Raw genomic sequence first — 72089 nt, 5'->3', positions numbered from 1 at the left:
AAATGAAAAATTAATAAAAGATGTTCAACAGCAAATTTGACCATGAGAAAAAGAATCAGTGAACTTTAAAAGGTTAGTTGAGATATCCAGTCTCTGGAAAGGAAAAGAAGAGCAGAAAAAGCAGAGAATGAAGAATTGTGAGCAAAGCCTATGAGACTTAGGGGCACCAGCAAGCTTATCGATGTATACATAATGAGAGTTGCAGAGGCACAGGAGAGAGAGAAAGGGGCAGAAAATGTTTGAGGAAATGATGCCTCAAAACCCTCCAAACGTGGAGGAAAGGCATGAATCTACACACCCAGTAAGTTCCACAAACTAATAGCAGGATAAGCTTAGAGATTCCCACCTAGGCGCATCACGATCAAATGATCAAAAATCAAAGACAAAGAGGGAAACTTGAGAACAGCAATAGAAACAACCCCTCACGTACAAGCAATCCTCAGTAAGATTCGTGCCAGTTTCTCTACAGAAACCATAGAGGACAGGTGGCACTGCAATGGCATATTAAAAACGCAGACCAAATGAACAAAAATACCCTCTCGACCAAGAATTCTATATGTAGGGCAATGAAGGGGAGATGAAGACATTCCAAGAGAAACAAAAACGCAGGGAGTACATAGCTAGTAAGCCTGCCCTACAGAGGGTACTAAAAGGAGTCCTTCAGGCTGAAATGAAACAGTGCTGTGCACTTATTTGAAGCAATATGAAGAAGTAAACCACAAAGGCCAAGGTAACCACACAGGTAAATGCAAGAGCCAGTGTTACTGCACTTCTGGTTCTAGCCCGTCTTCTTTTCTCATATAGGATTTAAAATACAAATGTATAAAGCATTAACCATAAACCTCTGTTAATGGGCATCAAAGACACAAATATGCCATTTGTCACAATAACTAAAGAAAGGAGTGTGGCAGAGCTGGGAAGCAGCAGAATTTTGAATACTGTTGAAACTATCTCAGTATTAATACAAACTTGATGATTACAAGTTGATATTCATTATGATTTCCAACGTAAGCACCCCTCCAAAACAAAAACCACGCAAAAAATTTTAAAAAGCTCCAAAACAAAAAACAAATTAGAAAAAAACCCCATAAAGACAAAGCAGTGATAAAGAACCATCATTTTGTACACTAGAAAAATCCAATTAATCGCAGAAAAATACAATAATCGAGGAGTGAAGGAAAAAAGGGCTGATGTGGAAAATAAAGAGGAAAATGTCAGGAAAACTCTTTCCTTGTCAGTAATCACTACAATACCAGCGGCTGAAACTGTACAACGAAAAGACAGCACGAGTGACTGAACTTCAGGCAGTCACCTTAGCGCTGGATACTCTGGCCACCAGTTAGCCCCATCTGCCCGTTTTCATAGACAATCAGGCCACTGTCATCAGTCTGGCTGTCTGATCTGGCCCATGGCAGCTATGACATTTCCTTGTGTAAGACTGTCCCCTTTGGGGTAAAGAGCCCTGGGAATCTCTTGGGCCACAGACACCCAAGTTATAAATCCAGGTCACATGTGTCTCTGCATATACCAAAGCCACCATGCAGGGCCCTGGCAAGACCCTCCTTCTCGGCTTTGGAGTTCCAGGCCTTACTGATGGTGACCGAGGCATGCATTTCACTTCTCAGGACACACAACGCTGGGCTCTTGAACAGCATTCAATGGACCTTTTGCCTCCTTAGCCAGCCCTAGGCTGCAGGACTCATAGACTTCCCGAGAGGCTTCCTTCAACAAGTTCAAATCCCATTCCACGAAAAGGGCACGTTTCAGTCGGCAGTCACACGCCAGAGGTGAATTGTAATAAAGTGTCTGACTGCATCCTTCGACGTTTGACTGCTGAGGGCTTTTAAACATCAACCTCCCTCTTCCCCAATGCTCCACATCCTCTCCCTTGGCACGGTGGTAGGGTGGAGGGGAGGAGGAGTGGGCGTCAAACTACACTAGCTACTGCCAGCACAAGGGAACTCTCATGCTGGCCCCATCCACTAATCACAGTAAAACTCCCAAAGCAGTTTCCTTCCCGGGCTCTCTTAAGTCTTTGCTGGAGCAGCTTGAGAAGCCTATCCTGCTCTCCCCCAAAAGCCTCCTTATGTAAGGAATACACTTTGCATGGCGTCTTGGTAGTATGTGTGTGGTGTCAGCAGGCTTGATTGACCTTTGAACCAAATTTGGGGTTGAGGTCCATACTGACTCAGTGTGGCCACAACAGTTCTTCTCACCATCCTTCCCAGGAGCACACTGCAGAATGTGTGCTTCCCATCCATGGAACGTTAGGGCCTGTCAGGTTAGATGGCCTGGATCCCAAGGGCGTGTGCTTCCAGAAAGGGCCATAGCTTACGTTCTCCTGAACTTGAAGTGACAACTAACACCCAGCCTTGTTTCTGTGCCCAGTGACAATAGTAAATGGAATTAGCATCAAATGGTTGTTGATTTCTTCCTAGTTTTCAGAATTTGTTACCCTTGACATCTTGAGGAAGTGGGGCTGAGTGCAACAAAAAGTCTCGGACTGCTGACTGAGAAATCATTCTAAGAAGCCTGTCCTTTTAACGTCTGCCACGCTGTATTAGTCTGCTCAGGCTTGCCATGACAAGATGCCATAGACTGGGCGGCTGAACCAAGGCAATTATTGCCTACAGTTCTGGAGGCTAGGAAGCCCAAGGTCAGGGTGCCGGCACGGTGGAGTTCTTGGTGAGGGCCCTCATCTTGGCTTGAAGGTAGCCACCTTCTTCCTGTCTTCACATGAGGGTGGTGGGCGGAGAGCACCATCTATGGTCTCTTCCTGTAAGGGCAATAACCCCAATGTGTGGACCTCAGCAAAACCTAATGACCTACCAAAGACCCTATCTCCAAATACCATCACCTCGGGGAGGGGGCAGGGGAGGGGCTTCAGCTTATGAATTTGTGAGGCGTGGTGCGGTGGGGGGGGCGTGTACACTATTCAGTGCAGGGCAGGTGCTTAGACCGGTCTTTAAAAGAAGTCTCTCTCTTTCTCTTTCTTCCCTCCCCCCTCCCCTCCCTTCCACCCACCCCACCCCACCCCCCCGCCCTGTCTCTCTCTTCATTTCTTGGAGGCTTGAAGTGAATTGGGGAGCACTGATGAAACACCGGCCGGCTCCTATTTTTAAGGCTTCTTCCGCTCTCCCTTCGCAATGCATCCATCTCAACTTTGTATATTCTTTTCTAAGTAGCATTAACAACATTAAAACCTCCAAATTCTCTTTCTCTCTCTTATGGGAGGTTTCAAACGTTGCTGATATTTGATCTATACACCCCTCTCTCTCTCTCTCTCTCTCCCTCTCTTTAATTAAGTGTGACTCTACTGAGCTGAGCTGTGCAACGGTGGCAATTGGGGAACACATCCAGGTTCCTATGCCCCAAGGTGCCACCCTATAGGGACAGCGTCGTTTTGCTTTTGCAATGGTGGAATGAAAAGGAAGGGGCTCCTGTGGGCTCAAAGGGTGACCTGGGCCTTTAAGGCCTCCAGGGAAGCTGAAGGCCTTGATCACTCATTGGACGGCACTCATGTCAATCCTTGCCTCCTGGCAAATGAGCTTAGAGCTGGCGCTGGAGGACGTGGCCTTTCTTTGACCCTCCCAAGCTCCGCCTCCCGTGGTCAGCCCATCAGGATCTTTCCCGCCCTGTCCACCGCCACCACTCCGCGAGAGCCGCCCCGCTGCCTTTCCTGTGGCGGGGCCCCCACAGGCACCTTGGCAGACGCTTGTTCCCTGTGCAGCCGACTTCTCTGCTGCCTCCACCCCCTCCCGGCGGCCCAGCTTCCAACAGCGCCCCCTCAGTGGCGCTCAGCCCGGCGGCCGCCATCTTCACCACGTTCGTCACTGCACCGGATCTGGTGCGCCCCTCCTGCCATGTCGGAGCGTGGCTCAATCCCAGGTGGCCAGGACAGAGCTGGTGGCGACCCCAGTCCCCTCGGGGTCCGCGCATCCCCTTTGGGAGGGGTGGATGGAGTCGAGGGGGCCCTTCTGGCCTCCCTGTCGGTCTCCAGAGCCCTTCCCAGGGAGGATGGTGGGCAGGAGGCCGCCCAGGCCTTAGTGGAAGAGGCCTGGGATGTAGAGGAGGAGGAGGAAGAGATGGAGGGGATGGAGGAGGCGGCGGAGAAGGAGGAGATGGAGGAGGAGGGGGAGGAGGCGGAGGCGGCGGAGGAGTTTGAATTTGAGCTTGAGGACCAGGAGGAGGATGAGCACCAGTCAGAAGAGGGGGATGGAAATGAGGAAGAGATGGAGGAGGAGGAAGAGTCAGGAGAGCGGGACGAGAATGGACAGGAGGGCGCGGAAGTGGTCGCGGGCCGCGGGACCCCCGCTGAGCAGTTTGGGTTCCTGTTCGGAGATCTGGTCCAGTCGCTCCTATTCCGTGTACGTCATAACCACCATGTCCTGGTCCGCCCCCAGTACAGCCGCGTGAGGATCAGGAGCCGCTCCCGGCCGCCCTCGGACCCTGCAGAGGGTCCCGCGCCTTCTCAGGGGCAGGAAGACCTGGGAGAGGGGGGCGAGGTCTGGCGGGGCGAGGAGCAGTCAGAGGGCACCCTGCCCTGGGAGCCACAGCAATCCGCAGAGGGGGCTGCATCCCAGATGGCAGAGGAACCGGCGGCGGAGGCCTTGTCCTGGGCGAGAGAGGCCCTGGCTGATGGTGCCTCCGAGTCCTGGGAGGCTGGGGTCTGTGGAGCCGACCTGGCCGAGGCTGGCGGGGGGCGGCCCAGCCCTCAGGCCCTTGCAGCCCCTGCTAGGGCATCGGGCTCAAAGGCAGGCCGTGCTCGGCGCTGGCCTCTAGCGGTTAAGCAGCGGGTCAGAGCTCTCAAAAACCTTCAGGCACAGTACGCACAAGTCGAAGCCCAATTCTATAAAGACCTTTACGATCTTGAGAAAAAGTATGCTGCCTTCTGCCAACCTCTGTTTGATAAGAGAGCTGACATCATCAATGCAGTTCATGAGCCCACAGAAGGCGAATGTCGGTGGCAAGTAGGTGTTCAGGAAGGGGCTTGGGAGGAAACGGAAAGAGAGCCTGAAGGAAAGGGGCAGACAGATGGCATACCTCACTTTTGGCTGACGGCTTTTAAAAATGTAAAGATTCTCCGTAGCATGATCCGGGGAAATGATGAACGTGTACTGGAGCACCTGAAAGATGTAAAAATGAAATTCCCAGGGGCCGAGGAACCAATGAGCTTCACCATAGAGTTTCTCTTTAAGTCAAACGAATACTTTTTCAACAAAGTTCTGACGAAAACATACCGAATGCGATCAGGCCCGGATGATGCTGATCCCTTCTTCTCCAAAGGGCCAGAAATAATCAGCAGCACAGGGTGTGCGATCTACTGGAAAGACGGGAAAGACCTGACTGTGCAAACTCTCGAGCTGCAGAAATGCGAGGGCCCTGGAGGGGTCATACCAGCCACTAGGAAGGTGCCCAGCTCTTCTTTCTTCACCTACTTCTATCCTCCTGATTCTCCTGAGGGTAGAGCGCTGGATGTCGCCACCGATTATAAATTGGGCTCTTTTTTCCGTGAAGTTCTGGTCCCAAAGTCCGTATTATTCTTCACAAAAGAAGCGAGTGTTCATCAGTATGAAAACTCTGACGAAGAGGTCCAAGAAGCTGCAGGCAAGGAGGAGGGCAGCAATGAAGAACCAGAAGGAGGACCTGAAAAGGATCCGGACCCAGCAGAGGGCAGCCCCGGAGAACCCAGGTATCTGTGTGCAGCTCTGTCGTTCCCAACATACGCCTGTTGTGATATGTGTTTAAATTTTCTCCACAAAGTAACTCATAATTAAAAATTGGTTAAAGTCTAGTTTAGAAACAGCTTAACGTTCGTAATACTTGTGTGCTAGCTAATATGGGACGCAGCACATTCTGAAATGTACTTCAGTCACAGCTACAGGTCCCTTGAGCTGTAGCTGTGAGACCTCGGCAGGTGGGAAATTTATCAGACCTGGTAGCCGAGACCACCGTTTGTCTGGAACACGGTTACCAGAGCAAGGGGCTAAAGTGACTGGAACGTGCGCTAGCTGGGCCTTCATCACTGAGCTACAGAAATACGGCCTCTTGTGCTAACTGGGAGAAAATGCCTTTGAGAATGTGACTACTGACAAAGAAGTAATAAGTAAAACTTTTCAAGTGGGAGTACGTTTAATGATTGATCCCTAACTATTTGTTCAGTTGTAAGTTTTTATATTTCATGGGACAGTCAGAAGAAAAGAAACTTAGTCATGGTGAGATTGCTGTTCATCCCCGAATTGGCCATTAAGTCAACTGATGTCTTACCTGTCCTTTCCTCTCTTTCTTTCTTTGCTTTTTTCCTGTCTTTCTCCTCTTCCTTTTACAGACATGGGAGCTGAGGGTGTGGGAGGTTCAGAGTGTGATGGATGGATAGAGCACAGGCTTGTAAGGTGGAAAGTAAATAAGACTCAAGAAAAACAACAGAGCAGGCGTTTTTGGTGTTTGGCAAGTGGGGGAGGACGTTGGTATGAGGAGGGCATGATTGACGACATACCCAAAGGTCTGTGTTGCGAGAGGCAAACGTGTTGATTTCTCTTGTTGATACAACCGGCATCCGTGGGATTGACTGTTTCTTAGATTTGCAAAGGCACTGTTGCATGTTATTGGTTTACGATTGCTAATTGGCTCTTATTTCATCCCGCAGTTGTCAGGCATAGAAAGACACGATGGAGGAAGAAACAGTGAATTTGCTCTTCACGGATTTGAGACTTTCTGCTTCTCAGTCGCCAGTGGGAATGTTATCAGCACTGAGTTCGTTCCAGATGTCATCATGCGAAAAGTGTTACCCACCGACATCTGACTTTTCTCTTACGTTTGTCAGATATCTTTGACAGCGTTTGTTCATGTTAAAAATCAAAGTTTGCTAGCAATGGATGAGCTGCAGATGTTTTTAGTTGCATCACTCTGATACAAATCTATCCTTGTATTTTTGTTTGTTTGTTTGTTTTGGCCCACCTTACTGTCATGGAAACCATTTTTAAAGTTCTTTTATTGCCGCCACAAATTAATTAAACTATCAATGGATAAACAACTTATATAAAGAGAGAGATGGAGGTCTAGCCCCTACCTCATTTTATTGAAAGGAACCGTGCCGAGACCAGCTCGGCGCCTCGAGGTGGGTGACGGGTGCCGCAAGCTTAAAGAAAACACAGACACAGATTTAAGAGAAAGATGGGGCCGGGGGACTCAAGACCTCTAGGATCAAGAGCCTTGCTGATTGATCCCACGTTGCTTTTATTGAGTTCTTGGCATAGCCTAAGGGTCTAACGCTTCCAGTTTAGTCCCATAAACAAGGCTATCTTTGAAATAAACACACAAAGGCCTCGCAGGACTGGGGCAATGATCTTTGTTTGCCTCCTGGGTTCCATTTGAGCAGGTGTGGATCTGAGCAGGGTGCACATTTGAGCTGGGCGTGGAGAGCAAAGCAGCCCTGGGGGCAGGAGACCTCTCTCAGAAGGATTAGGGGTCTGTGCCCCACCCCCGTTGGCCCCTCTGCGACTGTGCCTGTCTTAGGTTGTTCCTCCCCTGAGGAATCTTACCCGTCTTTGGCTAACCAGCCATCCTCCGGGGCCAAACAGGGTGATACGAGGTGTGTAAGAGAGAAAGGGGCTGCGCCCCCAGAGAGGGTCGATATCCTGTTTCCACGGTAGCCTATGCCCCCATGGTCTCCACGCCCAGCACCCTTAGCTCCTCCACTGCTCAAGCAGGACATTCTGCATCCAGTCACTCGGCCCACATACTTTAATTACTTTTAGTAACATCTACAAGGTTTCAGAAAGACTTCTGAATGTCTTCCCACAGAACCGATGGGTGACCAAGCTTACCTGGAGACCAGCTGGTGCTCCTGGGCTGCCACAGACCAGAGGCATCAGCATCACCTGGGAACTTGTTAGACGAGCCAGTTCTCAGGCCCCACTCCAGCTCTGCTGAACCAGAGATTCTGAAGGTGGGCCAGCTACCAGAGTTTTACACGTCCTCCACGTGGCTCTGAAGCACACAAAGGTGTAGAGCAGCGATGGGCATGGGGCGGGGGACGGGTGTTGTGAGGGACTGAGTTCCTCCTGTGGTAAGACCAGCGTTTATGCAGTGACTTGACACCACTTCAGGTAAACTGGGTCGGACAGTAACGGCTGGAGTGGGGATGAGACTAGAAGTCTCAAGGCCCCGAGACACAGAAAGACCTCCCGAAGGGGCAAGGATTGGATGGTGGCAGTGGGGGAAATGAATGAGGGAACGAACTAGTTTCAGAAGGATAGAACCATTATGATACCATGAATATGAAGTTTAAAAACACGCAAAACCATCGTATTGATTATGGATACAGATACGTAGTGAAAGGCATGCATGGAAGGAATGCATGCGTCTGTAGCACGCAGAAAGGCATGTATGAGGGTGATAAACACCTTGCTTAGGATCGTGGTTCCATCTTGTGGAGAGGGAGAGGAGAATTCAGCTGGGAAGGGTTACTCTCAAGTTTCCTAGGGCTGCCATAACAAATTACCACAAAGCAGCTGGCTTAACATAAGCTTTATTCTCTCACAGTTCTAGAGGCCAGAAGTCTGAGAGCAAGGTGCTCTCGGGGAGGATCCTCCTTGCCACCTCCAGTTTCTGGTGGCTCCTGGCACTCCCTGGCTTGTGGCACAATAACTGCAGTCTCTGCCTGTGTCTTCACGTGACCACCTTCCCTGTGTCTGTGTGTCTCAAATCTCCCTCTCCTTTCTCTTATAAGGACGCCACTCAGTCTGTTTAGGGCCCATCCCAAATCCAGGGTGAATCCATTAAATCAGATCCCTAATGCAACTACAACTTCGAAGACCCTATTTCCAAATAAGGTCACATTTACAGGTACCAGGGATCTGGACTTGGGCATATCTTTCTGGAGGACACAGGTACGTACTGGGCTTCAACTGTGTCCGTAATGGTATAGCTCTGACGTTGGGTGGTGGGTACATGGATGCAATATTCTTTATACCATTGCGCAGGTCTGACATATTTCCTGACCCTCCCCCCAAAAATTAAATAAGTTTTTAATGTTGTAAATAGGACTAAGAAATGGAAGCTATTTTCGGAGGGAAAAAATGAAGTTGTATTGACCAGTATACAGGATCAGAGAAGGATAAAGACCAGTGGTCGAGGGTATAAGATCTCCTTTACGTGTTTTGGTAAGGCTTTGTAGGTGCTCTCTAGGTCTCATTAATACCCATTCTTTCATATTCTATGGTTGCAGCTCTCATATCCTAATATATTTTCACGTTTTTACCTATTTGTGTTTATCTCCATCCCCACTCCCCTCCCCCGGGATGTGAGCTCCTGAATGATTGGGATCTTAAAGGGTTTTATTTATCCCTCTCTCCCAAAGCACTTAGTACCCGCTCCATAAATGACCACTAAAATAAAGTTAATGCAATGCATCCACCATCCTCTTTTTGTCATTGGTGTTAACATTTTAAAGTGTAATATCACATAGTAACATGCAGTATTCCTTATGGAATGGCACAGGGCTTTTTGTCACCATTATTTAAAACAAAAGGGCAGTCCAAGTAGGAATTTAGCCATGTAATGTCATTTGTAGGGCCTCAGATTGTTTCTGATCAGTTTGTGCTGTGTTGTGTCCTGTCTTTCTGCTAAAATTTCGTTTTGTAAAGGCCCTAGATGGCCTTCTAAGGAATCTTACTGGGGTTCACTCCATTAGACAAAAGGCACATGCACAACTCTCTTTGAGGTAAGCCCTTTTTGGCCTTGGGCTTCTGCTGAGACTTCTTAGGGATAACACCCTTTAACTTCTTAGAAGGGCAGTTTTTTTCCCTTTAAGGATCTCTGAGGTACTGGCCCAGATCTTCCTGAGGCCTAAACAGAGGACGGTATAGTCACACCCTTGGCTTCATCTTTACACCATATTTTCCTTGAAGTCTTCTGCATTTGGCCTTTGCCTGGAAGCCTTTTCTTAATTTTGACATCATTTGCCATCTAGGAGAGGCTGGGGATTCGCAAAGCAGCAAGTTTTGTCTCCTCTTTGTTTAAGCTGAACTCCATCCTTTAGTCAAGTTCAAATTTAGAATACTTGGCATATTTCAGTGCTTTTTTTCTTCTAGTTTATCTAGTTAATTTAAAATCACAAATCTATCAGTAACAGGTATATGTTAGGAATAGTTGGATGATATTGAAGACAACATAGCAGGAGACCTGGGGTCTCCAGGCTGTCCTCTGGTGGGCCAGGTGTATTAGTTTTTCATTGCAAAACAAGAAAGTCAAATTACAATATAAATGATATAAAGATCAAACTTCAGTAATATATCATGTAATCAAGAGAGTGCCATCCCACTGAATTTTCCATATTCTAATGGTTAGAAGAAAGTCACAGGGCCAGCCCAACTTAAGGGGAGGAAAAATACAAGAATACGAATAACAAAGAGGTTGAGGGTCACTTAGGGTCTGTGAACAATACCTAGAGTCCTCAAAGTTCTGTTACAGCAAAGTGGGGAGAGCTGAGTGCCTACCGTAGGCCACTGGTCCACATCCCAGACCCCAGGTCCAGCCTCCTCCCCCGTCTACTCACTCTGAGCTCCATTCCTCACCTCAAGAGGCTTCACATGCGTATACATGGATACTGAAGTCCACTTGTCCCCTGTTCCCTGAATACAGCCACCAACTCTTGGTTACCCCCCAGTCCTGGGAGTATAACACTGGCAGTGCCATGCATCCCTCAGAAGCACAGATCCAGTGATGAGGAGCAGGCAGGCCTCTTTGAGCTTGGGGCTTGAGGCCACTTGGGCACCAAATTTAGGGCCTCTGATACGTGACACAAAATTGGGGGCAGGAGGCAGTGTGGGTTCAAAGTGTGCACATCCCCTTGATCCCCCACACTGAACACTTGTCTGTTTGCAGAGGTGAAGTGGGAAGAAGGTAGTAATCGAGCCACTAAAACATGGGACCCAGTACAGTTCCCTCTAGCTTGGGTCTCAGAGCAGTATTATGATCAACAATTGGTTCAGCATAGGCACGGTGACAGCCAGCCTCTAAGAGCGCCCCTATTATCCCTACCTTCTGGTGTTCATGCCCCAGTGTAGAGCCCTACCTCATATAATAAAGATGACCTATGTGACCAGTCATTTGTCATGCAGGAATAGAAAACTAAATCAGATGTTGGCACCAAGATTAGGGCTTCATGTTAAACAACAAAAAAACAAACACCTAATATGTGGGAATCGCTTTGCACATGGCCAGAAGGTAGAAGCTGGAAGGACTTTGAGAAAGTATTAGTGATAGTCAAAGATGTTATGAAGAGACCATTAGAAGCCTGAAAGCCATTTTGGAGGCTGCCTGTGAGTTTAAAGGGGAGTGGGGAAAATGTTACTGGAAATTGGAGGAAATGATCCCTTGTATACAGTGCAATGGTGTGGGAATTTTAACAACGGACCTAAAAATTGCGCGACAAAACAAAGGAGGTTTCCCAGAGCGTTGAAATTTCCTAGGCTTCATCTTGCTGTTTATAGGAAGATGTGAGATGAGACAGTTAAACTAAAGGATGGAGTTCAGCTTAAACAAAGAGGAGACAAAACTTGCTGCTTTGAGAATCCCCAGCCTCTCCCAGATGGCAAATGATGCCAAAGTTAAAAAAAGGCTTCCAGGCAAAAGCCAAATCCAGAAGAATTTCAGGAAAATATGGTGTAAAGATGAAGCCAAGGGTGTGTATAAAAATAGAGGATTGATCTTGGTGTACCCACAAAAAAATAATAAATAAAATGTCATTCAAAAAAAAAAAAAAATGACCGGTCTAAGCACCTGCCCTGCACTGAATAGTGTACACGCCCCCCCCACCGCACCACGCCTCACAAATTCATAAGCTGAAGCCCCTCCCCTGCCCCCTCCCCGAGGTGATGGTATTTGGAGATAGGGTCTTTGGTAGGTCATTAGGTTTTGCTGAGGTCCACACATTGGTGTTATTGCCCTTACAGGAAGAGACCATAGATGGTGCTCTCTGCCCACCACCCTCATGTGAAGACAGGAAGAAGGTGGCTACCTTCAAGCCAAGATGAGGGCCCTCACCAAGAACTCCACCGTGCCGGCACCCTGACCTTGGGCTTCCTAGCCTCCAGAACTGTAGGCAATAATTGCCTTGGTTCAGCCGCCCAGTCTATGGCATCTTGTCATGGCAAGCCTGAGCAGACTAATACAGCGTGGCAGACGTTAAAAGGACAGGCTTCTTAGAATGATTTCTCAGTCAGCAGTCCGAGACTTTTTGTTGCACTCAGCCCCACTTCCTCAAGATGTCAAGGGTAACAAATTCTGAAAACTAGGAAGAAATCAACAACCATTTGATGCTAATTCCATTTACTATTGTCACTGGGCACAGAAACAAGGCTGGGTGTTAGTTGTCACTTCAAGTTCAGGAGAACGTAAGCTATGGCCCTTTCTGGAAGCACACGCCCTTGGGGTCCAGGCCATCTAACCTGACAGGCCCTAACGTTCCATGGATGGGAAGCACACATTCTGCAGTGTGCTCCTGGGAAGGATGGTGAGAAGAACTGTTGTGGCCACACTGAGTCAGTATGGACCTCAACCCCAAATTTGGTTCAAAGGTCAATCAAGCCTGCTGACACCACACACATACTACCAAGACGCCATGCAAAGTGTATTCCTTACATAAGGAGGCTTTTGGGGGAGAGCAGGATAGGCTTCTCAAGCTGCTCCAGCAAAGACTTAAGAGAGCCCGGGAAGGAAACTGCTTTGGGAGTTTTACTGTGATTAGTGGATGGGGCCAGCATGAGAGTTCCCTTGTGCTGGCAGTAGCTAGTGTAGTTTGACGCCCACTCCTCCTCCCCTCCACCCTACCACCGTGCCAAGGGAGAGGATGTGGAGCATTGGGGAAGAGGGAGGTTGATGTTTAAAAGCCCTCAGCAGTCAAACGTCGAAGGATGCAGTCAGACACTTTATTACAATTCACCTCTGGCGTGTGACTGCCGACTGAAACGTGCCCTTTTCGTGGAATGGGATTTGAACTTGTTGAAGGAAGCCTCTCGGGAAGTCTATGAGTCCTGCAGCCTAGGGCTGGCTAAGGAGGCAAAAGGTCCATTGAATGCTGTTCAAGAGCCCAGCGTTGTGTGTCCTGAGAAGTGAAATGCATGCCTCGGTCACCATCAGTAAGGCCTGGAACTCCAAAGCCGAGAAGGAGGGTCTTGCCAGGGCCCTGCATGGTGGCTTTGGTATATGCAGAGACACATGTGACCTGGATTTATAACTTGGGTGTCTGTGGCCCAAGAGATTCCCAGGGCTCTTTACCCCAAAGGGGACAGTCTTACACGAGGAAATGTCATAGCTGCCATGGGCCAGATCAGACAGCCAGACTGATGACAATGGCCTGATTGTCTATGAAAACGGGCAGATGGGGCTAACTGGTGGCCAGAGTGTCCAGCGCTAAGGTGACTGCCTGAAGTTCAGTCACTCGTGCTGTCTTTTCGTTGTACAGTTTCAGCCGCTGGTATTGTAGTGATTACTGACAAGGAAAGAGTTTTCCTGACATTTTCCTCTTTATTTTCCACATCAGCCCTTTTTTCCTTCACTCCTCGATTATTGTATTTTTCTGCGATTAATTGGATTTTTCTAGTGTACAAAATGATGGTTCTTTATCACTGCTTTGTCTTTATGGGGTTTTTTTCTAATTTGTTTTTTGTTTTGGAGCTTTTTAAAATTTTTTGCGTGGTTTTTGTTTTGGAGGGGTGCTTACGTTGGAAATCATAATGAATATCAACTTGTAATCATCAAGTTTGTATTAATACTGAGATAGTTTCAACAGTATTCAAAATTCTGCTGCTTCCCAGCTCTGCCACACTCCTTTCTTTAGTTATTGTGACAAATGGCATATTTGTGTCTTTGATGCCCATTAACAGAGGTTTATGGTTAATGCTTTATACATTTGTATTTTAAATCCTATATGAGAAAAGAAGACGGGCTAGAACCAGAAGTGCAGTAACACTGGCTCTTGCATTTACCTGTGTGGTTACCTTGGCCTTTGTGGTTTACTTCTTCATATTGCTTCAAATAAGTGCACAGCACTGTTTCATTTCAGCCTGAAGGACTCCTTTTAGTACCCTCTGTAGGGCAGGCTTACTAGCTATGTACTCCCTGCGTTTTTGTTTCTCTTGGAATGTCTTCATCTCCCCTTCATTGCCCTACATATAGAATTCTTGGTCGAGAGGGTATTTTTGTTCATTTGGTCTGCGTTTTTAATATGCCATTGCAGTGCCACCTGTCCTCTATGGTTTCTGTAGAGAAACTGGCACAAATCTTACTGAGGATTGCTTGTACGTGAGGGGTTGTTTCTATTGCTGTTCTCAAGTTTCCCTCTTTGTCTTTGATTTTTGATCATTTGATCGTGATGCGCCTAGGTGGGAATCTCTAAGCTTATCCTGCTTTTAGTTTGTGGAACTTACTGGGTGTGTAGATTCATGCCTTTCCTCCACGTTTGGAGGGTTTTGAGGCATCATTTCCTCAAACATTTTCTGCCCCTTTCTCTCTCTCCTGTGCCTCTGCAACTCTCATTATGTATACATCGATAAGCTTGCTGGTGCCCCTAAGTCTCATAGGCTTTGCTCACAATTCTTCATTCTCTGCTTTTTCTGCTCTTCTTTTCCTTTCCAGAGACTGGATATCTCAACTAACCTTTTAAAGTTCACTGATTCTTTTTCTCATGGTCAAATTTGCTGTTGAACATCTTTTATTAATTTTTCATTTACTGTGCTTTTCAGCTGAAGAACTTTTATTTTGTCCCCATTTATAATTGCTATCTCTGTGATATTCTCTAGTATGTGATACATCTTTCTCCTTGTTTCCTAGTCCTTGCATTATTGTTTCCTGTTGCTCATTGAGTTTATTGAAGACCGTTGATTTAAAATGTATTTTTCTAGTAACCCATATCCTGTGCCTTACCCCTCACAGTTTATATTAACTATTTTTTTCTGTGTGAACAGGTCATACATTCTTCCCATCCCCTCCAGCTTTATTGAAGTAGAACTTACAAATAAAATTTGTATATTTAAGCTGAACAATGTGACATTTGACGTATGTATACATGGTTACATGATTACCACAGTCAAACGAATTAATGTATCTATCACCTCACATAGTGAAAGGTTTTGGGGGGTGGTGTGTGGGATAAAACTACGATCTACTCTCTCAGCAAGTCTCCAGTATACCACACAATATCTTAAAATTATATTCAGCATGCGGTACATTAGATCCCTGGAATTTATTTATCTTATAACTGAAATATGTCAGACCTATGCAATGGTATAAAGAATATTGCATCCATGTACCCACCACCCAACGTCAGAGCTATACCATTACGGACACAGTTGAAGCCCAGTACGTACCTGTGTCCTCCAGAAAGATATGCCCAAGTCCAGATCCCTGGTACCTGTAAATGTGACCTTATTTGGAAATAGGGTCTTCGTAGTTGTAGTTGCATTAGGGATCTGATTTAATGGATTCACCCTGGATTTGGGATGGGCCCTAAACAGACTGAGTGGCGTCCTTATAAGAGAAAGGAGAGGGAGATTTGAGACACACAGACACAGGGAAGGTGGTCACGTGAAGACACAGGCAGAGACTGCAGTTATTGTGCCACAAGCCAGGGAGTGCCAGGAGCCACCAGAAACTGGAGGTGGCAAGGAGGATCCTCCCCGAGAGCACCTTGCTCTCAGACTTCTGGCCTCTAGAACTGTGAGAGAATAAAGCTTATGTTAAGCCAGCTGCTTTGTGGTAATTTGTTATGGCAGCCCTAGGAAACTTGAGAGTAACCCTTCCCAGCTGAATTCTCCTCTCCCTCTCCACAAGATGGAACCACGATCCTAAGCAAGGTGTTTATCACCCTCATACATGCCTTTCTGCGTGCTACAGACGCATGCATTCCTTCCATGCATGCCTTTCACTACGTATCTGTATCCATAATCAATACGATGGTTTTGCGTGTTTTTAAACTTCATATTCATGGTATCATAATGGTTCTATCCTTCTGAAACTAGTTCGTTCCCTCATTCATTTCCCCCACTGCCACCATCCAATCCTTGCCCCTTCGGGAGGTCTTTCTGTGTCTCGGGGCCTTGAGACTTCTAGTCTCATCCCCACTCCAGCCGTTACTGTCCGACCCAGTTTACCTGAAGTGGTGTCAAGTCACTGCATAAACGCTGGTCTTACCACAGGAGGAACTCAGTCCCTCACAACACCCGTCCCCTGCCCCATGCCCATCGCTGCTCTACACCTTTGTGTGCTTCAGAGCCACGTGGAGGACGTGTAAAACTCTGGTAGCTGGCCCACCTTCAGAATCTCTGGTTCAGCAGAGCTGGAGTGGGGCCTGAGAACTGGCTCGTCTAACAAGTTCCCAGGTGATGCTGATGCCTCTGGTCTGTGGCAGCCCAGGAGCACCAGCTGGTCTCCAGGTAAGCTTGGTCACCCATCGGTTCTGTGGGAAGACATTCAGAAGTCTTTCTGAAACCTTGTAGATGTTACTAAAAGTAATTAAAGTATGTGGGCCGAGTGACTGGATGCAGAATGTCCTGCTTGAGCAGTGGAGGAGCTAAGGGTGCTGGGCGTGGAGACCATGGGGGCATAGGCTACCGTGGAAACAGGATATCGACCCTCTCTGGGGGCGCAGCCCCTTTCTCTCTTGCACACCTCGTATCACCCTGTTTGGCCCCGGAGGATGGCTGGTTAGCCAAAGACGGGTAAGATTCCTCAGGGGAGGAACAACCTAAGACAGGCACAGTCGCAGAGGGGCCAACGGGGGTGGGGCACAGACCCCTAATCCTTCTGAGAGAGGTCTCCTGCCCCCAGGGCTGCTTTGCTCTCCACGCCCAGCTCAAATGTGCACCCTGCTCAGATCCACACCTGCTCAAATGGAACCCAGGAGGCAAACAAAGATCATTGCCCCAGTCCTGCGAGGCCTTTGTGTGTTTATTTCAAAGATAGCCTTGTTTATGGGACTAAACTGGAAGCGTTAGACCCTTAGGCTATGCCAAGAACTCAATAAAAGCAACGTGGGATCAATCAGCAAGGCTCTTGATCCTAGAGGTCTTGAGTCCCCCGGCCCCATCTTTCTCTTAAATCTGTGTCTGTGTTTTCTTTAAGCTTGCGGCACCCGTCACCCACCTCGAGGCGCCGAGCTGGTCTCGGCACGGTTCCTTTCAATAAAATGAGGTAGGGGCTAGACCTCCATCTCTCTCTTTATATAAGTTGTTTATCCATTGATAGTTTAATTAATTTGTGGCGGCAATAAAAGAACTTTAAAAATGGTTTCCATGACAGTAAGGTGGGCCAAAACAAACAAACAAACAAAAATACAAGGATAGATTTGTATCAGAGTGATGCAACTAAAAACATCTGCAGCTCATCCATTGCTAGCAAACTTTGATTTTTAACATGAACAAACGCTGTCAAAGATATCTGACAAACGTAAGAGAAAAGTCAGATGTCGGTGGGTAACACTTTTCGCATGATGACATCTGGAACGAACTCAGTGCTGATAACATTCCCACTGGCGACTGAGAAGCAGAAAGTCTCAAATCCGTGAAGAGCAAATTCACTGTTTCTTCCTCCATCGTGTCTTTCTATGCCTGACAACTGCGGGATGAAATAAGAGCCAATTAGCAATCGTAAACCAATAACATGCAACAGTGCCTTTGCAAATCTAAGAAACAGTCAATCCCACGGATGCCGGTTGTATCAACAAGAGAAATCAACACGTTTGCCTCTCGCAACACAGACCTTTGGGTATGTCGTCAATCATGCCCTCCTCATACCAACGTCCTCCCCCACTTGCCAAACACCAAAAACGCCTGCTCTGTTGTTTTTCTTGAGTCTTATTTACTTTCCACCTTACAAGCCTGTGCTCTATCCATCCATCACACTCTGAACCTCCCACACCCTCAGCTCCCATGTCTGTAAAAGGAAGAGGAGAAAGACAGGAAAAAAGCAAAGAAAGAAAGAGAGGAAAGGACAGGTAAGACATCAGTTGACTTAATGGCCAATTCGGGGATGAACAGCAATCTCACCATGACTAAGTTTCTTTTCTTCTGACTGTCCCATGAAATATAAAAACTTACAACTGAACAAATAGTTAGGGATCAATCATTAAACGTACTCCCACTTGAAAAGTTTTACTTATTACTTCTTTGTCAGTAGTCACATTCTCAAAGGCATTTTCTCCCAGTTAGCACAAGAGGCCGTATTTCTGTAGCTCAGTGATGAAGGCCCAGCTAGCGCACGTTCCAGTCACTTTAGCCCCTTGCTCTGGTAACCGTGTTCCAGACAAACGGTGGTCTCGGCTACCAGGTCTGATAAATTTCCCACCTGCCGAGGTCTCACAGCTACAGCTCAAGGGACCTGTAGCTGTGACTGAAGTACATTTCAGAATGTGCTGCGTCCCATATTAGCTAGCACACAAGTATTACGAACGTTAAGCTGTTTCTAAACTAGACTTTAACCAATTTTTAATTATGAGTTACTTTGTGGAGAAAATTTAAACACATATCACAACAGGCGTATGTTGGGAACGACAGAGCTGCACACAGATACCTGGGTTCTCCGGGGCTGCCCTCTGCTGGGTGCGGATCCTTTTCAGGTCCTCCTTCTGGTTCTTCATTGCTGCCCTCCTCCTTGCCTGCAGCTTCTTGGACCTCTTCGTCAGAGTTTTCATACTGATGAACACTCGCTTCTTTTGTGAAGAATAATACGGACTTTGGGACCAGAACTTCACGGAAAAAAGAGCCCAATTTATAATCGGTGGCGACATCCAGCGCTCTACCCTCAGGAGAATCAGGAGGATAGAAGTAGGTGAAGAAAGAAGAGCTGGGCACCTTCCTAGTGGCTGGTATGACCCCTCCAGGGCCCTCGCATTTCTGCAGCTCGAGAGTTTGCACAGTCAGGTCTTTCCCGTCTTTCCAGTAGATCGCACACCCTGTGCTGCTGATTATTTCTGGCCCTTTGGAGAAGAAGGGATCAGCATCATCCGGGCCTGATCGCATTCGGTATGTTTTCGTCAGAACTTTGTTGAAAAAGTATTCGTTTGACTTAAAGAGAAACTCTATGGTGAAGCTCATTGGTTCCTCGGCCCCTGGGAATTTCATTTTTACATCTTTCAGGTGCTCCAGTACACGTTCATCATTTCCCCGGATCATGCTACGGAGAATCTTTACATTTTTAAAAGCCGTCAGCCAAAAGTGAGGTATGCCATCTGTCTGCCCCTTTCCTTCAGGCTCTCTTTCCGTTTCCTCCCAAGCCCCTTCCTGAACACCTACTTGCCACCGACATTCGCCTTCTGTGGGCTCATGAACTGCATTGATGATGTCAGCTCTCTTATCAAACAGAGGTTGGCAGAAGGCAGCATACTTTTTCTCAAGATCGTAAAGGTCTTTATAGAATTGGGCTTCGACTTGTGCGTACTGTGCCTGAAGGTTTTTGAGAGCTCTGACCCGCTGCTTAACCGCTAGAGGCCAGCGCCGAGCACGGCCTGCCTTTGAGCCCGATGCCCTAGCAGGGGCTGCAAGGGCCTGAGGGCTGGGCCGCCCCCCGCCAGCCTCGGCCAGGTCGGCTCCACAGACCCCAGCCTCCCAGGACTCGGAGGCACCATCAGCCAGGGCCTCTCTCGCCCAGGACAAGGCCTCCGCCGCCGGTTCCTCTGCCATCTGGGATGCAGCCCCCTCTGCGGATTGCTGTGGCTCCCAGGGCAGGGTGCCCTCTGACTGCTCCTCGCCCCGCCAGACCTCGCCCCCCTCTCCCAGGTCTTCCTGCCCCTGAGAAGGCGCGGGACCCTCTGCAGGGTCCGAGGGCGGCCGGGAGCGGCTCCTGATCCTCACGCGGCTGTACTGGGGGCGGACCAGGACATGGTGGTTATGACGTACACGGAATAGGAGCGACTGGACCAGATCTCGCAACTGCTCAGCGGGGATCCCGTGGCCCGCGTCCGCTTCCGCGTTCTCTTGTCCATTCTCGTCCCGCTCTCCTGACTCTTCCTCCTCCTCCATCTCTTCCTCATTTCCATCCCCCTCTTCTGACTGGTGCTCATCCTCCTCCTGGTCCTCAAGCTCAAATTCAAACTCCTCCGCCGCCTCCGCCTCCTCCCCCTCCTCCTCCATCTCCTCCTTCTCCGCCGCCTCCTCCATCCCCTCCATCTCTTCCTCCTCCTCCATCTCCTCCTTCTCCGCCGCCTCCCCCATCCCCTCCATCTCTTCCTCCTCCTCCTCTACATCCCAGGCCTCTTCCACTAAGGCCTGGGCGGCCTCCTGCCCACCATCCTCCCTGGGAAGGGCTCTGGAGACCGACAGGGAGGCCAGAAGGGCCCCCTCGACTCCATCCACCCCTCCCAAAGGGGATGCGCGGACCCCGAGGGGACTGGGGTCGCCACCAGCTCTGTCCTGGCCACCTGGGATCGAGCCACGCTCCGACATGGCAGGAGGGGCGCACCAGATCCGGTGCAGTGACGAACGTGGTGAAGATGGCGGCCGCCGGGCTGAGCGCCGCTGAGGGGGCGCTGTTGGAAGCTGGGCCGCCGGGAGGGGGTGGAGGCAGCAGAGAAGTCGGCTGCACAGGGAACAAGCGTCTGCCAAGGTGCCTGTGGGGGCCCCGCCACAGGAAAGGCAGCGGGGCGGCTCTCGCGGAGTGGTGGCGGTGGACAGGGCGGGAAAGATCCTGATGGGCTGACCACGGGAGGCGGAGCTTGGGAGGGTCAAAGAAAGGCCACGTCCTCCAGCGCCAGCTCTAAGCTCATTTGCCAGGAGGCAAGGATTGACATGAGTGCCGTCCAATGAGTGATCAAGGCCTTCAGCTTCCCTGGAGGCCTTAAAGGCCCAGGTCACCCTTTGAGCCCACAGGAGCCCCTTCCTTTTCATTCCACCATTGCAAAAGCAAAACGACGCTGTCCCTATAGGGTGGCACCTTGGGGCGTAGGAACCTGGCTGTGTTCCCCAATTGCCACCGTTGCACAGCTCAGCTCAGTAGAGTCACACTTAATTAAAGAGAGGGAGAGAGAGAGAGAGAGAGAGGGGTGTATAGATCAAATATCAGCAACGTTTGAAACCTCCCATAAGAGAGAGAAAGAGAATTTGGAGGTTTTAATGTTGTTAATGCTACTTAGAAAAGAATATACAAAGTTGAGATGGATGCATTGCGAAGGGAGAGCGGAAGAAGCCTTAAAAATAGGAGCTGGCCGGTGTTTCATCAGTGCTCCCCAATTCACTTCAAGCCTCCAAGAAATGAAGAGAGAGACAGGGCGGGGGGGTGGGGTGGGGTGGGTGGAAGGGAGGGGAGGGGGGAGGGAAGAAAGAGAAAGAGAGAGACTTCTTTTAAAGACCGGTCTAAGCACCTGCCCTGCACTGAATAGTGTACACGTCCCCCCCACCGCGCCACGCCTCACAAATTCATAAGCTGAAGCCCCTCCCCTGCCCCCTCCCCGAGGTGATGGTATTTGGAGATAGGGTCTTTGGTAGGTCATTAGGTTTTGCTGAGGTCCACACATTGGGGTTATTGCCCTTACAGGAAGAGACCATAGATGGTGCTCTCCGCCCACCACCCTCATGTGAAGACAGGAAGAAGGTGGCTACCTTCAAGCCAAGATGAGGGCCCTCACCAAGAACTCCACCGTGCCGGCACCCTGACCTTGGGCTTCCTAGCCTCCAGAACTGTAGGCAATAATTGCCTTGGTTCAGCCGCCCAGTCTATGGCATCTTGTCATGGCAAGCCTGAGCAGACTAATACAGCGTGGCAGACGTTAAAAGGACAGGCTTCTTAGAATGATTTCTCAGTCAGCAGTCCGAGACTTTTTGTTGCACTCAGCCCCACTTCCTCAAGATGTCAAGGGTAACAAATTCTGAAAACTAGGAAGAAATCAACAACCATTTGATGCTAATTCCATTTACTATTGTCACTGGGCACAGAAACAAGGCTGGGTGTTAGTTGTCACTTCAAGTTCAGGAGAACGTAAGCTATGGCCCTTTCTGGAAGCACACGCCCTTGGGATCCAGGCCATCTAACCTGACAGGCCCTAACGTTCCATGGATGGGAAGCACACATTCTGCAGTGTGCTCCTGGGAAGGATGGTGAGAAGAACTGTTGTGGCCACACTGAGTCAGTATGGACCTCAACCCCAAATTTGGTTCAAAGGTCAATCAAGCCTGCTGACACCACACACATACTACCAAGACGCCATGCAAAGTGTATTCCTTACATAAGGAGGCTTTTGGGGGAGAGCAGGATAGGCTTCTCAAGCTGCTCCAGCAAAGACTTAAGAGAGCCCGGGAAGGAAACTGCTTTGGGAGTTTTACTGTGATTAGTGGATGGGGCCAGCATGAGAGTTCCCTTGTGCTGGCAGTAGCTAGTGTAGTTTGACGCCCACTCCTCCTCCCCTCCACCCTACCACCGTGCCAAGGGAGAGGATGTGGAGCATTGGGGAAGAGGGAGGTTGATGTTTAAAAGCCCTCAGCAGTCAAACGTCGAAGGATGCAGTCAGACACTTTATTACAATTCACCTCTGGCGTGTGACTGCCGACTGAAACGTGCCCTTTTCGTGGAATGGGATTTGAACTTGTTGAAGGAAGCCACTCGGGAAGTCTATGAGTCCTGCAGCCTAGGGCTGGCTAAGGAGGCAAAAGGTCCATTGAATGCTGTTCAGGAGCCCAGCGTTGTGTGTCCTGAGAAGTGAAATGCATGCCTCGGTCACCATCAGTAAGGCCTGGAACTCCAAAGCCGAGAAGGAGGGTCTTGCCAGGGCCCTGCATGGTGGCTTTGGTATATGCAGAGACACATGTGACCTGGATTTATAACTTGGGTGTCTGTGGCCCAAGAGATTCCCAGGGCTCTTTACCCCAAAGGGGACAGTCTTACACGAGGAAATGTCATAGCTGCCATGGGCCAGATCAGACAGCCAGACTGATGACAGTGGCCTGATTGTCTATGAAAACGGGCAGATGGGGCTAACTGGTGGCCAGAGTATCCAGCGCTAAGGTGACTGCCTGAAGTTCAGTCACTCGTGCTGTCTTTTCGTTGTACAGTTTCAGCCGCTGGTATTGTAGTGATTACTGACAAGGAAAGAGTTTTCCTGACATTTTCCTCTTTATTTTCCACATCAGCCCTTTTTTCCTTCACTCCTCGATTATTGTATTTTTCTGCGATTAATTGGATTTTTCTAGTGTACAAAATGATGGTTCTTTATCACTGCTTTGTCTTTATGGGGTTTTTTTCTAATTTGTTTTTTGTTTTGGAGCTTTTTAAAATTTTTTGCGTGGTTTTTGTTTTGGAGGGGTGCTTACGTTGGAAATCATAATGAATATCAACTTGTAATCATCAAGTTTGTATTAATACTGAGATAGTTTCAACAGTATTCAAAATTCTGCTGCTTCCCAGCTCTGCCACACTCCTTTCTTTAGTTATTGTGACAAATGGCATATTTGTGTCTTTGATGCCCATTAACAGAGGTTTATGGTTAATGCTTTATACATTTGTATTTTAAATCCTATATGAGAAAAGAAGACGGGCTAGAACCAGAAGTGCAGTAACACTGGCTCTTGCATTTACCTGTGTGGTTACCTTGGCCTTTGTGGTTTACTTCTTCATATTGCTTCAAATAAGTGCACAGCACTGTTTCATTTCAGCCTGAAGGACTCCTTTTAGTACCCTCTGTAGGGCAGGCTTACTAGCTATGTACTCCCTGCGTTTTTGTTTCTCTTGGAATGTCTTCATCTCCCCTTCATTGCCCTACATATAGAATTCTTGGTCGAGAGGGTATTTTTGTTCATTTGGTCTGCGTTTTTAATATGCCATTGCAGTGCCACCTGTCCTCTATGGTTTCTGTAGAGAAACTGGCACAAATCTTACTGAGGATTGCTTGTACGTGAGGGGTTGTTTCTATTGCTGTTCTCAAGTTTCCCTCTTTGTCTTTGATTTTTGATCATTTGATCGTGATGCGCCTAGGTGGGAATCTCTAAGCTTATCCTGCTTTTAGTTTGTGGAACTTACTGGGTGTGTAGATTCATGCCTTTCCTCCACGTTTGGAGGGTTTTGAGGCATCATTTCTTCAAACATTTTCTGCCCCTTTCTCTCTCTCCTGTGCCTCTGCAACTCTCATTATGTATACATCGATAAGCTTGCTGGTGCCCCTAAGTCTCATAGGCTTTGCTCACAATTCTTCATTCTCTGCTTTTTCTGCTCTTCTTTTCCTTTCCAGAGACTGGATATCTCAACTAACCTTTTAAAGTTCACTGATTCTTTTTCTCATGGTCAAATTTGCTGTTGAACATCTTTTATTAATTTTTCATTTACTGTGCTTTTCAGCTGAAGAACTTTTATTTTGTCCCCATTTATAATTGCTATCTCTGTGATATTCTCTAGTATGTGATACATCTTTCTCCTTGTTTCCTAGTCCTTGCATTATTGTTTCCTGTTGCTCATTGAGTTTATTGAAGACCGTTGATTTAAAATGTATTTTTCTAGTAACCCATATCCTGTGCCTTACCCCTCACAGTTTATATTAACTATTTTTTTCTGTGTGAACAGGTCATACATTCTTCCCATCCCCTCCAGCTTTATTGAAGTAGAACTTACAAATAAAATTTGTATATTTAAGCTGAACAATGTGACATTTGATGTATGTATACATGGTTACATGATTACCACAGTCAAATGAATTAATGTATCTATCACCTCACATAGTGAAAGGTTTTGGGGGGGTGGTGTGTGGGATAAAACTACGATCTACTCTCTCAGCAAGTCTCCAGTATACCACACAATATCTTAAAATTATATTCAGCATGCTGTACATTAGATCCCTGCAATTTATTTGTCTCATAACTATTCATTTGTACCCTTTGATGAACCATTCCCAAAATAACAAACCTGGAGACATCATGCTCCCTGATTTCATTATATTACAAACGTATAGTAATCAAAACTGTATGATACTGGCATAAGAACAGATATATACATGGACTAATTGAACAAAATATAGAGCCCAGAAATAAACCCACACATATATGCTCAACTATTTGACAAGAGCTCTAAGAACACACAATGAGGGTAGGATAGTCTCTTTAATAAATGGTGCTGGGAAAACATGCAAAAGCAGGATATTGGACCCTTACCTTTCACCACACCCCAAAATGAACTGAAAGTGGATTAAAGACTTAAATGTAAGGCCTATATCTATAAAATTCCTAGAAGAAAACACAGGGGTAAGCTCCTTGACATAGGTTTCGGCAATGATTTTGTTTTAATTGACACCAAAACAAAGGCAACAAAACCAAAAATAAACAAGTGGACTACATCAAACTAAAAGGCTTCTGTACAGCAAAGGAAACAATCAACAAAATGAACAGGAAACTTACCTACGAAGCAGACAAAAATATCTGCAAATCATGTATCTGTTGAGGGGTTAATATTTAAAATACATAAAGAACTCAATAAACTCAACAGAAAAAAAAAATAATTCAGTTAATAAAAAGGCACACGGTCTGAATATACATTTTCCCAAAGAAGACATACAACTGGCCAACAGATATATGAAAAGGTGTTCAACATCCCTAACCATTAGAGAAATGCAAATCAAAGCTGTAATTAAGACATCACACCTATTAGGATGGCTATTATCAAAAGACAAGTGATAGCAAGTGTTGGCAAGAGTGTGGTAGAAAGGGAACCCTTGTGCCCTGTTGATGGGAAAGTACAATGGTGCAGACACTATAGAAAACAGCATGGAGGTTGCTCAAAAAATTGAAAATAGAACTATCAGGTCATCCAGCAATCCCACTCCTGAAAATAAATCCAAAGGAAATGATTTCTGCTCTGCTCTGTTACGCTTATTGCAGCATTATTTACAACAGGCAAGGAATGGAGACACCCTAAGTGTTTGTGGGCAGATGAAAGGATACAGAAAATATTGTATAAATTATAGAATATTATATATATATATATATGACATAAAAGAATTCTTCTTAAAAATTCATTTGAAAATCTATTCTTGCCTTTATGGGAGTAAAACTGAGAGGAACAGGACCAGAGGCAAGACATAGTAGATTCTCCTTCCTTCAGACTTCTTGTCTCTACAGGCAGAGCTTAATAGGGAGCTAGTTGGAAAGGCAAAATAGGTTGGCAGAGACCCAGAAACATAGAACAGATTATAGAATTTTGAGCTTAGATATTCAGATAACTTTTATTTACCCAGCATCTACTTTTTCTTATAACACGTATATCCTGACAAAGAATGCAAACAGTATGCCTTTTGAGACACAATAAATATGGAAATGACTATAACATCAGCAACATCCACTTTCAAAAACACAAGAAAAAAAATTCAAGACCTTTGTTAGGAGCTGTATTTATGTTTATATAGTAAATAGGGAACCACTGATAGATTTTAATTAAATTTACATATTCTACTAATTTTGATGTAGAAAAGTTCATATACATAATTTCTCTTCTTTCTCACATGGCCACCTAGGAAACTCAGAGTTTAGGTAAAAAGCTTCCTTCCCCATATGTTTAATATTCCAGCCTCAGGCACACTCAACACCTTTGCCTGAGTCCCAGATGGAACATCACTCTCAGGTAAGGCAGTTTTTCTACCTAAAGGATTTCAAAATAGCCTTAAGGTTTTGTAAGAATTGGCAGATCTAAAGGTAAAATCTGTGTAATAATTACTGTGCAGAGGCAAAAACCTTCTGACTCAGAAATGTATCTGGAGGTGTGTATGGGTGTGTGTGAGCATATGTGTAAATATTATTTCAGTTGAACTTTAGGCAAACTGTAAACATAAACTCTACAAAGAAACACTTTTCCAGTCCCCTGTGTCTTTAAATTCATGGGATGAGCTGCCCTGCAGAGGCAGGACCTGGTGTCTTTGGGCAGGTGTGGCAATTAAGAGTGTGCGCTCTCAAACCGGACCACCTGGGTAAAAGCCCCAGCTCATTTATGGGATATGAGATATTGGGCTCAGGACTTAATATCTCAAATCCTGTCTTATACAAAAATTCTCAATTTCCCCATCAGTAAATGAGGTGAAAAATAGTCCCAACCTCATCAGGCTGCTGTGTAGATTCAATGAGCTAATACTTTACAAGGGCCTACAACACAGCCAAAAATAAATAAATAATAAATAAATATTAAATATAAAAAAGAATAATCTTACTGTGATTATCTTTGATCAAAAAGGAAGTGACTGTTGAGAGAAATTTTATATTTAAACAAAAAACACATCCTTGTGAGGTATGAGATTCTGGTCCTGTTCATTATCTTTGAGCTATTATGCACTTCTTTGTAAACTACATGGTTGTGTTACTTACATGTAAATTGGACTAGCTCCTGCTATCTCACACATTTTGTCCGTCCTTACCAAATTCTCAATTCTTCCAATTTCCTTCAATATCTGGATGCAACTCTTCAAACTAATGTTTCCAATTTTTCTCCAACCCTCCTGATTTGACATCACTGAGAGCTCAAAGCTGACCACCCAGATTCTTATTGGAACTCTAGGTTTTCTTGTAACTGGCTTGTCTTCGCAGGATCTAAAGAAGCCCTGTGAGCTGAAGCTAGACAATTTGATATAAACTTCAAAGGACTCATCACTGCAGCAGATTATGTATGATCCTCGTGCCTAGAACTGCTGCCATGTGGGCCACTCAGGAAATTCACTTTATCTTCCATGCTCTGCTCCAGGAAATAATCAAGATTGTAGATGCTCTTATCAAAATCTATCTAATGTCTATGCCATCAGAGAAATCATTGACTGCAAACTAGGAAATCCATCAGATTGCCACTGTCATCCTCACTCTACCATCTAAACATGCTTCAAGCCCGACATCTTCAATTGGCTGTCCTTCTGGACTCAGAAACTTCATTTAAATAGCCCATTACAAACATTAATCTTTATTTTTCTTATCTTAGAAATCCCCCTCATTAAATACTTGATTCCTTGCATGATCCAGCAAATATCCTCTACTACCAAATATCAGCAAATGGTTCAGCTGTTCCTTAAAGAGCAAACAGAGACTGAACAAGAAATGGACTTATATTGTTCACAGGAAAAAAGAATGCCTCTCTTCCCTTGAACAAGAGGGGGAACTGAAAATAACTCCCTCTTTAACCAAACTTTAGGCCATTCTGAGTCCTCTTCTTCGCTAGACCTCAAGCTTGATCCTATCTTTGGCCTGCCAAGCCCAGTTTTAGCAAAAATCCTCCTAAGCCAGTTTAGCAAGAATCCCTGCAGCCTACATATCTAAGCCTATATATCCCTCCTCTTGATATCTAAGTTCCACCCCCGACCTCCCTTTATACCTGTGTTAGTCAGGGTTCTCCATAGAAACAGGACCAGTAAGAAACAGATAGATATATAGATATCTTATATATCAATATCTACAGATCAATATCTATACCTATATTATAGGTATATATATCTAGATATCTATGCCAGATACCTAATATCTACACATTTATATGTATAGATATATATCTTTATATTAGTTCTATTTCTCTGATATATGTAGATATAGATGTTGATATAGATATAGATGTAGATATAGATATAGATGAGATTTATTATAGTAATTGGCTCATGAAATTATGGAGGCTGAGAAGTCCTGCAATCCGCTGTCTGCAAGCTGGAAAACCAAGAAAGCGAGTGGTATAAATCAGTCTAAGTTTGAAGGCCTGACAAATTGGAAAGTCCCAGTTCAAGATCAATGGCACAAGAATCAGGGGACTGATGTGCAAATCCTGGTCCAAGTCCAAAGGTCCAAGACTAGGAGTACTGATGTCTAAGAGCAGAATAATATGGATGTCCCAGCTCAAGCAAAGAGCAAATACATCCTTCCACTGCCTTTTTGTTCTATTCAGGCCCTCAAGGATTGGATGATGCCCACTTGCATTGATGAAGGCAATTTTCTTTACTCAGTCTGCCAATTCATATGCTAATCTCTTCCAGAATCCTGCTCACAAACACACCACAAAATGTTTTACCAGCTATCTGGGTATCCTTTAGTCCAATCAAATTGACACCTAAAATGAACCAACACAATACCTAAGTTCCTCTTAGTAATTTTCCATTTACTAACTCCCCCACCCTCCCTGTTGGCCATAAATTGTCATCTGTCTGTCTTGTATATGGAGTCGAGTTTGTCTTCCCTACTGCAACAGTCTCTGGCCCCTATTACAATAGTCTCGAAAAAAAAGCCTTCCTTGCCTTAAACTCCATATGGCATATTTTTATTAACAATATTGATATTATTATGTTCTTGTGAGAGAATGTGTATCAGGTTCACTGCTGCAAGCTAGTTAATGTGTGTGCATATTTATGTGAGATAACATGAGAATGTGAGTACATATGAGTGAATTTCTTCTGTGAGCTAATGTTTGAGCTTTATGGTGAATGTGAGCATGTTTGTGTATATGTGTATATGTAAGCATGTTCCTGATTTTAAGAATGTGCATGTGTAAGTGAAAATGGGAGCATCTGGAAGCATTTGAGTGTTTATATTTGAGTCCCTGTGTGAGTAAACTTATAAGTATGGTCATGAAATTGAGTGAATATATCAGCATGTTTATGTGAAGCAGTGAATCTGTAAGTGCATGCATGTGAATGTCTGTGTTTTTTAATTAGAATTTGTAGCCAAATCTGAGTGTGTTTAGGGAGTATGTAAGCATATCTCTGTGTGACATTGTATGTGTGAGCATGTTCATGGGTGAGAGTGTTTTCTTAGGTGTAAATTTATGTGCTTAAAATGAATATTTAAGTGTGTTCACCTGTATGAATGAATTTGCAAGCATGTGAATGCATATTAGCATAATTCTGAGTAGTTGGGAGTAAATGTGTTTTTTGCGTGTTCTTGTTTATGTGTGAATATATTTGAATAAGGGAGCATGTCATGTTTTTTTTTAAGTAAATGAATGAAATTGTGAGCTTCTTGCTGATTGTGAGCATGTTCCTATGCAATTCAATACATAATCATGTTACTGTTTGTGACAAAGATATTTTACATGGGTAAGTGAACGGGTGTGTGCATGTGTAAGTGAAATGAGTGTATCTGGAGTGTGAGTGAATTTGTAATCATGTTTATGTTTTTAAGCACATGATTGATTATGATAATGTGAATGAAGTGGGGCCACTTTGTGTGTGTAAATTGTGAGCCACCAAGTGTGAATGTATGTTAGTATGTGTATATGTGAGTACATTTGTCAGTATGTTTGAGTGAGTTATTTGTAAGCATGATAATGTGAGCAAATGAGCATGTGCATATATGTGAGCTTGTGCAATTGTGAGAGTAAATATGTGACCTTGTAACCTGAGTGTGTTAATATTTCAGTATTTGAGTATTGCTGTAAATGTTTGTGTCCAAGTGTACCCCTGAATTTGCAGCCACATGCATGGGTGTTAGCATGTTTGTATCAGTAAGTGAATGTGTATCAGGTTCACTGTTGTGAGCTAGTTAACAGGTGAGTATATTTGTGTGAGTGAAACATGAATAAACATGAGTGGAAGTGCATGTGAGTATATTTTCTTCTTTGAGTGAATATTTGAGCTTCATGGAGGATGTGAGCATGTTTGTATGTGAATATCTATATGAACATGTTCCTGATTTTAAGAGTGAATATGTGCATGTGTAAGTGAATGTGTGAGTGGGAGCTTCTGAATGTATGCATTTGTGTCCCCATGTCAATGATTCTATGGGCATGGGCATGTGATTGAGTGAAGGTTTGAACATGTTTGTGTGAAGAAGTGAATGTCAGTATGTACATGTACATGTGAATGTATGTGTGTCTGTGAATAGGAGTGAATTGGTGGGCAAGTTTGAGAATGTCTGAGTGTTTAAGTATCTTGTGAGTGAGTGGAACGTGTGAGTGTATGTATGTGAGCACATCTGTCTGTGACAGTGCGTGTGTGAGCCTGTTCATGGGTGAGAGTGGTCTCTTGGATCCAAATTTGTGTGCTTAAAGTAAACATTTATGTATGCTCATCTGTATAAATGAATGTGTAAGCCTGCGAATCACGTTAGCATATTCATGTATAGTGGATGGGCAAGTATGTTTTCTTGTGACTTTGTTAATATGTGACTACAGTAGTTGCTCACTATCCACAAGGACTGATTCCAGGACCCACTGAGGATACCAAAATCTGAGAGTGTCCAAGTCCCATAGTCAGCCCTCTCTATCCCTGTAGTCTGCATCCTCGGATTCAACCAACTGTGGATCATAAACATAGCACGTGATATGCAGTTGGTTAAATCTGTGGATGCAAAACCAATAGATACAGAAGGTTAACTGCATATTTATTTTTAAAAATCTGCATAAAAGTGGACCCACACAGTTGAAACTCGTGTTGTTCAAGGGTTAACTGTATATTGGAATATGGTAATTCATGACCATATGTGAGTAAATGTAACAATTTTTGTATAAAGGAGTGAATTTGTGAGCATCTAAGTCAATGTAAGCATGTTTGTGTGCAATTATACTTGTGACCATGTTAATGACAAAAAATGTGCATGAGTAAATGAACGTGTAGGTTGGTACATATAAACACAATGATCATGTCTGGAATGTGAGTGGATTTGTAATTACTTCTGTGTATAAGTGAATGTGTGTGTTTGCTCACAAGTGTGATGTGGGACATTTTGTGTAAGTATATGAATGTCTGAGTGTCTGAGGGTGAGTATGTTAATATGAGTATATGTGTAAATTCATCACTACATATGTTTGAGTAGTGAATTTTAAGCATGTTAATATTAGTGAATGACTGTTTGAAAGTATACTTATATGTGAGCTTGTCCACTCACAAGAGTGAATATATGTACGTGTAGATCTGAAACAATATTTGTGTTGATGTAAATGTTTGTGTGTTCAAGTGCATCTTTTAATTTGTGACCATGTGCATGGATGTTAGCATGTTTGTGTGAGTTAGGGAATAAGTATCAGGTTCACTGTTTTGAGCTAGTTAATGTAGTGTGAGCATATAAGTGTAAAATATGGGTGTGTACATGGAAGGACATGTGAGTATATCTTCTTCTATAAATGTCTGAGCTCCAAGGTGGATGTGAGCATGTTTGTGTTCATGCATCCATGTGAGTATATTCTGGATTTTAAGAATGTGAATGACGTGTAGTGAAGGTATGAGTGGGAGCATCTGACTATATATATTTGTACCCCAGTTCAAGAGAATTTGTAGGCATGGTCATTTGATTGAATGCATGTTTGAGCATGTTTGTGTGAAACAGTGAATGTATCAGTGTGTGAGTGTAAATGCATATTTTTTTAACTTTTTATGGCTTTATTTATTTATTTATTGGCTGCGTTGGGTCTTCGTTGCTGCGAGAGGGCTTTCTCTAGTTGTGGTGAGTGGGGCTACTCTTCGTTGCAGTGGCTTCTCTTGTTGTGGGGCACAGGCTCTAGGTGCGTGGGCTTCAGGAGTTGTGGCACACAGGCTCAGCAGTTGTGGCGCAAGGGCCTAGTTGCTCTGTGGCACGTGGGATCTTCCCAGGTCAGGAATCAAACCCATGTCCCCTGCATTGGCATATGTTTTTGAATGTAAGTGAATTTTTGAGTTTGAGTTTGTAAATATTTGTTGTGTTTTGTGAATAAATGTGTATCTGTATGTAAGTCAGGATATCTGTGTGCAAAAAGTCTATGTGTGAGACTGTTTAGGGGCAAGAGTAATTTCCTGGCTGTAAATTTGCACACTTAAAGTGAACATTTATGTGTGCTCATCTGTATAAATAAATTTATAAGCATGTGAATGCATGTTAGTATATTTCTGAGTACTGAGTCAGTGAATTTGTTGTTCAAGTGATCTTGTAAATGTGGGACTGTATTTGAATAAAGTAATTTGTGAGCATGTGAGTGAACCAATGTAACTATTGTTATGTAACGTAGCTGAGTGAATTTGTGAGCTTCTTGCTGTGACCATATTTGTGTGCAAGTGAATATATATGCTTGTTACTCTTAGTGACAATAATAATTTGTATGGGTAAATGGGTGTTTGTAACTGCAATGAGCATATCTGCAAGTGAGCTAATTTGTAAAAACTTTCACGAGTGAATGAATATGTAATTAAGCTAATGAGAGCGAGTGAGGTGTGGGAAACTTTTTGTGAGTGTGTGAAAGTATGAACATTTGGGTGTGAATGTATGTTAGCACGTGTATGAATGGGGGTAAATTTGTCAGTATATGCATTTGCATAGTGAATGTAAGTGTTAATGTGAATGTATAACCATGGGCTTATATGTGAGCATTTATCCTCTTTAGAGTGAACATGTAAATTTGTACATCTGTGTATGCTGATACGTTTGTGTGTTCAACTGAGTGTTTAAATCTGTGACCATGTGCACAGATGTTATGTTTCTCTGAGTTAGTGAATATATAGTTTACCACTGTGAGTTGATTGGTTGAGTGTATTTCTGTGAGTGAAATCAGTGTAAGTGTATGTGAGTGTATTTTCTTTTATGAGTGACTATTTGACCTTCATATAGAAGTGAGCACATTTATGTGTAAGTGTCCATGTGAGCATGTTCCTGATTTTCAAAGTATTAATGTGCATGTGTAAGTGAATGTGTGAGTGGGAACATCTTAGGATATATGTTTGAGTCCCTGTGTGAATGAATTTGTGGGTATGGTCATGTGATTGAGTGAATGTTTGAGCATATTTGTGTGAAAGAGTGAAAGTGTCGGTATGTATTAATGTTTATGTGTCTTTGAATGTAAGCAAATTTGTGGGCATATTTGAATGAGTATTTGAGTATGGTTTGTGAGTGAGCGAGCATGTGTATGTATGCAAGCTTGTCTTCTATGACAGTTTAAGCATGAGCCTGTTCATGGGTGATTCTGTTAATTGTAAATTTGTGTTTATAAATGAATATTTGTGTTCTCATCGCTACATGTCAATTTATCAGCATGTGAAATCCTATTAGCATACTAGTGGGTGTGAGCAGGTGGTTTTCATGTGATCTTGATAATGTACAATTATATTTGAATAAGGTAATTTTTGAGTATGTGTGAGTGAATGTGATTTTATGTAACTGAGTGAATGGGTGAGATTCTTAGTGTATGTTCTTGAGCAAGTGAGTATGTGAGTATGTTGTGTTTGTGACAGTGATAATTTGCATGGAAAAGTGAATGTGAGTGTGTGCATATAAATGCAATGAATGTATCAGGAATGTGAGGGAATTTGTAATCACTTTCATGTGTATAAGTGGGTATGTGATTATGCTTACGTGAGTGAGGTATGAGCTATTTTGTGGGAATATTTGAGGATCTGAGGGTGGATATGTTAGTATGTGTATGTGTGTGAGCCAGTCTGTCTGTATGTGTATTTGAGTGAGTGAACTATAAGCATGTTAATAGGAGTAAGGGAATACTTGAGTGTGTGAATACATGTAAGCATGTACATTTATGAGAATGAATGTGTGAATTTACACGTGACAGTGTGTTAGGATGACATTTGAAAGTGGACACATTTGTGTGTTTTAAAGTGTATGTTTCATGGTGGATATGAGCATGTTTTTGTGTGAGTGTTCATGTAACCAAGACCCTGATCTTCACAATGTTAATCTACATGTGTAAATGAACGTCTGAGTGGGAGCCTCTGTGTGAATGAATGTGTGGGCATGGTCATGTGGTTGAGTGAATGTCACCAAGTTTGTGTGAAAGAGTGAATGTGTCAGTCTATGTGTTTGAATGTATGTCTTTGAATATGAGTGACTTTGTGGGCATATTTCAATGCATGAATGCTTAAACTTGTTTTGTGAGTAATGAACGTGCGAGTATGTATATATGTCTCTGTGTAAGTGTATGTGTGACCCTGTTCATGGTGTCTCATTGTGAGCAAACTTTTTTTTAAGTGATGTTTCATTGCACTCATTGTATGCATGGATGGTGAGCATGTACAGACATGTTAACATGTTTGTGTGTAGTGACTATATGGTGGGTTTCTTTTTTATCTTGCTTATGTGGGAGTATATTTGAGTAAGATAATGTGTGAAAGTGTGTTGTAAGGGAATGTGTTTTATGTGTTGTAAGAACTTGTGAGATTCTTGTTGACGGTAAGAATATTTCTGTGCAAGTGAATATGTAAGCATGCTTCCGTTTGAGACAATGAGAATTTGCATAATGTTGACAGTGAATGTGTGATTGTGGAACTCTAAACCTAATACGTATGGTGTATGAATGAATTCTTTATCATGTTCATCTGTGTGAATGTGTGATAATGCTCCTGTGAGTCACTGAGTTGTGGGCATGTTTGTGTGAGTGAAGGGAAGTATGTACGCGAGTGTGAATGTATGTATGTTTACATATGTGAGTAATCTGTCAATATGTCCACTGGAATGAGTAAACTATAATCATGTTAATGTTAATCAGTCAGTGTGTGATCCTGTGCCTATATGTGAGGATGTGCGTTTTTTGAAAGTGATTATGTGAGCTTGCACGTGTCTTAGAGTATGGTCATGGAAGAATATCTGAGCGGTGAAGTAAATGTTTGTGTTCATGTGTATGCATTACCTGGTAAACATGTGCCTGGATGAAAGCATGTTCATGTGAGTGTATGAATGTATATTATGCTCATTTTGTATGCTCATATTCATGTATGTATGCTGTGTGGGTGAAATGTGAGCATATAACTGAGTTCATGTGAGATTATGTTATTAATGAATGTTTGAGCTTTGTGGTGAGCATAAGCATATTTGTGTGCAAAGGTGCAGGTGAGCATGTTCCTGATTGTGAGCATGTTAATGTGTGTGGCTAAATGGGAACATTTGAGAGTACATTTTTGTGTATCCCTGTGAGAGAACTGGTCATGCGATTGAGTGGATGTGTCAGCTTATTTTTATGGAGTGCATGTGTCAGTGTGTGTGTATGAGCACCTGTAAGTAGGTACATCAGTGACACTGAGACCATGTTCAGGTGAGGGAGTCGATGTCTGACCATGCTCATGGGAATGAGTGATGCTGTAAGCATATTTGAGTGAACGTGCGATTGTGTGCTGGGAATGTGAATGTGTATTATTGCGTTTTTAGTCAATATGTTCATTTGGATGAGTCAACACTATGTGTATTAACGTGAGTGTGTGTATACGTGTGAGCATGCACACTGTGAGCAGGAATGTGTGAACTTTTACATGTCTTAAAGTGTGCATTTGAAATGTTTGAATTTGATTATTGAAAAAGTATTTGTGTGTGCATGTATATTTGTGAATTTGTGAGCACGTTCATGAATGACAGCACATTCATGTAGGTGTGAAGGTTTAGTTTATGTGAGCTTGTTAAAGTGTGAACGCACTGTATGAGTGGAATCTGAGTGTGTGAGTATGTTTGTGAGTTTATCTATGTGAGTGAACGTTGGGGCTTTGTGATGAGTGTGGTCATGTTTATGTGCAAGTGTATACGTATGTTCCTCATTGTGAGCATGTTGATGTGCATGAAAAGTGAATGGACGTGTTGGAAAATGAATATATATATGTCTCCATGTGCATGAAATTGTCAGCATGCTCATGTGACTGAGTGACTGATTGAGCAGGTTTATGTGGAGTGAATATGTCAGTGTGTGTATGTGTGCATCTGATAGTGTTTATATATGAGTGAATTCATGAGCACGTTCTTATGAGTTAATGTGTGAAAGTGTTTTGTTACTGGGTGAATGTATATGAGCATGTCTATCAGTTACCGAGTATATGCAAGCATTTTCACGGCTGACTGTGTTTTATTGTGAAGAAATCTGTATGTTTGAGTATTTTGTGTGTTCTCACCTGTAGGAGTGAATTTGTGAGCATCTGAGTCCATGTCAGTATATTCCTGTGTAATGATTGCATATGTGTGCTTTTGTGAGATATTTGAATGTAAGTATATTTGTATAAGGAATGAATGGAAGTATATGTGTGAGTGTACTTTTTTCCTGAGTTTAAGATAACTTGTGAGCTTCTTGGTAGGTGTGAGCATGTTTGCTTTGACGTGCTTATGTGAGTTAATTCCTGTTTGTGATACGATGGGTAAGTGAATGTGTGATTGTTTGTGTATAAATATAACGAGTGTGTTGTGAGTAAATTTGTGACCATGCCCATTTGTGTGGCTGAATGTATGGTAATCCTCATGTAAGTGACACGTGAGTGCATGTCTGAGTGAGTGAATGTGAGCATCTGAGTATATAATATGTCCACACGTGAAGCTAAATAAGCATAATTCAGTGAGTGAATTATAACTAAGTGTGCTAATGTGAGTAAATGTGTGACGGCGTGCACATGTAAATGAGCATGTAAATTTGTGAGTGATTATGTCAACTTATACATGAGTGTAATGTGATGATATCTGAGTACTAAAATATCTGTGTATTCATGCATATGCCTGAGTTTAGCATGTGTTTGCATGACAGCATGTTGGTTTATGAATGTGTAACATGTATGTTTGTTTCAGCTTGTTACTGTGAGTATATTGTGTGAAACGTGAACATTTGAGTGTGAATACATGAGTGAAAGCTTGAGATTTATGGTTAGTGTGAGTATATTTGTGTGTGTGTGTGTGTGTGTGTGTGTGAATGCGTGATCACCTTCATTGTGAGCATGCTAACATGCATGTAGGGGAAAGGGTGAGTGAAGCATCTCAGTGTACATATTTGTGTTCCTATGTGTGAACTGTGAGCATGCTTATGTGATTGAGTGATGAGTCCATGTCTGCATGGTGAGCATATCTGATTTTGTCTACACATATGTGTAAATTTGTAGACAAGTTTATGTGAGTGAATGTATGAACATGTTTAGTGAGTGTGTGAATGTTTCAACATGCGTATGTATGGGAGAATGTGTGTGAAAATTTACATGCGAGTTGATTTATGGGCAAGGGTGTTACATTGTGCATAAATTTATGTTAGTTATTTTTTGTGCTCATCTGTATGAGTTTGTGAGCATTTGCATGTATGTAAGAATGTTCATGTATAATGAGTATGTTCCTGTGATCTTAATGTGTGTTTATTTCAATAAGGTAATTTGTGTCTATGAGTGTATGTTTGTGAGTGGATATAAGTATTTTATGTGTGGAAGTGAATGTGTGGAAGTGAGAGCATGTTCACATGCCAGTGAATATGTAAGCATGTTACTGTTAGTGACAATGACAATTTGTATGGGTAAGTGAATGTGTATGTGTGTGTAAAAGTATTAAATGTCTTGTAAGTTAATTTTTGACCATGATTATGTGTGTGAATGGGTGATAACGGTCATGTGAGTGGATGAGGTGTGGGCGTGTTTGTGCTAATGAGTGAATGTGCATGCATGTCTTAGGGTGTGAATGTATGTATGTCTATGTGAATTAGTAAATTTGTCAATATGTGTATATTTAGTGAGTGAACTGTAAGAGTGTTACTGTGAGTGAACATGAGTTTGTATATTTATGTGAGCACATTCATTCATGAGAGTAAATAACTGAACTGTACATGACAGTATGATAGTGTGAAAATATCTGAATGTTGAAGTAAATGTGTGCATCCTGTTGTGTGTGTGAATTTATGAGCATGTATGATAGTGTATTTGCTTGAGTAAATGTGTATCATGTTCATTTGTTTGAGCTTCCTAATATGTGCGTATATTATTTGAGAGACTGGCGATCATGTGCATGTGTATGTAACTGAGTATATCTATGCATGAATGTAGTTTTAAACTTCTTGGTAAGTGTAAGCATCTCTGTGAAAGTGTCTATGGGAGCATGTTCCAGCTTGAGATTTTGTTGATATGTTGATGAAAGTGAACAGATGAGTGGAACACTTGAGTCTATATATTTGTGTCCCTACGTCAGTAAATTTGTGAACATGTTCATGTGATTAGAGCATGTTTTGGTGAAAGAATATGTAAATTTATGCCTGTCCATATACCTGTGTATGTGAGTGAATCTATGAGTATGTTTGAGTGAGAGTGGATGTGTTTTTTCAGTGAGTATATGTATGAGTGTATGTATATATGTGAGCATTTCTGTGTATGACAATGTACAATATGTATGAGTCTGTTGGTGGCTGATGGTATGTTACTTTGTAAATATCTGTGTTTAAAGTGGGTATCTGTGTGTGACCATCTGTATGAGGGCTTTTGTATGTACGTGTTTGCATGTTCATGTATAATAAATGTGTATGTGTGTGTGTGGCCTTTTTAATGTGTGAATATACTTGAGCACGGTGATCTGTGAGTGTGTGCACAAATGAATATCTTTTTATGTACTGAGTAAGTCTGTGGTCTTCTTGGACAAGGTGAGCATCTTCATATGCAAGTGAATATGTGAATGTATTCTTGTTTGTGACACTGATAATTTGCACGGTTAGTGAATTTGTGATTGTGTATAAACATAATGAGTGTGCTTTGTGATTTTGCAATACTGGTCATATGCATGAGTGCATGTGTAATAATGCTCATGTATTTTGAGTGAGTGAATTATAAATGTGCTAATGAGAGCGAATCTGTGTATTCCTATTCGTGAGCATGTCCATTCACGAGAACAGATATGTGAACCTGTACACATGAGAGGCTGTTAGTGTGATAATATTTGAGTATTGAAGTACCTGTTTGTGTTCAAGAATATGACTGAAATTTCTGAACATATGCAACATCAGTATGTTTACCCCCTCTTGCAAGAACACCGGAATCACAACTAACTGCTGAACAATCATTGAAAGGAAGACACTGGAACTCACCAAAAAAGACACCCCACATCCAGAGACAAAGGAGAAGCTGCAATGAGACAGCAGGAGGGGTGCAATTGCAATAAAATCAAATCCCATAACCGCTGGGTGTGCAACTCAGAAACTGGAGAACAGTTATAGCACAGAAGTCCACCCACTGAAGTGAGGGTTCTGAGCCCCATGTCAGGCTTCCCAACCGGGGGGTCCGGCAATGGGAGGAGGAATCCCCAGAGAATCAGATTTTGAAGGCCAGAGGGATTTGATTGCACAACTTCCACAGGACTGGGGGAAACAGAGACTCCACTCTTGGAGGGCACACAAAAAGTAGCGTGCTCACCAGGACCCAGGGGGAAGGAGCGGTGAGCCCATAGGAGACTGAACCAGACCTACCTGCTAGTGTTGGAGGGTCTCCTGCAGAGGCAGGGGGTGGCTGTGGCTCACCACGGGGACGGCGACAGAGACACTGGCTGCCAGGGTTCTGGGAAGTGCTCATTGGCGTGAGCCCTCCAGGAGTCTGCCATTAGCCCCACCAAAGAGCCTGTAAGCTCCAGTGCTGGATCACCTCAGGCCAACCAACAGGGTGGGAACGCAGCCCCACCCATTGACAGACAAGCAGATTAAAGTTTTACTGAGCTCCGCCCACCAAAGTAACACCCAACCCTACCTACCACCAGTCCCTCCCATCAGGAAGAATGCACACAAGCCTCTTAGATAGCCTCATCCACCAGAGGGCAGACAGCAGTAGCAAGAAATATAATCCTGTAGCCTGCAGAACGAAAACCACAGCCACAGAAAGATAGAGAAAGTGAAAAGGCAGAGGACTTTGTACCAGATGAAGGAACAAGATAAAACCCCAGACAAACAACTAAATGAAGTGGAGATAGGCAACCTTCCAGAAAAAGAATTCAGAATAATGATAGTGAAGATGATCCAGGACTTTGAAAAAAGACTGGATGCAAAGATCGAAAAGATGCAAGAAAAGTTTAACAAAGACCTAGAAGAATTAAAGAAAAAACAAACAAACAGAAATAAGTATGTTCGTGTGAGGCAGTGAATGTGTACTAGGTTCACACAAGTTAAGGTAAGCTTAACTTGTGAGAATTCTTATGTGAGTGTAACATAATCATGAGTGGGAGTGCGAGTTTATTTACATGAGTGAATGGCTGAGCTTCATGGTGGATGTATGTCTGCGTGTGAGTGTGTATGTTAGCAGATTCCTTATTTTGAGGTTCATGTGTATGTGTAAATGAAGGGGTGTATGGGAGGATCGGAGTGCACATATTTGTGTCCCTGTGTGAATTTATGAGCATTTTCATGTGACTGAGTAAATGTTTGAGTACTTTTGTGTGAAGGAGTCAGTGTGTCATGGTCCAGCTGAGCGTATCTGTTGGAGGAGGTTACTGAGAGGATGTGACCACTGGTTGATGGGCAAGTTGGACCCAGACAATCACAGGCTCCTCACTTCCTCCTCTGTCCTTGGAATGTACATTTTGCCCACAGTTTCCATAGTAGAAGCCATTTCAAGGATGCAGCCTTGAGATAGTAAAGTGTTATTTACAACCATCTAAACTAGATACATGATTGAACCCCACTAAGGCCTCTATATAAACCTGGCTTAAAGAAAAATATGCTTTAGGGGCTTCTCTGGTGGCACAGTGGTTAAGAATCCACCTGCCAATGCAGGGGACATGGGTTCAAGCCCTGGTCCGGGAAGATCCCACACGCCATGGAGCAACTAAGCCTGTGCGCCACAACTACTGAACCTGTGCTCTAGAGCTCGCAAGCCACAACTATTGAGCCCATGCACCACAACTACTGAAGCCTGTGCCTAGAGTCTGTGCTCTGCAACAAGAGAAGCCACTGCAATAAGAAGCTTGCACACTGCAATGAAGAGTAGCCCCTGCTCTCCACAACTACAGAAAGCCCATGTGCAGCAATGAAGACCCAATGCAACCAATAAATAAAAATAAATAAGTAAATAAATTAATTTAAAAAAAGAAAAATACTCCTTAATATCTACGGTGTACTTACGTAAAACTAAAACCTAATTTTCTTTCATCTGCTAAAAGGAGAGTTTTTTTGATTATTGGTCTGTTCTTGATAAGATTGTGAAAAATTTTATTTACCTTTTAAGTAATCTGCCTAGAAAACAGATTTTGTTTTATCAAAATAATTTCCTGTGCTTAATGTTGTCTTTATCAGGCCTTTGATTACTGAAGAAAACTGAATCAAAAATCTACAAACAATAAATGCTGGAAAGGGTGTGGAGAAAAGGGAACCTTCTTGCACTGTTGGTGGCAATGTAAGTTGGTACAGCCACTATGGAAAACAGTATGGAGGTTCCCTAAAAAACTAAATATAGAACTACCATATGACCCAGCAATCCCACTCCTGGGCATATGCCTGGAGAAAACCATAATTCAAAAAGATACATGTACCGCAATGTTCATTGCAGCACTATTTACAATAGCCAAGGCATGGAAGCAACCTAAACGTCCATCAACAGAGGAATGGATAAGGAAGATGTGGTGCATATACACAATGGAATATTACTCAGCCATAAAAAGGAACAAAACTGAGTTTTTTGTAGTGAGGTAGATGAACCTAGAGTGTCATATAGAGCGAAGTAAGCCAGAAAGAGAAAAACAAATACCGTATGCTTATGCATATATATGGACTCTAAAAAAGTGGTACTGATGAACCCAGTGGCAGGGCAAGAATAAGGATGCAGATGCAGGGAATGGACTTGAGGACATGGGGCGGGGGCTGGGGGGTGGAAGCTGGGACAAAGTGAGAGAGTAGCACTGACATGTATACACTACCAATGTAAAACTGATGGCTAGTGAGAAGCTGCTGCATAACACAGGGAGATCAACTCGATGCTTTGTGATGACCTAGAAAGGTGGGATAGGGAGGGTGGGAGGGAGGCTCAAGAGGGAGGGGATATGGGGATATATGTATACATATAGCTGATTCACTTTGTTGTACAGCAGAAACGAACATGACATTTTAAAGCAATTATACTCCAATAAAGACCTGAAAAGAGAAATTAAAAAAAATAATAATAAAAATAAAGAAAAAAAAGAAAACAATCTTCTCTATTAAAAGAGCTAAGTTTTTTTACAACCATGTAACTTTCTGTATTTGCCTTTGAAGTCTTTAATTGTCAGTCTGATAAAATAGATAACTAAGTATTGTTTCACAATGGTCTATGAACCTATTTAATCAAGTGTTTTAAAACTTTTTGATGTTTTTGACAAACTTCCCCAAAATCAAATAATAAATCACGTCTTTCTGACTTTGAACTAACTTCAGGATTTTTCAGAGGGCCCCTGGAATATCTCCAAAAAAATTTGTTCTCTCCTTATAAAAGAGATATTAAACTAATTAGGTTTACTTGATATGTTAATTTGTACATGGGAAGTATTGTCAAATCAAAACAAATACTAAACTTTCTTCGGGTTATTTGTATGGAAACGGTAATGTAAATGTTTCAGAAATTACATGAAATTCCTAAAAATCTTATATATTCTGGTATAATGTTATGTCATAATTCTAGTTATTTTAAAATGTAGATCACAGAAATAACAAAGTTTGCTTGTCAACTGCATTATTAAGAACTGTCATCAAATCTTTAACCATGGTCATTTTTAAGTCTTTTGTCATATACAGACAGTTCTTGTTTTACTCTCATATTTTTGCAAAAATGTTCCTACAAAAGTGCTTCATCTTCAAGGAATTCATGGAAAAGACTGACAACTACAGGTTTCTGGTAACTAAGACTATATTGCTGAATTGAACGAATAAGCATTTTCAGAACTCTAATGGAAAACTGATGAATTCATAAAACTGCTAACAAAAGATCAAGATAAACAAAAATTAATTACATGGGACTGAGTGAACTGATGAGGATGGCTATAGTTTTTATGACTTTCTGTTTGAAACATTGTTGGTTCTTTTGTGTTTTGTTTTTCCAGATTTAAGAAAACCTTTTCTTGGCTGCCGCTGGGACCCCATGTCATCGCCTGCTCTGAGCACGATGCCCCCCAAAAAGGGAGGTGATGGAATTACCCCCAATCATTGGAAGATGTGGAACCTCCTTGAAAACTGGTATTGTTGCATTGCCAAATGTTGGGAAATCTACTTTCTTCAATGTTTTAACTAATAGTCCAGCTTCAGCAGAAAACTTCCCATTCTGCGCTATTGATCCTAATGAGAGCAGAGTACCTGTGCCAGATGAAAGCTTTGACTCTCTTTGCCAGTACCACAAACCAGCAAGCAAAATTCCTGCTTTTCTAAATGTAGTGGGTATTGCTGGCCTTGGGAAAGGCGCTCACAATGGGCAAGGCCTGGGAAATGCCTTTTTATCTCATGTTAGTGCCTGTGATGGAATCTAACACATACTTTTGAAGATGATGATATCATGCATGTTGAAGGACGTGTAGACCCTATTTGAGATATAGAAATAATACATGAAGAGCTTCAGCTTCAAGATGAGGAAATGATTGGGCCCGTTATAGACAAACTAGAAAAAGTTGCTGTGAGAGGAGGAGATAAAAATCTAAAACCTGAATATGACATAATGTGCAAAGTCAGATCCTGGGTTATATATCAAAAGAAACCTGTTCACTCCTGTCATGATTGGAATGACAAACAGATTGAAGTGTTGAATAAACACTTATTTCTGACTTCAAAACCAATGGTCTACTTGGTTAATCTTTCTGAAAAGGACTACATTAGAAAGAAAAACAAATGGTTGATAAAAATTAAAGAGTGGGTGGACAAGTATGACCCAGGTGCTTTGGTCATTCCTTTTAGTGGGGCCTTGGAACTGAAGTTGCAAGAATTGAGTGCTGAGAAGAGACAGAAGTATCTGGAAGCGAACATGACACAAACCACTTTGCCAAAGATTACTAAGGCTGGGTTTGCAGCACTCCAACTGGAGTACTTTTCCACTGCAGGCCCAGATGAAGTGTGTGCATGGACCATCAGGAAGGGGACGAAGGCTCCTCAAGCTGCAGGAAAGATTCACAGAGACTTTGAAAAAGGATTCATTATGGCTGAAGTAATGAAATACGAAGATTTTAAAGAGGAAGGTTCTGAAAATGCCGTCAAGGCTGCTGGAAAGTACAGACTACAAGGCAGAAATTATATTGTTGAAGATGGAGGATATTATCTCCTTCAAATTTAATACACCTCAGCAACCGAAGAAAAAATAAATTTTAGTTATTGCTTAGATAAACATACAACTTCACAAAGGCATATACTTTTTTTTAACTAAAATTTCTGAAAACTGAAAGGGCAAATAAAGTTGGGGGGATGGGAAACTTCTACAAACAGAACTATTTTTATTTGTTTTAAAATTAAAATACTGTGTACCTCCAATGAAATGCAAGTTCACTAAATGTGAACAGCTTTGCTTTTCCTGTGATTAAGACCCTACTCCAAATTGTAGAAGCTTTTCAGGAACCATATTACTCTCATGATATTTCATTAATCTCCATCATGTATGCCAAGCTTGCCGCATTTGACAGTGAGGACAGTGTGGCTTGCTCCTTTTTGAATCTACAGATAATGCAGGTTTTACAGTATTCCAGAGGTCTACACTCAATAAAACATTTGACAAAACTAAAAAAAAAAAAAACTTTTCTCTTCTCTCTTCAGCTATCAGCAATTTGCTAACATATACCTTTGTGAACAAAGATGAAACATTTACCATTTTCTCCCTATCTGATCCCTCCAGAATTTGGAAACTCTTAGTGAGTATGCTGATTTTTGTGGCAATATATTTATTTGTATAAATTCAATAAGAATCTGTTCTCCTTGTAACAGGACACCATTGGAAACATTGGTTATATTACCAAGGCTCTGACTGGAATATTTGAGATGTACACAGAATCAGATATGACCAGACAGCTCTACGCAACAGCATATTATGGTAAGAACTTCCCTTCAAGGGGTAGATTGAGAAGATGTTCTATTGACCCACACCTGCCATAGCTCAACACCCCCCCCCACACACACACACAGCCCCACTCTAAGTGGCAGACTATCTGCAGCAGGGGAGCATTCTGCGTGCCAGCCCACTGTCTCTAAAAATGCAGGTGCTACTAGGCCCTAAAAAATATGTAAATCCTCCAAATGCCCCCACTCTTATTCCCCTGGCATCTCCTGAGGCCTCTAGAGAGGGAATAAGGACATTTTTCATTAATGTCTGGTATACAGATTGGTTTAGTCCAGGCATCCAGTCCTTAGGGACAGCAGTCAGTATTCAGCCCAACACTGACATCATCTGAATAGAAATTGAAATGAACTGGGGCAGCCAGTGGGATGAACTCAGAGCGATTTCACTGGTGATCACTCATAAGTCCTGGCTGTTAACACCTTGCTCTGACAGTTGGGCTGTTCTAAAAGGATTAACCCTATGGCTTGGACAATGGGAAGCAGATGGGTAGATAATCATAAATAAGCCCTTTTGCGGTTAGAATATATAGAAAAACATTTGGGTTTGCTTGCAAGAGCCTGAGTCAGTTGTCATTCTTTTCCATGTACCAGCTCATAAGGCACCCCCTGGCAAACAGGAAGCTGATGCCTTAGCCCAGGGACAAGCCTTAGCAATCTGCCCTTCAGTAGATATAGCAGATTGAGTGCATAGAAAGAGTGGCCACCATAGTGCTTGAAGGGGATGGCATATTGCCAAGGATGCCAGAATGTCCTTAAAACACAATGACCTGGTTAATGCAGTTGTTTAATGTGTTCTAAACAAGGCCCAAGGCAACTGCCAAAGGACTCTGGGGGCATTCATCAGAGCTCCCAACTGGTGAGTCACTGAGGGAAAAATTGATTATATTGGCCTCCTGTCTCCAAGTAAGGGTTCTAAATGTCTTGGTTTGTGTGGACACTGTGTCTGCCTAACCCAGACTTTCCCCAATCACCACAGAAACCAGGATGTCACCACTTGGGGATTAGAAAAGCTGGGTACCATGTATGGATACCCTAGTCGAAGAGACAAGTGATTGGGGTAACATTTCAAACATCGTGATATGCAAGCCTGAGCAAAAGAACATGACATTAAATGGAGGTTCCATCTCTCCTATAACAAGTAAGCAGCATGGTTGATAGAAAGGAGAAAGAGAATATTAAAGCAGCAGATTAAATTACTAACAGGTTAAAAACCACTTTGGCCAGGTAGACTAAAGTACTATCTCAGGCTTTAATACATTTTTAATTAATTAATTAATTAATCAATTAATTTATTTATTTATTGGCTGTGTTGGGTCTTCATTGCTACACACGGGCCTTCTCCAGTTGTAGTCAGCGGGGGCAATTGTATGGGTGGGTGTGTTCCTATTTGTGTTCATCTACGTGTGTGAAGGATTTGAGAGGGTATATACGTGCAGGATCTGTGCATGTGAGCATATATTAGTATGTCTTTATGTTGGAATAAATTTGTGATCATGTTTGTGTGAGTGAATGGATGTTTGAGCATTTGTGTGTGTGTGAGTGAATGTTACAAATGTGTTTATTTATGTGAGCTTCTTAATGGAAGAATATATTTCTGTGAAAATGCGAGTGTGTGTCTGGAAGCATGCTCATTTGCAGGTGAATGTGTAAGCATGTCCCTGTTTGTGTTAATGTGCACATGTGCGAGAATGTGTGTGTACATGTGACATATGTCTTCTGCATGAGTGATACTGTAACCATGTTTATGTAAGTGAATGTGTGAGCCAGTCTAAGTGAATAAACGTGTGAACATATTTTATGAGTGTCACTGAGTATACACATAAGCATGTTCATGTCTGTGAGTGAATATATGAATATTATTTGTCAGAGTTACTATGTGGGTGTATTTGACTATGTAAGTGAATTTGTACGCAAGTGAATGTGTGAGTGTGTAATATGTGAGGATACTAATTTCTGTAGTGTTATGTGAGCATGTGCATATGTGGGAGCAGCTACTCTGGGGAGTTAACATGGAAGTATATTTACACATCGAGCAGGACTGTAAGTGTGATCAAGCTCATGCATGTGACTGTTGATGAACATCAGCATGTGTTTGTGAGTATATGTGAGTTTGTCTATGTGTGAGGGTAAATTTGTTTGATGCTAAGAGTGAATAAATATACAAGCATGTCCTTGACGGTATTAATATGTGGGTGAATGTGTGAGCATATTCATGTGTATGAGGGATTGAGTATGTTTGTGTGTGAGTAAATGTGTAAAGATGTTTACAGATGATTGTGCAAGTAGCATGATAAAGTGAGAGTATATTTGTGTGTGACTGAATATGTATTCTTGTTTGTGAGCAGGTTAATGCATGTGTATAAGTGAATATGTGGGTGTGTACATGTAAGCAAACACAAGTGTGCCAGTGTAAATGAATTTGTGAGCAGATTTGTGATTGGGTGAATGTGTGAACACGTGCATATGTGAGTCTGTGTTTGTATGAATTCTTGAGTATCTTATTGCCTGAGTAAATAGTGAACATGTTTGTATATGTGAACATATTAATGGGAGAGTGAGAATGGATGTGTGTGAAAATGACTTTATGTGAGAGTAGCTATGTATGTGAATGAATTCGTGAGCATGTTTGTGTGAGTGAGACTTGAATGTGTGAGCACATTAACATCAAGTATGCTATTGTGTGAGTGAATGTGTGTGTTGATGTGTGTGAATGAATGTAAGTGACCTTGTATATGTGACCATATTCATGCATGCAAGTGAATTCATAAGCATTGTCATGTATGCGAACATGTTATTTCAAATATATTTGGGTGTTTGAATACGTAGATGTGTGTTAGTATAGCAGTGTATCTACAAGTGCTAGTAAATCTGTGAGTGAGGGTGTGAGCATGTGCATACAAATCTTTAAGCTTGTTTAATTGTGTAAGCTTGCTAATGTTTGATTACATTTAAATGAGTGAATGTGTGAGGGTGTATGAATTTATCCGAGGGTATCCATATGCATGAGTGAAGGTGTGAACTTCATGGTGTGTGAGCATGTTTGTGGGTAAGTGAATATGTGGACATGCCTGCGGGTGAGTGTTAATGTGTGCATGTGAGTGAACACGTGAGTTTTACATGTGAGCATACTTGAGTGTATGTGTGTGAATCTGTGGGCATCTCCATTTTATGGAGTGAATATGTGACCAAGTTTGTGTGAATAAATGAATGTGTAAGCATATTTGTGTATTGTGAATGTGTGGGCATATCAGTGTGAATGTATGCAGTTCTATGTGTGAGTTCATTTGTGAGCATGTTTGTGTAAGTGAACATGTGAGTTTGTTATTGTGAGTGCGTGTGTGAATGTATGCATTTTGTGAGCATGTTTGTGTGACAGTGAATTTGTGAGCATCTTTATGTACATGTACAAATATGTGTCAATGACTAGTGAGTATATTTATGTACAAACATTGTGCAGGTCTTACTGAAGCCATGATTATGTGCAAATTATATTGGAGGGTGCCTATGTGTGAGTGAATTTGTAAGCATGTTTGTGTGTGTGAGTGAATGTGTGGCCATGTGTGTGACTATGTTAAAGTATGCTCGGGAGTGAAAATGTGAGGGTCAATGCACAATATGTGAGAATGTGTGCGTGACTTTGTGTATATGATCATATTTGGCAAGTGAGTGGGTGACCGCTGTCATATATGGAAACATGAAAGTTTGAGTATATATATGTGTCCATGAATTTGTGAACATGTGTGTGATATGTGTGTCCATGAGTATAAGCATGTCAGTGTGAGACAGCAAATGTTTAAGCATCTCCCTGTGTGAAGAAATATGCATGTCAACTCACATATGACTTTGTTAATGTGAGTATATTTGTGTGATTAAGTAAATGCTTGTGTGTTCATGTTTATAAGTGAATTTATGATCATGTGCATGGATTTTAGCATGTTTGTGTAAGTTAATGTATAATTAATTTGTGTGAGCTTGTCAATATATGAGTATATTTTTTGGAGAATGTATGAGTGTGCATGTGAGTATACATGAGTGAATGTGAGCATGTTTCCATGTGTGTGTTAATGTGTACATGTAAGTGAATGGGTGCATGTGCATGGGAGCATATACAAGCATACATGTGTATGAATGTGAGTTTGTTCAGGTGTGAGTGAATTTATGAACACGTTCATGTGTGAGGGTAAATATGTGAATATAATTGTGAGTGAATGTGTGGGCATGTATTATAAGTAAATGTGAGAGTGAGTGCATGTATGTGAACATGTCTGTGGCATTGGAGAGTTGCAGCTAGCATGGTTTGTGGGGGCAAGTACTTGGAGAGTTTAATTGCTAAGTAAAAATCTGAAATTTGGGGCCAAACCCAAGTACAAGAAATATTTTCCAGGGTCAGACAAGGGGAAGCTTGTGACTGGGGAAGCCATTTGATTCTCTTCTAGGCCCACCATGCCCTCTCTGCTGCCTTTCATTCCTATGAAGGTGATTTTGTGGCTTACTGCAATTCTAGGTGATGTGAATAGAAACATATGATGTTACAGCCAAACAAGATTGCATGCTATCCACCTTACATTCAGTACCTGGGTCAGATAAACTGGTTACAGACTCAGCCCACCAGTGCCCACATACTTACATTAGATTAGCTTCTGGATATTGATGGTTAGGGGAATAGGCTCATCTTAACAAATGAGATTTACAGGGGAGCTTGGCCAGGGAGAGGTATACACAATGTGCACTAAAATCAGGCTGGCAGAAGTAAGCCCAGAATGTGGTTACATTTGCCCTCTTGTGTATTGCTGTGACTAAGTCAATTTTCAGGTTTGTTTTGCTGGGTAATTGTATGTTCTTTCTTGTTCAGATTGGTGTGACTGTTGCCTGAGTTCCCTACCAACTACCAGTAAAAAATAGCTGGGTGGGCCAAGTTATTCCAAAAGAAGATATCGACTGTATTGTACATTCGGCCCATTTCTGTCCCTGTTTATCAAAATGTTGCTGTACTTCAGTGCAGGACTACCTGTTCCATTGCTTCCATTCTAGGGGAAATTTTTCTTGGGCAGCTGTTTGTATAGCTTTAATAGCCTCAGAGGTGGTCTCTTGGGAGGTGGTCATGTGACTATACCAATAGATTTCCTCCCAGGTTAGCTTTGCTAGTGGGCTTCTCATTATTGTTCTGTAAGATGTGATGTGTATGTTTTAAGATCCCCCGGAAGAGTAACATTGGGCTGCAGTTTCCCACAAGTATTTCTCAAGTCCTTATTAATGATAGTCTTGGTAAGCCTGACAAATTGTGTAATAGCTGTAAACAAGTGGTTGTCAATTTGGATGGAAAAACTCCCACATAGAGAATGGTTAATTTCTCCATGGGATCAGATACTTTTTCATGCGAATTGTCTTTGCTGTCACACCTAAAAGCTATGATTGTTTACTGTGGGCAATAAGCACTGCAGCTGTTGAAGAGCCCACTCCCATTGAGTGTGATGTAAATCTTAAAGTTGCTATTGTAAGAAGGTTAGATTAGGAAAGAATTCCCAAACTGGATGAAGCTCCTAACTCTTTAGACATACCTTGTCCTGGGTATTATGTTGTATACATTCCTTTCCTTGTGTGTGTGTGTGTTATATATATATATATATATAACACACACACACACACACACACACACACACACACACACGTACATAATATAAATTCCCAACCAGGGAGGAAATTCATGGTAAGTTACCCTTGGTCACTCAGTGCAATTTTTAGTCCAAGCTTCAATAAATGGGACTTGTACTAGAGAGAGAGAAATCATTACAACTAATAAGAAAAGAGACCCATAGTTGTAAAGGGATACTTTTTTGGCAGGGTTTACATTCATCATTATGCCAGGGATTAGTAAGAGCTATAATTTTATCGAATTGTAACCCCATAGAGTTTGTTAGCTTGGCTCTGCATTACAGCATTTTTAATATGACTGTACCAATCAGAAGCATCCTGGTTGTAACACTGGGTGCATACTATCTCTGGGCGTTCCTTAAATAAGACTCAAGAGATAGTGGCTCTATTTGGTTAATGACACTACTTATTAACAGTGGGTCTCATCTGATTTGAGGTAAAAGTTGGCCCTGAGGTTTTAGAAGGCATCTGTGAGTCATAAGTGGTGTCTAAAGAGGCTGGCTTAGATAGACTGGGAGTTGCTAGTAGTAGAAGAGACAGGAGAAGGTTGCTAGCCTCAGCATTGGTATCTGTGGTCATGTCAGTAAGATTGACCAACCTGAATAGCCAACAGCATGGTTTCCATTGTCCACAATCTCACCCATGTTGTAAGACTCCCTGTTATGTGCATGTGGTATACTGTTTCCAGACAGACCTTGTCAACAGTAGTGTGTAGATTACTAGGGCTAGGTGAACCACCAATAGACATATAGTCAACAGTGGCAAGGGTAGGAACTTCTCAGGTAAGAAGGGGCATAATAACAGGGTAGAGCTTAAAGCTGGAGGTCACCTGTAGCCAGCAGTAGGGGACCTGATTGTCCCTGGGTATTGTTCACATGGTGTTACCTGGTCTGGGAGAGGTTTAGTTCCACCTCCTGGGTTCCACAGTGCCTTTAGTGGAGCAAAGTACATAAATGGCAGACAAGGGCACCTCTATCTCCAGAAAGTAGCGGGTAGTTTGCTTGGCTTATACTGGACGATGAATGAACACAGGCTAAGAATGGTTTCAGAATCACTGGTCCACATCAGGTTCTCATCAGGATCAAGGAGATGGCTAAGCTCTGGGTTTTCTATGAAGGAGAAAGGAGAGATGAAAGTACCAGGTGAATGTTTCTTTTCTGTGCATGGCAATGCCTGGGCTCCCATGTCTGTGAAAACTGACAACTGGGTTGTGTCTGGAGTGGATGGGTACACCAGCAGAGATAGAAATGTCTCTGTTGGTGGTCTTGTCATTTGTTGTGAATTTAAATATGGTATAGTTATGCCGTGGGGGCATGAATTTAATATAATCTGGACGATGGGCAGTATTTTTGACCACTTGAAGGACCACTACCCTCCAAGTTCTCTCAATAGCCTTTGATTTAAAAGTCCTTATGTCTTTCCCATGATACCTGCTACTGGAGGATGATAGGATAGGTGAAAAACCCAAGCAATGTTTCCTTGCAATGCCCATTGTTGTTTTGCTTTATAGTGATGCAGGAACTTTGGTCTGACTGTATAACTTCTATGGCAGTCCCAAAGGCTGTAAAAGCTATTTTGTTCACCCCTCAATAACATGAGGAGAGGTCGGTGCCTTGCATGCATAAACTAATGGAAGGCCTATATAAAAGGCCGGGAGGTTATGGCAAATTAACTTCAGTGGCAGGGTATGTGGCTATTTTCTCATGGAGTTGCAACACTCTAGTAGGGCCAGGTTTAGCTCAATCCAGTAGATACCATTTACCATTTGAATCAAGACAGACGTAATAGCTTCTGCTATTACTCACGGCATAATAGGAATCTCAATCCATAGGGTAACTGGCTCTGCTCCAGTAAAGCCTTCAGTTTCAATAAGGGCTTAGCGTACCTCCGGAAATTGCCACTCCATTGGCCAATACCTTCGGACTGAGTCTGGGAGTCACTTATGCCAAAAGCCCATGGCCATTTGGTCCAGTGGCTCCCAGAAGTGAACTTTAGGGTGGCCAAAACTTCTAATTGTAAGTCCTGCCCTCAGAGCACTAGTGGGAGAGCTGAAATGATAGCCCTCTTTAGTTTACCTAGTGCCTATTCTTGTTCAGGACCCCACTGAAAAGTGGAAGTCCTATGGGTGACTCCATAGATGGAGGCCAGCAAAGATTTGAGGTTGGTACCAGAATCCAAACATTCCTACCAGATGTTGGACCTCCTTTACCAACATGGGAGGTTGGTTGGAACACTGGGAGCTTTTCTTTTACCAAATTAGGACTAGTTTACCCTTTTGAGTTTCAAACGTAGCCCAGAAATTTAACAAACTAGGAGGTGCCTTGTACCTCATGGGGGGCAATTGCTCATTCCCTCTCAGTGAGGTATCTGCTCACAGTTATGATGGTGTGTGACACAGTCTTGGCCAGATCCAGTGACAAGGATGTCATCAATACAATGCCAGAGCTGTGTCTCTGCGGGAGGTGGCTGGTGCAGAGCAGGCGTCTAGGTCCCAACTGCAATCCCACGTGCAATCACAGGGGTATTCACGTCCCCCACAGGCAACTGGGAAAAAGGTTATTGATTCTCAAAGGGAAAGGCAAACTGTGATGGACTATCCTATGACATATTTAACAAAGAGAACATGTTATCCCAGTCTATGACTGAACCATTTACCAATGTTATTTTGAATGTCGTTCATTAAGGTAACAATACCTAGTAGAGGAGTTCTAATACAGGGAGCAACCTTGTTTAACTCTCTCTCGTCTACAGATAGCCTCTACTCATTAGTAGTGGCTTTAAGCACAGGCCATACCAAGGAACTGAAAGGTGGGAATCCATATCCTTTCTTTAACTAAGTCAGCTATGATAGGCCATAATCCTTCAGTGCTTTACTTTTAGTCAGTACCTCTTACATAGGTAGAGGAAGGTTAACTGGTTCCCACTGGCCAGCACCTACCAGTAGCATAAAAACCTTAAGCTTGTTTCATGAGGTTACCTGATGACTGAAAAAATCCATTCCAATAATGGCAAAAGAGATAGTCTCAGAGAGAACAAACAGCGCAGAAGCATCTTTTAGCAAAATTAAGCCAATATCAAAAGCTAAGCAGATGGGACTTCCCTGGTGGTCCAGCGGGTGACTCTGAACTTCCACTGCAGGAGGCACAGGTTTGATCCCTGGTCGGGGAACTAAAATCCTGCATGCCATGCAAAAAGTAAAAAAAAAAAAGAAAGAAAGCGAAACAGATAATTATCCCTTCAATTAATTCTCCTCCCAAGCCAGTCATCTCCTGGGGGGGAGGGGGTCCCTTTAAAGTATGAGTGCTTCCTGGGATTAGAGAGCTTTGGACACCCATGTCCATCAGAGCCAGCCAGTGTTGTTAATATTCTGAAGCCCAAACTACAGTTCATGTGGTTAAAGAGTGATTATCTGCCAGAAGAGGCCTGCTTTGAGACCACTGGGTCTGGATGTGGGGGCAGGTCCTTGTCACTGGCAGAGGTCGGGGCAGATATGGAAGGTAAGCCTGTCTCTGAAGGAAAAAGCCTGGCCAGGTTGTAATCTAACTTTAGTAAATATTTTAATTGCCCCACAGATTTACCAGAGATCATCTAATATCTCTGGGCTCCTTGTTCCTTAGAGTCCAATACAACCAACCTCTCTTGTTCATTTCAGGGTTCATGCTTAAGACGGGGCCTGGTTTTAAGTGGTTTATTCAGCCTAGGAAGGGGGTAATCGCTCTATTGATAGTAATTTTTATTTAGGCCAGGTGGGGTATTGTTTGTAGACTTTACAGGCAGCACTTGACTTTGAGTTTGTCCTTCATGAGTTTCTGTTAAATCCAGGGCAGCTCTGTCCTCTCGAATTGTCTCAGCATTAGCCATCACTGTCAGTAAAGAGGACTTACAGTTTTCAGGAGCCCCGCCCCCTAAGAAACAACTTGGCGGACTTAGGACTAAATTCAGCCTCCTCAAGACTTGTCAAGGGACTTCCCTAGTCGTGCAGTGGTTAAGAATCCGCCTGCCAATGCAGGGGACACGGGTTCAATCCCTGGGCCGGGAAGATCCTACATGCCGCGGAGCAACTAAGCCCCTGCGCCACAATTACTGAGCCTGTGCACCACAACTATTGACCCCACGTGCCACAACTACGAAGCCCGCGCACCTAGAGCCTGTGCTCTGCAACAAGAAAGCACCACAATGAGAAGCCCGTGCACAACGAAGAGTAGCCCCCATTCACCGCAACTAGAGATAGCCTGTGTGCAGCAACGAAGATCCAATGCAGCTAAGAAATTAATTAATTAATTAATTAGAAAAAAGAACCTGCCTGCTAGTGCAGGGGACACGGGTTCGATCCCTGGGCTGGGAAAATCCCACATGCCACGGAGCAAGTAAGCCTGTGCACCACAACTACTGAGCCTGTGCTCTAGAGCCTGCGAGCCACAACTGAGTCCACGTGTCACAACTACTGAAGCCCAAGCACCTAGAGCCCATGCTCTGCAACAAGAGAAGCTACCACAATGAGAAGCCAACACACCACAACGAAGAGTAGCCTCTGCTCACCGCGACTAGAGAAAGCCCGTGCAGCAACGAAGACCCAACATAGCCAATAAATAAATTTATAAAAAAAAAAGACTTGGCAAATCACCATGCTGCATGCCATCTGTTGCCTGATAAGCCCATTCCAACATCCCCAGTGGATGGAGGCTAATGTTTTCCTTTAAGTTTGCCCAGGATCACTGAGGCCTAATGTAGGGTAGACAGCAATCTAAGAAATAAAAATCCACATCAACAAAGTATCTACCTACTAATCTATTTATTTATCTATCTATCTATCTATCTCCAAGGCCTCCTCTGGGACCATTCCTTGCTTTTGCACTAATTGTGTGGGATACTTCAGTAGGGACGCCATTTTCCCATCCCATATTATGGTAGTCAATTGTTTAATTACATTCCCTGCTAGGTGGAGCTCACTTTCCACCAGATTCTATATAGCCAGAGAGCCCTCTTTTCATTTGGCTCTTAGGCTAAGTCCCTAAGGAGAGACTGGGTCTCAGGGATGGGTGAGAGAAAGCATGTTTCCTCCTCCAACTGAGAAGAGACCTTACCTCCTTAGCCCTCCTCTTTTGTCTTTTCTGTCTTTATTACTTTGAGTGTGGTTACCAACAAAACGAAGGATAAATAACCTCATAACTATCATGACTGTATTGCACTGTCTGTTCTTCTAGAGGGCACCAGACGACCTCTTTCCCAGGGTTCTCCAATTTGTCTTGACTTCCAAAGGAGTTAAAGCTCCAACCTCCTCTCCAAGTGGTGACCTGATGAAAAACAACAGTGAACAAAGCCCAACATGTCTTGTGATTTGGAGTACTTGTTCATTAAGACAGCCACCTCCAGGACTTCCCTGGCGGCCCAGTAGTTAAGACTCCACGCTTAAAAAAAAAAAAAAAAAAAAAAAGACAGCCACCTCCTTCAAGTCCTGGGAGCAGCAGAAATATTAACTTCCTTGCATTCAGTCATTTTGAGTAATACTTTAGCTCCACATCCTTTGTGGGGGGGACTAGAATGATACCATCTGCAACAGCAGATCAGAGTAAGACAGCAGCTGAGACAGGCTAGCTGTTTACAATGATGTCCTAAGAGACCAGACTAAGCTGACACCTCTGATTTATTAACTCATTTACCTGCCATAGCGGCCCCAGGCGATAAGGATGTGCTCTCATTTCAGAGCACCCCAGATCACCAGCCCAGCTACAGGGAGCCTATTATGGGAGCAGAGGTAGCCCAATCTTCGTCCAGAGGCACACACTCCTGCCCTTTTCCTATTCCGGCCCACAGGTCTTACAATGTCTAGTACCTGCCTAGTGAGGGACCCAGGTGGGTGGGCTAATCTTTCTTGGGGAGCCCAGTGCCTCTGACCCCCCAAAGTCAGTTACAATGGCATGGGTTGGCTCAAATACTGCTGCTACTGCTTAATTAGGCTAAGGACACACAGGGAGAGACCATAAAAATAAAGTGTAATACAGCACAGAGCAATGCCATGCCAAACTGACATTGGGGGAGTTCCACATTTTGAGTCCCAATCGCTTAAGACTGCCTAGGACTGTTTTGCCAATTGATACTCCTCCTGACTGGGTAGACCCTATATTGATTTCTTGATCATCACCCAAATCCTCCACTTTCCTCGTAATGAGTGTGAGGGATTTAGGGGCTGATCAAAGATTAAAATATCACCAGAAAATGGCAGTAGCACAAAATGACCTTTATTTGGAGGAAGCTTTCACAGGTTTGCATGCAGGGGAAGTCTCTTAACAAAAGAACTTCCAGAGGCTACTGCATGGGAGCACCACTCAGGAGAGAAAAGCAAGGGAAATCCTATGGAAGAGCAGGTTCAGAGAGGGGACTTAGTGTTTAAGTGACACCACTCAGTAGCATGATGGGAAGTCTCTGGATCAGAGAGTACCAAAGGGCAGCAGTGGTTTGCGGTCTTTTATAACTACAGGGTTTATCTTATCTATAGCTAATAGATGTTGGGTGCAGTTTTGCATGGCTTACAAAGCAGTCAAGCTCTCAATGGATTAAAATCTGCTTATTTGGGATATGTTTAAAGCAGCTGAATGTGTAAAAACTGAGTTTGGTGCTGGCTGGCTTTTGAGCTAATGGGTTCCAGCCTGCTGTGAAGAAGTAAAAAGAGGCCATCTTTGGCTCCTTTATATAACAATGTCCGTATTGGAGAATGAACTGGTGAGCCTTTTCAAGTATGAGTGTGTTAATAGGAATATATTAGTGTGATTAAGTAAATGTGCATGTTCATATGCACACGTGAACAGGTGACCATGTGCATGGATATTAGCATGTTTGTGTGTGTGAGTGAAAATGCAAGCATGTTTATTTGTCTGATTTTTTTTTTGGCCGTGCTGCACAGCTTGCAGGATCTTAGTTCCCTGATCAGGGACTGAACTCAGCCCACAGCAGTGTAAGTGCCGAGTCCTAACCACTAGATTGCCAGGGAATTCCCATCTGATATTTTAAAAGTACATCTGACCCTTAAACAACAGGAGTTTGAACAGCACAGATCCACATATATGCAGACTTTTTCAATAGCAAATACTACAGTACTACAAGATCTGTGATTAGTTGAATCCGCGGATGCAGAACCCTGGATTCTGAGGAACCTCATGCACAGAGGGCAGACTATATGCTATACGTGTTCAACTGTACGTGGAGGGTCAGCACCCCTAACCCCTGTGTCATTCAAGGGTCAACTACATTAGTATATTTGAATGAATGAATTTGTGAGTGTATATGAGTGAATGTGTGAGCTTCTTGGTGAGTGTGAGCACATTCCTAGTTGTGAGCATGTTAATGTGTACGTGAGTGAATATCAGTGTATGTATGTAAGCGTGACTGAATTTGTCAGCACATTCAAGTGAATGTGTGAGCAGTTATTGTGAGCAAATGTGTGAGCATGTCTGTGCAAGTGAATGTGACCTTGTGCAGGTATACATGCACACGTGTGAGAGTGAACATGGGAGCCTATTAAAATATGAGATTGCCTATTGAATGGGACTTTTCATATGTATGAGTGAATTTGTGAGCATGAATGTTACCATACTTGTGTGTGTGAGTGAATATGTGTGTTTGTGAGCATGTGCAAGTGGAGTATATTTCTGTGAGTTAATGTGCACGTGTGTGCGCGGGAGTATATTTGAGCATCTCTGTGTGTGAATAAATGCGTGAAATTCATGGTAAGCATGAGCATATTCATTGGTGAGAATATGAGTAGGATGCTGTTTGTAAATGTGCTGTGTGTGGGGAAGTGTATGAGTATGTGACTGTGAGTATAAATGTGTGTGAGTGAATGTGTGAGCATGTTTGAGGGAATGCATGTGTAAGCATGTTTTCATGAGTGAGTGAACGTGCAACTGTTCATTTGTGTAAGCTTGTTAAGTGTGAGTGTATTTTTGAGACTATGAGAATGTGCTTGTGAGTCTGCGTGTATCTGTGTGTGAAGGTGTGAGCTTTGTGATGACTGAGAAAATCCGTGTTCAAGTGAATGTATGAAAATGTCGCTGTTTGTTAGCACGTTAATATGCACGTATAAGTGAATCTGAGTGTTTTGTTGTCAGCATGTCTGTATATGAATGAATTTGTAAGCATGTTCATGTGTTAGTGGACACGTGAGCATTTTGTGAGTGAATGTATGATTGTATATGAGTGTGTCTATGCATATGAGTCAATTTGTGAGTATGCTCGTGAGTCAGTGAATATGCTCCAATGTTAAGAGAATTTTTGGCTGTGTGCACGTGTATGAGCATTTCTCATATCTCAGTGAATGTGTGAATGTGTTCATGTGAAGAATATGCTGTGGATGTGAGTGAATAGTGACCACATTTGTACTCACGAGCACATTCATGTGTGCATGCAAATGATTATACGTAAGGGTGTCTAGGTGTGTGAAGGAATTTGTAACCATGTTTGTGTGTGTGACTGAATATCTGTGCATGTGAGTGTGTGAACATCTTAAGGATGAGTATACTCATACACGTAAGTAAATGTATGAGTGACACAGTGTATGTGAGGTGTATTTGGGTGTGTGAGTGAATGCATAACCGTGTTGATTTGAGTATACTTGTATTTGAATGAATGTGTGCATGTATCAGTGTATCTATGAATGGGAGTACATCTGTGCACATGTTCACTTGAGTGAATGTGTAATTTGTGGATGTATGTGAGCATGTCTGTGTATGAGTGAACTGAGCCTGTTCACATCAGTGTGTTTATGTGCATGTGTTTCTGTGTGTTCACATGTATGAGTGAATTTGTAAGCATATGCATGATGGTAACATGTTCATCTGTGAGTGTGTAACCATGTTCACTTGTGTGAGCTTGTTCATGTGTGCATCTGAGTCAATGCATGAGTGTATGCGTATGTGTGAATGTTGACCATATGCATGTACGTGACTGCGTTAATGAGTTTACTTGTGAGTTTGTGAGCAGGTTCACTGTGTGCATATGTGAACATGTTCATGTATGCATGCAAATGACTGTGTGAGTACATACATGTGAACACATCCCTGTTTAAATGCATGTGTAAGCATATCATGTACGTTCATGAATGTGAGTGAATGTATGCTCTGTACTTGTTTTTGTAATTTGTTTGAGTAAATGTGCAAGTTTGTCAGTAAATGCATGAGCATATATATATATACACACATGTGTGCATATTATTAAAACGCAAGTTTAAGAATATAGGAACATGTGTGTGTTAATGAATATGTAAACATGCTTGTGTGTAGTGGCATGTTAATATGTGTGTTCTTTTGTGTGAGTCAAGTGATTATGTTTGTGTGACTAAATGTGTGTTCATTTGTGTGGAAGTGATAATGTGAGCATGTCTATGTGCAATGTGAGTGTGTGAGTATATGTGACTCTGTGTGTGAGAGAATGTGTGCGTAAATATGATCCCGTCTATATGTGAATGTGCGATGGGTCCATGTTTGTGCATGAGTGTTTCTGGGGTGTGTATGAAAGTGCTGATGCACATGCATGCATGTTTATGAGCATGCAGGCTGTGTGAATATGTGACCTTGTTCCTGTGTGTGAACTTGTTCATGCATGAGTGATTTGTGTGTGTGTGTGTTGTTTTTTAAATAAATGTGAGAGCATGTCCATGTGTGAATGTGTGTGAGTGGATATAGGGAGTGAATGTGTGTGTGCAATCATGCCTGTATATAAGTCCATGAGAATGTGTGTGTGTTTATATGTAAATGGGAGTGAAAGTGGGAGTGTACACTTGTTAGTGAGATAATATGTGAGCATGTTTCTGTGGCTGGGAATGTTAACATTTAAGTATGTTCCCATGTGAGTGAATGTCTGAGTATACTCGTGTGTTTGAACATGAACTTATGTAAATGAAAGTCTGAAATGTTCGTGTTTCGAGCATGTTAATGTACAAGTGTGAAAGCTTGTGTTTGTGCATAAGTGAATTTGTATGTTCATTCACATCTGAGTATGTGAGCATATGCATGGATGGGAGCATGTTAGTGTGTAAATTAATGCATGAGTAAGTTGGTGTGTGTGAAGTATTAATGTATAATTATTTTTCCTGTGTGCAATTGAATGTGTAAGTTCATATATGTGAGCATGATGTACAATTTTAAGTGAAGTCGTGAGTGTATATAGGTGTGTCTGTATATGTGAATTAATCTGCCAGTAGCTTCATGTGAGTGAATATGTGAATATGTTTGAGCATGTTAATATCTTCATGTGTTCATGAGCATCTGAGCGGGTTTGTGTGTATCACTGAATATGTGTACGTGCATTTATGTGAACATTTTCCTTTGTGTAAATAAATTTGTAAGACTTTTGTGTTTGAGCATGTTAAAATGTGAATATGTTCATTAAGTGAATGTGTGAATATGGGTATATGAGTGAATGAACATGTAAGTATATGTGTGACTATTGAAATGTGTGTTAATGTGTGTGTGTGCATGTATGTGACTATGTGATTGTATTCATGTGTGGATTAACAGGAACATATTCGTGTGTGAGTGAATGGAGGAGCAGCAGTTTTGTGTGTGTGAGCGTGTTCATGTCAGTGAAAATATTAACATCTTAGTTTGCATGTCTGAGTGTCCTGTGACTGGACGTGAGTATATCTATGTGTGAGTGAATGTGTGAGCATGTTTGCGCATATAAACATGTTAACGTGAGTGTGCTCATTTGTGTGAATGAATGTAAGAATGTGCTCCTATGTGTGACTGAATGCATTGAGTATGTTCATGTGGGAGTGACTGTGAGTCTGTAGGTATATGTTCATGAGTAAGTGTGAATGAATGTATATTTTTACGTGTGTGTGTGAGACAATATCAGTGTGTTCATGTGTGGAGTGGATGTGTGTGAGTGGATGTGAGCACGTCTGTGTCCAAGTGACTGTGAGTTTGTGAGTGTATGTTATTGTGTCTGCGAGTGAGCACGTTCTTGTGTGTGGCTGAGTTCACATGCATGGACATGTGAGCATGTTCATTTGTGTGAATATGTGAACTTGTTCATGTGAGTGATTTGTGTGTTTCAGTAAATATGCAAGTATGTCTGTGTGGGAGCATGTTCATGTGTGAGTGAATGTCAGTGTATGAGTCTATGTGTGAATGTACCAGCATGTTCGTGTGTGAAAAATGTGTAAGCATGTCCACAGGTATGAGCACGTTGATGTGAAAATGTAAGAGCATGTGTAAGTATGTTCATGAGTGAATGTGTCAGTATGTGAGTGTGTTTGTGTAAGTGAATGTGAGAGCGCTTATGTGTGTTATAGATTTAATGTGTAAGTGTGACTGAATGTGTGAGCATGTGTTTGAGTGTGTTTCTTCCTCCTGGGTTTTTTTCTTTTTCAGGACCCTGTGTCTATATAGTGAACTGTAAGGCACTGTGTACAAATTAAGTTTTTATTCTCTATTGGCTCAAAGCTGTCTTTAATCAGCTTTATAGCTAGGCCACATTATCCTCTGTGTGTTACATCACACTGCCGCTATAGAGACATGTGTGCCTCTCGTGATTCAACCTGCTGCCTTCACCGCAGGATAACTGCCCGGAAGCTGAGCTGCAAAGAGAGCAATGTGTTACTCCAAGCCTAATGCTTCAGAAAGCAAAGTGCTATTGGGAATAATTGTCTGAATGACAACTGAGAAGTAAATGGGTTTCTGTGTTATGGCAAATCCCAGACTCCAGCATTTAGGGTTACTGTGAAAAAGCCCCAGCAAAGTGCTATGTAGTGACAGGGGTTCCTATAAACACAGTCCTTTATTACAACCTTTCAGACCCCCCACATGCCTTTAGCGAATGGAAGCTGTGTAAGACAGTTAACAAGCCCCTGCAGGGCCAGGAAGCCAGGAACCGCCCCCACCCCCCAATTCCAGGGTCATGCTTCTCATTCTAGACCATTCAGTGCCACTCAGGCAATTCCACCCTTTCAGTGGAATCCTGAGGACCATAAAAGGCCAGCACAGAGCCGTGTCCAAACACTCCCAGCTAAAAGAGCAAATGGGAGCCAAAATGCAGTTTACATTCCCCTCATTAAGCCATGTGCCCTGGCACCAAGATGCAGCCCAGAAGAAGGGAAACTTGTTCTACTTTATCTGCCCAGAGGGGCTGCCTTACGTGCTAGCAGTGATCAGTATGAGAACTTAGCTAAAGCATCCATACCTCTGTAAAAAGAAAATTAAGTGTTAGGGACTGCGTGTTTGTGTACTCCCCCCCCCCCCCCGCAAAATCCATGTTGAAAGCCTAATAATGTGATGGTATTTGGGAGCTAATGAGGTCATGAGGGTGGGCTCCCCATGATGGGATTGGTGCCCTTACAAGAAGAGAAAGAGACACCAGAACTCTTTCTCCACCACGTGAGCACACAGCAAGAGGGCAGTCATCAGCAAGCCAGGAAGAGAGTTCTCACCAGGAACCAAAATGTCCAGCACCTTGGTTTTGGACTTCCCAGCCTTCAGAAGTGTAAGAAATAAATGTCTGTTGTTGCCACTCAGCCTATGGGATATTTGTTATAGTAGCCAGAACTAAGACAAGAAGCCTCCAGATAAGGTGCCTAAATCCCATCTTTGGAGTGATGACCTCAGCTCCATAACCCATCACTGTCCTCTCTGATGAGCTCAGGAAGGCAAGAAAAGTGGTGGGGTTGACCACTTTCCTTTCTTTTTGAACTTCACTACTCCCACTTCTCTCTCTCCCTAGTGTCTATCACAGTTTCATTGTTCAAAGGAAAGATGAACGAAGGAATAATAAAAAATGTCTCATTTATTCCTTCACTCCACAGTATGGGAGTGCCTATGTCATGCCAGGTGCTGGGCTGGGTGAAACCCTCCGGCAGCTGCTTTTTTACAACACTGTGGCTTCCAGTTCTATTGCCTAGAGGGAAGCAGCTTTGCTAGCTTTCCCTGGCTCCTCCTCCTCCTCTTCTCACTGCCCCTTTCTTCTCAAGGAAAAATAAAGCTCTTATTTGAACCTGAACAGGACAAATTTGCTAAGGCTTTTGCTCGCAAACACATGGGGGAAAAGGAAGAATGGGTTAAATCCTGAGACTACCTCAGACACAAAGAGAAATTCAACTCAGTCTAGTGGGAGGCCTCATAGGGAGATCTAGGGGTCCCTAAACTCTGAAGCCCTTGGACCAATTTCCCTGAAGCCCTGCTTGAAAAGAGGAACAGGTGTGATGGCAGGTGACTCTCATAGGGTAGGTGCCACTGCCTGAATCCTGCTTCCCACTGATAATCTGACAGACCTGGAGATGGACTTGGGCTCAACTTGCCTGTAGAGCAGGCAATGGTTCAAATGGGTTTTCAGTGCTCTTGATACATCAACTACCACTTATCTCTGGGCAGTGTTTTCCTTCCTGTCCTCACCATTCTTCTTTACCCTCATCCCTCATCTTTCCTGTCCTGACTTCCCTACTCATCTCTGTCCAGTGTCAACTCTCATTCTCCTGCTGCCTCTTTCTTCCTTTGATTAAAGCAATTCAAAATGTAACCTGGTATGTTCACTCCTTGATTCCTAGAGTCTCACTCTCTTCAAGAATCAAGCTGTAAATCTCTACCCAGGTCCTCTTTTCTCCCAGTGTGACACCCCCAGCAATGTTAACCTTGCCCCCGTGGTACTTATAGGCCCCTGGCAGGTACTCACCTTCCTCTTCTCCTTCTCCCCTGGGCTGAGCTTCCTTCTTCTCCAGAGCAAGCTACAGTTGCAGGCCAGGCAGGGAAGTTACCTCCTAGCACACAGGCTTTGTACCACAGTGTTCAGCTTTGTTCTCTGCTTCCCCCAACCCTCCCACCCACTCCATTCAGAGTGCAGCTGCCCACCTACTGGCCTCCCCACTCCCCCCCCCCACACACACACACAAGACAGCCCCAGACTTATTGCCTGCGGTGTCCCCTTCTGTCTAAAGAAAATCCAAAGTTGTCCTTGCACTCCCCTCTTCATCGAACATTTGGCCAAATCAATCTAGGGACCTCCTTGTTCTCATATGTCCCAGCTCTGCTCGCCAAAAATGGTTAATGTAACCCACCCACCCCCACCTCGGACATCAGGTGTAAATAGATCAGAGTGTGAAAGACGATGGTGAGGTGCCTCAGAGATAATGCGGATTATCCACACCTGACAGTCCCCAGAGCTTGGCCCTTGCCCCTGCTCCCTCCCTCTGGCCCTGGATGCCTGCTGAGATGCTATCTTGCTTAAAACAAAGGGAAAATGTGCTTGGTGTTTTCAAATTGTGGTTGTTAGCCTCTGCTGAGATACAGGAGAATACAGAAAGGAGGAAATGAGGTAGCTACTCCCTAACACCCACCGGTGTTTGGCCCAATTGACCCAAAGGTTATCATGCAAAGGGGAGCTGGCTGTGCTCTAACACCTGAATTCCCCTATATACCCAGCCCTCTAGCCCTCAGTCTCCTCCCTAAGGGCCCCACCTAGAAGCACTGCTATCTTTGTAAGGTAAGGCTACTGAAGGAGCTTGCTTTCTGCTTTCTCCACCCCAGCCTCCCAGCCGCTAGGTACACACTCACCTTGGAACATGCGCACTACACCTTATCCCCTCACACTCTGGAGGGAACAATGGAACAAAGGGAGAGCAACAGTCAAGTGACCCACCTCCAAAGCTCAGGGCCCAGGCAATGGCCTTGGTTTTCAAGGTCGCTCCCAGGGCAAACATGGTGCCCTCACTGGTCAACCCCCAAGTGCCAAATCCTCACAGCTGTTTGCTCTTCAGGGTGGAGGCACCAGATATTCAGAAGACTTCTATTCATTTCGACAAACTATTAGCGTTCATTAACCCTTTAGAGTTGGTATCTAGTTGAACCTCCTATAGAACCTTTAATTAATGTACCCTTTCATTTGTCTGTCATTGGTTTAGGGTTCCTGGGTGTCCCCTGGGCCAAAGACTACTACTCCTGTTCTGTGGGCTCAGGGTAGGTTTCCTGTCACTTCAAGCTGGTGGCCCAGGCTAGCTGCCCTTTCCAAGGGGAAGGCGAGGAGGGAATATAGAATGAAACTGACTCATTGGCTTCATGGTGGTTTGTATTTCTGTTTCTTTGCCATTTCTCATCTCTGCTCTAGAAATCTGAATGCTAGGCTAAAGAGTTTGGATTTTATTTGGCAGCTAAAGTAATCAAAAGTTCTGACATAATCAGGCTTGATTTATAAAGAACATGCTGATTGCAGTGTGCTGAATGCATTAGAGGGACTGACACTAATACTAGGGACACGAGAGGTTGGGAAGTTGTTGCAGTAACTCAGGAGGAAGATGCACAAGGCCTGATCTGGGAGTGGCTCATAATCAACAGAGAGATAAGAACAGAGTTGAGATGTTTTCTGGAGATAGAACCAATAAAACCTGGTGGCCCGGGTAGGTGAAGTAGACTAGACAGAGATCATGTGCTCAGTTTTGAACAAACTCAACAGGGTGAGTAGCCAGGGTGCAGTGAAAGTGTGCTCAAGTGTCCTCCCCATAGAGCCTGACAGATGGAGCAGAAAATTCTACCTTGAGCAGCACAGCGCCCTCTGGCCTGCACACCCATTTCTGTGGGTAGTGCTCCTCTAGTCACACCAGGGAGTGTGCTTCAGGTGTGGGACCTTCTCAAGGGAGTGTGGAGAGAGCAGAAGGCCTCTTGCATGTGAAGCCAGAGAAGTGGGAGAAATTCCAGGGTCAGAGCAAAAGGCCTGGAGGTTGGGAGCCCAGGAGTACCCAATCGCAGGCCTCTGCAAGTCAGGAATGTGGGATCTCAAAAGGCAAAGGTACAGAGCCTGGGGGAGTGCCACTGGTAAGTTTACGTAGTGGGGCTGGCTTGCTGTGTTTCAGCTTCATTCAACTTAAAAACCTCAAGTGTCTACAAATGAACTTATCTACAAAACAGAAACAGGCTTATAGACACAGAGAAAAGACTTGTGGTTACCAAGGGGGAGGGGTGCGGGGGAGGGTTGGATTGGGAGTTTGGGACTAGCAGATGCAAACTATTATATATAAGATGGATAAACAACAAGATCCTACTGTATAGAACAGGGAACAATATTCAATATCCTGTGATAAACCATCATGGAAAAGAATATGAAAAAGTATATACATATATAACTGAATCACTTTGCTGTACACCTGAAACTAACACATTATAAATCAACTATACTTCAATAAAAAAAAAAAAAAACCTCAAGTGTCTAGAAGTGGCTCACCTGCAATATGTGGACTCAAACGGACACTATATCCCATCAACATTCTGTCCAAAACCTTCTGAACCAGTTTCATTTGCATCATTTTTGCTGAAACAGAGAAGTCACTGGTCATTAGTAAATGCCACACTGTTTCCCAGAGAGCAAACAGCAGAGAATACCCTGGCTGTCACCTTTCCAGTGCCTTCCCTTCTGCACACATGCAGACATGTGTAGTCATATGTGTACACATTCTTTCCCTCACCCCCTTCTCTCCCCACGGTGAGTCAGCCAGAAGCATGCAGTGAGGCAGACTCCTCCTCCACCTCCCCAGCTTTTATCCAGAGGATGGGGCATAAAAACTGGGTCCATGTTACCAGGCAGGATGAGGGGCTGGGGGAGGGGGACAGGCATTCTGGAAAATGGAGAGGAGAGGAAGCAGGCAGGGGGCAGCCCTCAGAAAAATGTATTACTTCAACCCCCTAAAGAGCCCCATCTTGCAATCAGCGTGGACACAGCTCTCCAGGTTGGTGGGGGTCCTTCAAGGGGCAGCTGATTGCCCCAGGAAAAGTAATCTTCCACACTCAGTGCCCTCCTGAGCTGAGCTAATCAGTCTACATTCTCCAGCACAAAGTCACATTTCCCCACCTGGGCTGGGACTGGGCATTTTGTTGTCACATTCATGTCAACCTTGCTCTTGTACACCTCTGTTTTTAGGGCTGAGCATATGGCTCGACACCAAGAGAGAACCTTCTGGCCCTCGCCGAACAAACTCATTTCAGATTCTTAGGCCTCAAGGGTGTCTTCTCAAAGACATTCATTCTGGGAGCTGGCATTTCTCTCACTAACTGTGTGCTTCCAGCCTGGAGGTGTCTTGGGTGAGTATACTCAAGTAGCCAGCCAGAGCCCTGCAGAGAGCTGGCCTTTCCAAAGCTCTGATGTGCTCAACCAAGACACCTGAGACCTTCAGCAGGACTGTTTCCTCCCAAAGGGCATGGAAATAGGAACAGGCCCTGAGCATCACTGTCATCCTAACGTACTTTCACAAACTAACCAAGGAACATCAGTCCCTGCAATGTGTGTGTGTGTGTGTGTGTGTGTGTGTGTTCACTATATGTTCTATAAAGTCACCAGAAGTAATGAATTAGTGACTACCAAACCATTGCTCCTAGGGGAAATATAGGGTTAGGTTCCTATAAGCCTCTGGTCACAACACTTTCATCAACCAATCAATATATAAACTTGTTTTATGTCTTTTTCTGTTTAAATTTACAATTTAATCCAATTAGAAATCCAGAATTTACTAAAATAATTTATATTAATAAAATATTAAAAGCTTCTTCCAACAAAAGACTCTAGAATCTGTCCAAGTCTAAATCAATGGACACTCCCATTAGTGTCTCTAGAGGTTCCTTCATTGTTGAGGCTTTAGTCACCTCTGCTCATGCCCCCTGGCATCTCTGGACCACACATGATGGCTGTAAGTTGCCCATAGGCTACTTGCAAGAAACTGCCCTTCTTGGTCTTGTACTATAAACCATTAGAGGGGTAACTGTCAGCCACATACATGGGCATCCTCAAAATAGAGGTTCTCAAAGACCCTGAGCCTGTGACCCTCTGTACCCAGTTGCCCAGTATGCCTTGGATCATGGAACCAGCACCCTAAAACCTCAGCATGGTTACTGAGGCCTCCTTGATACAAGATAGCCTTCTGGCACATCTTTCTTGCAAGAGGGCATGGCCTCGCCTGTCCTTAGTCCCTTGCCAGATTGTGATAGTGGCAGAAGAAGCTACCCCTCCCCCAGACCTCTTGGCTACCTGGGGAGCCCCTTGGAATCAATTGAGTGGACAATATTGAGCGTTGTACACTACATATGATATTGTCACCATCATCCATATTACTGCTTTCCATCTATTAACCAAGATGCCCATGATAAAGGACAGGACCAAAAGGTCAGCACAATTGGCCAAATTTCAGTCATTTTAGTACTGGGTGCCCTGGCTGACAAATGCGCCCATCTGTACCTTTTTATAAATTCTTGGGCCATTGCCTAAAAGTTGTCTCCTTTGAGGTAAAGAACTCTGGGAATCATTTGCCTCACGGATACCCAAAATATAAATCAAGATGTTATGAACTGAATTCTGTTCCCCCAAAATTCGTATGTTGAAGCCCTAACCCCCAAAGTGACTGTATTTGGAGACATGGCCTTTAAGGAACTAATTAAGGTTAAATGAGGTCATAAGCATGGAGCTCTAATCCAATAGGGGGGTATCCTTATAAGAGGAAGAGTCACCACAGAGCTCTCTGTCTCCCCACACTGAACAAAGAAAAGGCCACGTGAGGACACAGTGAGAAGACAGCCATCTGCCAAGGACAAAGGTCTCACCAGGGTATAAATTATTTTAGCAAATTCTAGATTCCTAACTTGATTAAACTGTGGACCTTTGTATCAATTTAAATTGTTTCCTCCTTCTGTATTCAAGTTTTCTGATTTCTCTCTCTCTGATTCTTTTTGCTTGTTTGTCACTGGATATACTTTGTGTGTGGGGGGGGGGATGTCCTCTCTACTCTGTTCATATTTATAGATTTCTCCCTTCAGAGAGCCTCAAATCAGTTTCCTTAGGGTTAGGAGCCTCCCTTATGGCAATAGTTACTTAATAAGTTTTAAGGACTCTGGCTTAAGTTGGGATTGAATTAATTTCATCACTGTGTCACAAAAGTGCCATGGTTGTTTTTCCCTATAACTAGGATGATCAGGATTTTTACTGCAACAGAGGCATGGGCAACAGAGTGGCACAGCAGAAGATTGCTGGGCCCCCAAGCCAGAGGTGGATGGACTGAAACCATCTTCTGCTATGGTGCTGCCACTTTCGCTGCATGGAAATCGTGTGTGTGTATGTGTGTCTGTGTGTGTGTGTCTTTTCTCTCTGTACAAATTCCCTCAGAATATTTTAGATTTCTAGCAGTGCAAATTTACAGCTTTGGGTTTTCTCTCTATCTAATCATGAGTGGTCCAGACCTTCTGAGTGGTTATGGGGAAAGGTTCAGAGGTCCAGTGTCCCACCTCTTGGACAGCCCTGGAGAGGAGGACATCACAGGCAATGCAGGACACATGGGGGCTACATTCTGGAACAGAGTGAACCAGAAGGGTCTGTGGGAAGCAGGCTTTGCAGTACTAAGAGGGTGAGGTGCTCCCCTGGTTCCTAAGCAAGGATGCGATTGGCTTGTTTGAATAATTCTCCTGGCTGACAAAGAAGCACTATTCAGGGATAACAAGCAGGAATGCATCTGGTGCATTTAATAAGGAGGCTTGTTTCTAGCGGACCCTATCTAGCGAAGCAGAGTGGGGAGCAGAACTTGCGATTAGGCCATTCGAGGCCCTCCCAATTTTACCAAATATTAACTTAGCACAAAATATTAACTTCAGCCCTCACCCCCCAACCATCCCCTCCCCGCGTGCGCACGCACACAGGGGCCAGGACTGAGGATAACTTAGTCCCTGGAGATGGATGCGTGGACCCTGGCGCGGTAGTTCCCCAACCCCCATGATATCAGCGCTATTAGGTACCACAGTAATATAGGGGCTGAAACACGGGAGCTCCATCTCAACTGGACGTCCCCATCCCATCCCCCAACTCCTCTAGGGACTGGCCAGTAGGCAGGGTGCATGGGCAAGGGCTCAAAAGCCCAGGTCCACGTATCCCCCAGCCGTCTCCTTCTAAGAGGTCGCCCACTCACCCACCACACTGCCAGCTCATGGCAGGCTGGCGACCACGCTTACCAATAAAAGAAGTCCAGAACGACGTCAGGAGGAGGAGAGGTTACAGGTCAAAGTGGAATTTCGAGGTGGGATTGTGGTCATCGCCCTCCAAGAGCCGGGTCCTGATAAGCAGAAGCACAGCGGCTCGCCGCACGTCGGGACACCATAACTCCAACCTTTGGAGACCCCTGGAGACCGCTGCGGACAGGAAGGAGAACAAAGGAGAAGGTGAGCGGGATAACCCGGGGAGCGGGGAGGCAAGGGGGTTGTTCTTTCGCAATGAGCCGCCTCCAAGGTGAGAAATCCAGGTCAAGGGGAACGGGGAGGGTGGGGGTCGATCAGCGGCCCTGAGCCCTGCAGCAGCAAGAAGAGCAGCAGCCCAGCAGCCCCACTCCACGCAGAACCCCGAGGACAAATCCGGCCGCTTCAAAGAGCTCTGGGTCTGAAGCACTTCTGAGCGGACACTAAACCAGGAGCGGAACTGGCCCCGCCCACCCGATGTTATCGCGAGCTTACAGACGCGGGAACCATTCAAAACAATCCGCGATCCTGCCTCCTACCACAGGCTGTGCACCGCCCATCCCTCTGCAGCCATTTCTTGGTCAGCTCCAGTTCCAGTTCCCTGGCAGCTGGAGAGCTGGGCCGGGGGTCAGCAGCGTGGGGCACCCTGCCCTGCGCCTCCCCTCTGCAAAAACGCAAAATGTGCTTTTCAATTGAAACAGCGTAAGTCCAAGAGTTTGCTTTTTGTGGTGAAAGGAATAATTTGACTGACCAGGCTGAATCTGCATTTTGAAAGATCTGGACACCTTTGAGGAATCAGGAGATAGTTGACTAGTGGTCATTCCCAGACCCTTGGGCCTCCAGTGAACCCCA

At 43.5% G+C, this 72089-nt stretch overlaps 1 long non-coding RNA gene and 1 pseudogene across 1 annotated transcript; one reads left to right on the top strand and one right to left on the bottom strand.

Annotated features, from left to right (window-relative positions):
- Positions 1-17568: 17568 nt before the first annotated feature.
- Positions 17569-71626, bottom strand: LOC130841939 (uncharacterized). The gene is made up of 3 exons (XR_009050307.1): positions 71238-71626; positions 67480-67566; positions 17569-17616 (listed from the first exon to the last, which is right to left on the bottom strand). It is a non-coding gene; the product is annotated as an uncharacterized LOC130841939 (long non-coding RNA).
- On the top strand, positions 43706-44885 carry LOC130841938 (obg-like ATPase 1; annotated as a pseudogene).
- Positions 71627-72089: the final 463 nt, after the last annotated feature.

The sequence above is a fragment of the Hippopotamus amphibius genome, chromosome X, assembly GCF_030028045.1.
Source record: "Hippopotamus amphibius kiboko isolate mHipAmp2 chromosome X, mHipAmp2.hap2, whole genome shotgun sequence".
Classification (NCBI taxonomy): Eukaryota; Metazoa; Chordata; class Mammalia; order Artiodactyla; family Hippopotamidae; genus Hippopotamus; species Hippopotamus amphibius.
Note: the sequence above shows the minus strand (reverse complement) of the source record. Positions and strands in the feature narration are given on the sequence as shown.